General features: G+C 42.2%; 2 protein-coding genes and 1 long non-coding RNA gene across 5 annotated transcripts in view; 1 reads left to right on the top strand and 2 right to left on the bottom strand.

Annotated features, from left to right (window-relative positions):
- The window catches only part of Egr1 (early growth response 1), a 4,027-nt gene extending 2,363 nt beyond the window's left edge, over positions 1 to 1,664 (top strand). The window contains exon 2 of the mRNA XM_020156091.2: positions 1 to 1,664. This exon is cut by the window's left edge and continues 869 nt beyond it. Coding sequence (XP_020011680.1) covers positions 1 to 456 — 456 coding nt within the window. The 3' untranslated portion in view covers positions 457 to 1,664.
- Positions 1,665 to 17,106: 15,442 nt separating this feature from the next.
- LOC141424149 (uncharacterized) lies at positions 17,107 to 20,458 on the bottom strand. The gene is made up of 2 exons (XR_012449051.1): positions 20,154 to 20,458; positions 17,107 to 17,600 (listed from the first exon to the last, which is right to left on the bottom strand). It is a non-coding gene; the product is annotated as an uncharacterized lncRNA (long non-coding RNA).
- A 15,828-nt stretch (positions 20,459 to 36,286) lies between these two features.
- Etf1 (eukaryotic translation termination factor 1) lies at positions 36,287 to 68,639 on the bottom strand. Of its 3 annotated transcripts, XM_020156095.2 has the most exons (11): positions 68,483 to 68,639; positions 68,219 to 68,322; positions 49,492 to 49,667; positions 49,049 to 49,188; positions 44,505 to 44,643; positions 44,108 to 44,298; positions 42,445 to 42,574; positions 41,248 to 41,403; positions 40,768 to 40,832; positions 39,587 to 39,734; positions 36,287 to 38,571 (listed from the first exon to the last, which is right to left on the bottom strand). In XM_020156095.2, the coding sequence occupies exons 2-11, from the start codon at positions 68,302 to 68,304 to the stop codon at positions 38,489 to 38,491; spliced, it is 1,314 nt and encodes a 437-aa protein (XP_020011684.2). In that variant the 5' UTR covers positions 68,305 to 68,322; positions 68,483 to 68,639; the 3' UTR covers positions 36,287 to 38,488. The 3 variants fall into 3 exon arrangements, with proteins under 3 accessions (XP_020011684.2, XP_073933020.1, XP_073933021.1); XM_074076919.1 differs by lacking the exons at positions 68,219 to 68,322; positions 68,483 to 68,639 and adding an exon at positions 68,092 to 68,206; XM_074076920.1 differs by lacking the exons at positions 68,219 to 68,322; positions 68,483 to 68,639 and adding an exon at positions 68,021 to 68,040.
- Positions 68,640 to 68,939: the final 300 nt, after the last annotated feature.

The following is a 68,939-nucleotide window of genomic DNA, read 5'->3' as shown; positions in this document are numbered from 1 at the left end:
GAGAAGCCTTTTGCCTGTGACATCTGTGGGAGAAAGTTTGCCAGGAGTGATGAACGCAAGAGGCACACCAAGATCCACTTGCGGCAGAAGGACAAGAAAGCAGATAAAAGTGTTGTGGCCTCTTCAGCTACTTCCTCCCTCTCTTCCTACCCATCCCCAGTTGCTACCTCTTACCCATCCCCAGTCACTACCTCCTACCCATCCCCGGCCACCACCTCATACCCATCCCCTGTGCCCACCTCCTATTCCTCTCCCAGCTCCTCTACCTACCCATCTCCTGTGCATAGTGGCTTCTCTTCACCCTCTGTGGCCACCACCTATGCCTCTGTTCCCCCTGCTTTCCCTACCCAGGTCAGTAGCTTCCCTTCCTCGGCTGTCACCAACTCCTTCAGCGCCTCAACAGGGCTTTCGGACATGACAGCAACCTTTTCTCCTAGGACAATTGAAATTTGCTAAAGGGGAAAAGGAAAAGGGGAAAAGGGAGAAAAAGAAACCTAAGAGACAAAAGGACAGGAGGAAGAGATGACCATAAGATGGGGTCTTCTCTTAGGTCAGATGGAGGTTCGCAGAGCCAAGTCCTTCCTCTCTACTCAAAGGTCTGTGAGCCAACAATCCTTTCTGCCCACTTTCCCTTTCTCCCCAATTCCTATTCCCTTTGACTTCAGCTGCCTGAAACAACCATGTCCCAAGTTCTTCACCTCTATCCAAAGAACTTGATTTGCATGGATATTGGATAAATCATTTCAGTATCATCTCCATCATATGCCTGACCCCCTTGCTCCCTTCAATGCTAGAAAATTGAGTTGGTAAAATGGGGTTTGGGCCCCTCAGAGCCCTGCTCTACATCCTTGTACAGTGTCTGTGCCATGGATTTTGTTTTTCTTGGGTACTCTTGATGTGAAGATAATTTGTACACTCTATTGTATTATTTGGAGTTAGGTCCTCACTTTGGGGGGTGGGGGGGTGAAAAGCCAAGCAAACGAATGGTGATCCTCTATTTTGTGATGATGCTGTGACTATAATTTTGGAGCATTTTTTGAAACAGCAGTCCTAGGTATTAATCAGAGCATGTGTCAGAGTGTTGTTCCGTTAACCTTTTTGTAAATATTGCTCGACTGTACTCTCACATGTGATAAAATATGGTTTGGTTTTTCTTTTTTTTGGAAAAAAAATTTTTTTCTTTGTCCTTTTAGTTTAAAAAGTTTCACGTCTTGGTGCCTTTTGTGTGACACGCCTTGCTGATGGCTTGACATGTGCAATTGTAAGGGACATGCTCACCTCTAGCCTTAAGGGGGGCAGGGAATGATAATTCGGGGGAGGCTTTGGGAGCAAAATAAGGAAGAGGGCTGAGCTGAGCCTTGGTTCTCCAGAATGTAAGAAAACAAAATCTAAAAATCTGAACTCTCAAAAGTCTATTTTTTTAACTGAAAATGTAAATTTATACATATATTCAGGAGTTGGAATGTTGTAGTTACCTACTGAGTAGGCGGCAATTTTTGTATGTTATGAACATGCAGTTCATTATTTTGTGGTTTTATTTTACTTTGTACATGTGTTTGCTTAAACAAAGTGACTGTTTGGCTTATAAACACATTGAATGCGCTTTACTGCCCATAGGATATGTGGTGTATATCCTTCAGAAAAATTAAAAGGAAAATAAAGGAGCTGTGAGTGGGTGTTTCCTGGTCTGGGGGAAGGACTCTACAGTAGCCATCCTAGGGCAGGAGTTCAGGTTTTCTGAAGAGTCTGGGGCTTTTACAGATGGAAAGATACCCCAACCAGAGCCATGCCCAGTGTGTCTTTGGAGTGAATTGTTAATCAGCAGTGAGTACAGGTAGGTCTCCACACTGTTGCTTGGTGCTGAGGATTGAACCCTAGGCCACAGTCATGCTAAGCAGGGCGTCCTTTTGGCATGGTGTGAGCCTACGCCACCTCAAGACTGGTGAGCCATAACTTTACCTTGGTTAGTTAAAGCTAAAGTAGATCACATGAATGGAGCAGGTGGTCAGAGTCAGTGCTACTTTCCTAACAAAATGTTTTGGCCAGTTTCACCCCCTACCTCTACCCAGAGTTGAGAAAATGTGGTTTTGGGAATCCCTGCCATGTACACTTGGGGGGCACAAGGACTTTGGGAAGTAGTAACAAAGTGGGAGCTGATTCTGCATCTCTCTTCTTCTATGTCCTTACTAACTTGAGGGCATCAAAGATTACAGGAGGCAAGGGCCAGTTCTCAAGCCAAGAATCCTTCCAGGAAGAAAATCTCATCACTTGCCAGCTGGAACTGCCATCCTTGGCAGCTTCCTGGTACACAGGACAGAGTGGGCAGGAGAGTGGCCGATGTTTGAAGTTCCATCCAGGCCACTGTGTAGGAGGCATACAGTGTGAGGTTCTCTGGGCCCCAGTCCCCTAAGGGTTTACTTTCACTTCTGGAGCAATCCTTGTGGGTATGTGAGCATCTGTCCACTCTGTGAGAAGTCTTGACCTGGCTATGATGGACAGCAAGAACAGTTCTAAGAATGCAGGTTGTTGGTTGGGGAGACAGATGTAAGCTAAGAATTATGACATGATGTTATGTAATATGGGCAAGCTTGGGGCTCTGAAGCACAAAGAAGAGCACCCATCCCTTCCAGGGGCTTAGAAAAGGTAGAAAATTGAGTTGGGAAACTTAAGATGGAGTTAACCTGATTGTCTTGTGTTTTGCCAAGTCAGGAAGAAATTTTTAACCCAAGAGAGGGGAGAGAACGGAGTACTAAGTGGAAGCACTACCCTGAAATCTGGATTTTTTTTGTGAGTTGGTCAGATACCCACATCCATTGAGTAGATGATGTTTTTTTTTTTTTTTTTTTTTTGGTGGTGCTTGGGTTTGAACTCAGGGCCTACACACTTGCTAGGCAGATGCTCTACCATTTGAGCCACTTCATCTGCCCAATTGAGTAGATGATGAAACAGACTTGATGTCCGGGAATTTCCAAGTCTTGGCTCCCATCCCAACTTCTTCCCTCTGAAATCAGAGTTAATGAAGTATCTCTTCTACCAGTATGATCAGACCCTGAGGGAAATCAAGGCCAACCCACCTCTGAGGGTCCCCTCCCCTCTGGGGGCCCCCCAAGGGTTTTCAACCCACACCCCCTGAAGTCAGGGAATTCCAATAACCCTTTAGCATTAGCCCAGGTCTTCTTCATTCTAGCCTTTTTCCAACACTGTTGGTCTCTGCCGTCTCCCATGTCCCTAGGCTCCTCAGCCTGAAGCGGGGGGAACCAGGAATCTTCTCTAGACAAAGGTACATCCCTATGAACCTCCTGGGAAATTGCCAGGTCCTGATGGGAAAACATTTGAGTTGGCACACCTCTTCCCAGCCCCGCCTACCCTTTTCCATCTCACTCTAAGCCCAGGAACACAGGTCTGTGCCTGCTATACATTCTTTAAATTCTCACTCTAGGTTCAAGAAACAAAGTATGGCAAAAGCAAAATATGAAAGGAACAAAAAGATTTTTCTTTAAGGCAGAAGGTCTCATATATTTCACAGTATCAGAAGGAGATTCCCAGAGCATCCCACTGTTACCTTGTATCTGGGATAGGGTCCTGGAATTGGTCCTGGTAACAAGGCCCTTCCTATTCAGATGGCTAACTGAGAAATTTTGCCAGGCTTGCTAGCTAATTTTTATTAGGCCTGGCACCAGAATTTCATTAGGTTCTGACACTCCAAACTCAAATTCCTTTGCATGATTGAAACGGGACACCACTTGGACAACTGCCTCATTTTACAGCGTGTATTGGCTGATGTAAGAATAACAAAAGTATGGGACTGGTGAAGTAGCCCATTGGTAAAGTGCTTGCCTAACTTGTTTGAAGCCCTGGGGTCAATAACCAGCATCAAAAAAAAAAGTATTAATTTTAAGTTAGTGCAGTGGCTCATGTCTGTAATCTTAGCTACACTGGAGGCAGAGCTTGGAAGCACAGCAGTTCAAGACCAGCTTGGGTAAAAAGTTCCTGAGATCCTATCTCAACCAATAAAAAATTGGGTGAGTAGTGCACACCTGTTACTCCAGCTACAAGTGAAGTGTAAGTGTAAGTGTAGAAGGATAGCAGTCTAGGCCAGCCCAGACATAAATGTGAGACCCTATTAGAAAAAGGGCTGGGGGTTGGGGGGTGTGGCTCAAGGGGCAGAGCACCTGCTTAGCAAATGTGAGGTCTGAGTTCAAACCCCAGCCACAAAAAAAAAAAAATTAAAATGTGTTAATTTTAACCACCACTCCTGGGAAAGAAATCTGAAAATAGAGGTACAGGACAGTACTGATAAAAGCTCTGATCATCTTAAAGATTGAGGTCTGGAAGCAACCCAGAGAATGTTGAACAATTGATTGCTGCCTGGGGACACTGTCTAGAGTTTCTGGAATGTGGGAAGGATAGATAGCAGCAGGGTGGAAGAGGAGAGAGAAGGAAGGGGGAACTGTCTTCTGAAGTAAAAGAATTGGGTCCTAAGGACACTTGACTCTTCCTCTTAATGCCTGAAAGGCACTCTTCTAGCTCAGATTTCAGGATTGTTCAGCTTTATCCATTTTGAAAGGTTCTCAGCACTCAGGAAGGTTGTCACACTGACCCCACGGACTCCACCCAGGAAGAAATGGAACCACGTCTGGGTACTATAGGGTCAGAGGTCCCCTCCCTGGCTTTCAGCTGCTTTCATGTCACACTTAGCACAGTTAGAGAGGGGAAGCCATGATGCAGAGTTAGATCTCAGGGTCCTAAGGGAAATGTGGCCAAGTCTAAAGGAATCAGATCTCCAACAAATAAGATTTCAATATTTTACACAGAAACCTGGGGTGCTAATAAGACTTTCACACTCAAGTAGCAAATCTGGCCCACCACCTCAGTAATTTTCCTTCCCCACTTTTCTTTTTCCATTACTAGGATCTGGAAGAGCGTTTTGTGGCTAAGCTTACTTGAGATGATCTCAGGTCAAAATGGTAGCTCGCCTCCTCAGATCCAATAAATTTATCTAATTTTCCCTTTTGGGGGAGCTCTAGAGTTTTAAAAATTATTATTACAACTTTATTGAGGTACAACTGATGTGTGATAAACTGTACACACGAAGTATACAGTTTGGAGCTAGGAGTATTGTTCAGTGGTAGAGTACTTGCCTAGCATGCGTGAGGCCCTGGGTCTGAGACCTAGCACTGCACACAGAATGAGTTTTGGTTTCCATGTACACAGGTAAAACCACCATCACCATTAAGACTGTGATGAACATACCCTTCTCTTCCAAAAGTCTCCTTACGCCTCTTAGTAATCTTTTCTTCTTTCCACCCTGTCCCCAGCTAGCCACTGATCCGCTTTCTATTGCTGTAGATTGGTTTGGATTTTCTAGACTTCCTTATAAATGGAATCATTCAGTAGTACTCATTTTTGCCTGGCTTCTTACATTTAGTAATGTAAATGTATTGCTAATACATAATACATTATATATATATATTATACGTAATATATATATATATTTTTCAGTGCTGGGACTGGAACTCAGCACCTCAAGCATGCTGCTAGGCAAGTATTCTGCCACTGAGCTACACCCCCAGCCTGCATCATTATTTTGAAAGTCATTCATATTAGGTGCATAAGTCTCACCCCTTTTTATCGCTGGGTAGAATTCAACTGCATAGGTACACCACAGTGTGGTCATCCTTTCATCTATGGATGGATATTTCTGTTGGTTTCCTTTGGAACCATTACAAGGAAAGCTGCTGTGAACTTTTTTGTGTGAGTGTTTGTAGATGTATCCCCTTTACACAAGTTTCCCTCATACTTTCTGGATCCTTCCCATCATATCCACAGTAACACACCTCCCTAGTTTATGAAACAATAACCACTCATCAGTCCCCACAATCACAGTTAGGGTCCAGCCTCTCAAAAGATTTGCTTCTTTTAATATTTCCTTGAGTAAACAGAGTCAGCCCCTTAATCATTTTTATTACTCTATTCCAAGCTCACCCCTGTTTGTTTTATCTTCCTGGTAATGAGATACCTGGGCTAAACAAGGTATATTGTCATTATCTATTCAGCTCAGCAAGTATATATACATAAGTTCTTGGGTATTTTTCCAAGGAGGAAAGGTACATGGCAAAGGGTGGGGCAGGGATCCCTGAACCATTCCTATATCACAAAGAGAAAGGGGCTGAGGATCAGATGATACAGGAAGTTGCTTTGTGAACCTGGTCCTGAGACAGCATCTGTAGACTTGTTCCCCAGTAGGTTTTCTAGAATACTGGCCCCATTCACCCACTAGTTACAACAGGCTAATCTACCACATTTCCACCTCTCAGCTCTGCAGTGGTATTTGTGCGTGTGTGTCGGGGGGGACTGGGGTTGGAACTCAGGGCTTCACACTTGCAATGCAGGTGCTCTACTGCTTGAGCCGCACCTCCAGTCCACTTTGCTCTGGTTATTTTGTGATCTTTCCAACTATTTGCCTGGGATGGCCTTGAACCTCAATCATCCCAATCTCAGCCTCCCAAGTAGCTAAGATTACAAGCGTAAGTCACTGGTGCCTGGCTCTGGGATGATAGCTGGAAGTAAAACCTCTCTCTTTCCTCAGTAGGCACAGGAAGTTTAGGATGAGGAGCCATGTGAGAATGTGAGGGGCACCTAAGGCTAGTGGGGAAGTCTGAGCCTGGGTTTCCAGCACTGATAACTAGTACTTCTTCACTGTCTGGTATGTGCTCGGGTTGGGATAGGGATGCCTTTAGTTATTTAAAAAATTCTTTTTGAGGCCAGGCTTGATGGTGCACATCTATAATCCCAGTTCTCAGGAGGCTGAGCCAGTATGATTGAGAATTCCAGGCCTAGTTCAAAACTCTAGTACTAGCTGGACACCAATGGCTCACACCTGTAATCCTAGCTACTCAGGAGGCAGCGACCAGGAGGACTGAGGTTCAAAGTCAGCCCAGGCAAACAGTTTGTGAGACTATATCTCAAAAAAAAAAAAAAAAAAAATCACAAAAAAGGAATGGTGGAGTGGCTCAAGGTGGAGGCCATGAGTTCAAATCCCAGTACTGCAAAAAAAAAAAAAAAAAAGAAAGAAAGAAAAGTCCAGTACACACAGAGAAAGAGAGAGAGATCCAGGCCAGCCTGGACTACATAACACACCCTGCCTCAAACAAAACAAAACAACAACCACAAATTATTCTTGGCCTACAGATGTGATTCAGTGGTAGAGGGCCTGCCTAGCAATGTAAGACCCTGGGTTCCATGCTCAGCATAAATAAATAAATAAATAAATAAAACTTTCCAGACAGACAGTAAGTGTTGTCTGTCTGGAAGGATGTGAAAAACTGGAGCCATCACATATTGTCAGTGCAGCCACTTTGGGAAGGGTTTAATCATTTCTTATAAAGTTAAGTGTATGCTTGCCATTTGATCTAGCAATTCCACTCCTGGGTATCTATCCAAGAGAAATGAAAACATAACTTACATGTCACAGAGACTTACATGTGAAAGTTCATAATAGCCAAAGAGTGGAAACAATTCAAACATCTAGTCAACTGGTAAATGGATAAACAAAATATGCTATATCCAAAGCAATGAAATACTGTTCAGCAATTAAAAGAATAAAATATGGATACGTGCTATAATACACAATACAGATCAACCTCAAAAACATTACAATGAACTTAGGTGCAAAGGACCCACATATGGCTTCACTTATATGAAATGTCCAGAACAGGCAAATGTCTGTAGAGACAGACAGCAGATTAGTAATTGTCAGGACCTTCAGAAAAAGCAGGTGTTGGTTGCAAATGAGTTTGTTATTTTGGGGATAACAGAAATGTTCAAAAACTAGGTTGTGATGTTAAACATGTACCTTACTAAAAGTCACTGCATTATATGAAGTGGGTGAAAATTATGGTATGTACAGTATATCTTGATAAAGATATATTTTTAAAATTCTTTCTTTCTTTCGTTTTGAGACAGGGATTCACTGTTTCCCAGGCTGGCTCTGAACTCCTGGGCTCAATCAATCCTCTTGCCTCAACTTCCTTACCTTCCTGTGTACCGTTTTGTTTATTTATTTATTATTTATGCTTTGTTTTTGAGATAGGGTCTGGATACATAGCCCACTCTGACCTTCAACTGGAGATCCTCCTGCCTCATCTTCTAAGTGCTGGGATTACAGGTGGGTACCTCCAAGCCCTAATACCTTCCTTGTCTTTGCATGTCCATTCTCCAAATGGGTTTCCCAGTGTTCATTCCATTTTACAGAATTGTGCTCCATCTTGGGGGTGATCCTCTAGTCCATCTCCCTGCTAACTTCCCTTGGGCATTCTGACCAGCTCCTTTGCTGGGAAGATACGCCCTCTAAAAGGTATGGGGCTGATTGGCAGGCTGGAGGCCAGAAAGTAGGCCCAGGGTAGTAGGAGCTGAGGTCCTCTTAAGACTTTCATCTGAGGTTCATTTTGCAGGGAATTTAAGAAATCTGAAGAGTCTTTTTCCATCCTCGTGGCCTGGGTAAACCAGGCTGCTCACTAGGCTTCGAATGCCCCTCATCCCCAAAACAAATCCAGAAGTTGCCATTTCCACAGAAGCAGCAGCAAGTACCCTCCTCAGAGAAAACAATAAGAGCCTCCCCAGCAGCCAATTTCAGAACCAGTTTCACATCCCAGAATCTTTATGTCCAGGGACCAAGGGATTTGGAAAAGGTCTGAGAGAAGGAAAAACTAAACCACCCCAGCCTTCCAGACATCTTTGAATCTCATTAGAAATGTTGAATCCCTGAAGATGGCTTCTCACAGAGCATACGCCCCTCCTGCCGCCTTGCCAGAACCAGTTTTCAGTTACCCCCAAACCCATCTCAAACTGTCTTCTCAGAACCACCTATTTAATACTCTCAGGCCTTTCTGACATGATCCACTGGAAGCCTTCTCAAGTCAGTGATGAGGAGCGTTCTTGATCTTCTGTTAATGATGCCTACACAGCTTCTCCTGTTCTCAAGCCCTCATAAAACAATAATGACAGGGGCGACTGCTTCCAATCCATTACAGCAACCTCAGAGCCAACTTTATCACTTCAGCTTTGGGCTGACTTCCCTGAATTGTCTCCTCAGAGCCGTCTTTCATTCCCTTCAGAGCCACATTACATTGTTGGCTAATGAAATAGTCAAGGTCCTTAAGAACTTTCTTCTAAGGACCAAGACACATCTTGGTTCTACTGAGAAACACTTCTTTTAAAAATCTCCTTAGGCCCAACTGTCAGTTTTCATAGAGCAAGTCTTTAAGTTATTCATCCATGGTCTTCAGTTTCCCCATTTGCTTAATTTGAGAAATAATAGTTACTTTCTCCTTCTTTGAAAGATAACATCAAACCAGGATAGTGATGTCCAACTTTAACTCCAGCACTAGAGTTGCTAGAGCAGAAGGATCAAGAGTTTGAGGCTAGCCTGGGCTACGTAGTGACACCATGACTCAAAAACAAACAAGCTGGGTGCCGGTGGCTCACACCTACAATCCTAGCTACTTGGGAGGCTGAGATCAGGAGATTCGGGGTTTGAAGCCAGCCCAGGCAAATAGTTTGAGAGACCCTATCTTGAAAAACACATCATAAAAAAGAGCTGGTGGAATGGCTCAAGGTGTAGGCCCTGAGTTTAAGCCCCAGTATTAAAAAAAAGAAAAGAAAAAAACAAGCTGGGGCACCAGTGGCTCATGCCTATAATTCTTGCTACTTGGGAGGCTGAGGTAGGAGGATCATGGTTCAAAGCCAGCCTCAGCAGAAAAGTGAGACCCCCATCTCAATGGAAAAAAGCTGGGCACAGTGGTGCACAACTATCATCCCAGCTATGGTGAGATGCATAAACTAGTATAGCCATCTAGATGGGCCTGGACAAAAAGCAAGATTCTATCTTCAAAATAAATAGAGCAAAAAGGGCTGAAGGCATGGATCAAGAGTTAGAGTGAGGCCCTAAATTCAAACCCCAGTATCACCAAAGATAACATGTTTTTGCTTATGAAATATAATAGATGTTTATCATGAAAAATACAAAAACATCCTAGCCTTTTCATGATTTCAAGAGAAGAAAAAGCACTTTGATACATGAAACTCTCATGCACTGATGGAGGGAGAATGAATTGGGACCAGTCTTCTAGAGATCAGTTCAACAGCATGGACCAAGAGCTTTATAAGATTCATGTAGAGGGCTGGCAGAGTGGCTCAAGTGGTAGAGCACTTGCCTAGCAAATGTGAGGCCCTGATCAAACCCCAGCACCTCCAAAAACAAAAACTCATGCCCTCCTTCCTAGCAATTCTGAAGGACTGCTGTTAATTACAGTATCATTTGTAATGGAGAAAATGGCAACAGCATAAAAACCCATTGGGTGATACCTAAAAATTGTTACATCATATGATCAACTACAAGGCAGTCATTACAAATCCTGTTCCAAAATGATTATTGACCTGAAAAAGGCTCACAATATAACACAAAGTAATAAAAGTAAGATATAAAAATCATAGATGGCAAGATTATAATATACACGAACATATAATATAGACATCAAATGTTAATGCTTGTTATTAATAGGCAGTGGTATTATGAGTAATTTTAATTTTATTTTTTATATTTTTCTGCATTTTACAAATAAGCAGGTATTTTTTATGTTAGTTTATTTGTTTGTTTTATTTTTGCTTTTGATGGTACTGGGGTTTGAACTCAGGGTTTCAAAGTAGGGTATTTGGTTTTTTAGATAAATTCTGACTGAATGGCTGAAGAAGCCAATAGATTCTGGATGGCCCAGTACTACTGAGTGTGGACCCAAGAAAGTAACCCAAATTTGGGGTCTTTCTTCCAAGAGGTGCCTACTAAATCAGGGAACACCAGAGCAAACAGTCTGACCTAAGAATCACAGACAAGACCGCCTGGCTAACATCAACTCAGTAATAGGTAGGAGAAAGAAACTTAAGCTGGGTGCCAAATGCTTGTTAGGCAAGTACTCTACCACTTCAACCACTCTTCCAGTTTTGTGTTGCATGTCTTTGAGACAGGGTCTTGAGAACTACTTGCCTGGGCTGGCTTGAACCAAGATCCTCCTGATCTCTGCCTCCTGAATAGCTAGGATTTCAGGTGTGAGCCACCAGCACCCAGGGTTTGATTCCAAGCACCAAAGAGAAAAGGGAGGGAAGGAGGGAGGGAAGGGGAGAGAGAGGGAGAGAGACAAAGGAAATTAGTTTTTTTTTAAGTTTGTAGCGTTCCCTCAACTATTCCTTCCTTCCTTCCTTCTTTCCTTCCTTCCTTCCTTCCTTCCTTCTTTCCTTCCTTCCTTCCTTCTTTCCTTCCTTCCTTCCTTCTTTCCTTCCTTCCTTCCTTCTTCCTTTCCTCCCCCCCTCCCTTCTTCCTTCCTTCCATCCATCTTTCTATCATCTATCATCTATCTACCTACCTATATGAAACAGGGTCTGGCTATGTCACCCAGGCTGGCCTTCAACATCTGGGCACAAACAATCCTCCTGCCTCAGCCTCCTGAGTAGCTGAGACTAGAGCTATGCACCACCACACCCAGCTTCCTCAAGTATTTCTTAGAAAACTGGAGAGATCTTGCCTGTCCCTGGATTCTCTTTCTGTTCCCGTTTCCAACCTACAACTCACACATACCATTAGGTACCACTGGGCACAAAGCTTTTCTCTTAAATTTCTTCTTTTTTGCTTGTTTTTTGGTGGGACTGGGGTTTGAACTCAGGGGTTCATGCCTGCAAAGCAAGAGCTCTACCATGTGCACCACACCTCAAGTCCATTTCACTCTAGTTATTTTTATTTATTTGTTTATTTATTTTGGCAGTACTGGGGTTTGAACTCAAGGTCTCTTGCTTGCTAGTGGCACATTACTACTTTGAGCCACTCTGCTAGCCCCCCGCTCTGGTTATTTTGGAGATGGGGGTCTAGAGAACTATTTGCCCAGGCTGGCCTCCTAAGTAGGTGCCTCCCAAGTAGCAAGGATTACAAGCATGAGCCACTGGCACCCAGCTTAAATTTCTTTCTCCTACCTATTACTGAGTTGATGTTAGCCAGGCGGTCTTGTCTGTGATTCTTAGGTCAGACTGTTTGCTCTGATGTTCCCTGATTTAGTAGGCACCTCTTGGAAGAAAGACCCCAAATTTGGGTTACTTTCTTGGGTCCACACTCAGTAGTACTGGGCCATCCAGAATCTATTGGCTTCTTCAGCCATTCAGTCAGAATTTATCCAAAAAAACAAATACCTACTTTAGGTAGGGCACAACACAAGATAAACAGTAAGAAGATTCTCAGGCAGCACAGAATTGGGTGAGGGAGGGAGAGATTTGGAAATAAATAATTACTGGACAGTGTGATACATTAGAAGAGTGTATAGGATAGGAATGACTAATTCTGCCCAGGATGAGGACTGTAGGAACAGTGTGGAGAAGAAAGACAGGAAGTTCACAGAAGAACTTGCAGGCAGGGGGAACAGCAAGTGCATAGGCAGAAGTTGAAGGGCTATGGGGTCAGGAACCAGTGAATTAATGGTGGTGTGGTCAGGAAACCAGGAGAGGAGGGGCAGGGAATGCAGATGGACAGGCAGGTTGGATCAGGTTTTGAAGGATGTCAGTGACAGGCCAATGGGTTGTACTTTTATGGGAGGCATTCAGGAGCAGGTGGACGGACAACTTGGTTTGACTGTGTTTCTGTGTGTATGAAAGGCTGTGTACTTCCTGCCTTCTCGGGAGAGTCCTGGTGCCCCTCTCCACTTCTGATACAGTTATTACAATAAAAATAATAAGTGAGACTGATCACTTCAGATTTTATGCACATGTTTAATTTCAGCTTTCAATAAAGTATGAGCCACTTCAAACCCAATTATTCAACTTGAGCCCGTTTTTCTCCAAGTAAAACATAACTTCTAAATACACTTTAATTTTAAGGGCAGATCAAGTCTCTTCTTCTTCTTTGTGGAACTGGGGTTTGAATTTAGGGTTTCACATTCTACTAACCTCTCTGTATCTATCAACCAGTTCAACAATTATCAATTCACAGCTGGTCTTGTTTCTTCCGCCTCCTCCTTCCCCCACATACACAGGATTATGTTGAAGCCAATACCACACATTATATAATTTCATCTGTAAATACTTCAGTGTACATCTTTTAAAGCATTTTTAAATTCCTTTGTTTTGGGTCCTTTTGTTAGGACCCAAAAATACCACACTTTGCATTTGGTTGCTATGTCTAAATTTTCTTTTCAGCTATAATAGTTCTTCTTGTTATTTGTTTATTGAAGCAATCAGTTATTTGTCCAGAAGAATTTCCCATTTTTAGAATTTGACAGATTTCATTGTTTTAAATTTTTGTTTACTATGTCTTTTGTCTCATGATTTCCTATGAACTCATTGTTAGACACAGGGTCTAGGTCAGATTCAGGTTCAATTTTTAGGTGACGTTAAATGCTTACTATTGAAATATGAGAGGTGCACATTTGCTTCTCGCTTGCTCGTTCTTTTTAATTTCCTTGATACAATCTCTAAAAATTATAATTCACATACCATTAAATTCTCTATATGGAATTGTACAATTCAGAGCCAGGCACTGGTGGCTCACACCTGTAATCCTAGCTACTCAGGAGGCAGAGATCAGGAGGATCTCGGTTTGAAGCCGGCCTGGGCAAATAGTTCGAGAGACCTTATCTCAATAATACCCATCACAAAAAAGGGCCTGTAGAGTGGCTCAAGAAGGAAGCTCTGAGTTGAAATCCCAGAACTACAAAAAAATAAAATAAAAATAAAGTATATGATTAAATGGTTTTCATCTATTTACAACCATTGCCACTGTCTAATTCTAGAACATTACAATCACTCCTGAAAGACACTATACTGTTAGCAGTCACTCTTCATTCCCTACCACCCCCAACTTTTCTGTCTCTATAGATTTGCCTGTTCTGGAGTTTTCATGTAAATGGAATCATACGATATGTGCCCTTTTGTGTCTGGCTCCATTCACTTAGCAGAGTGGAGGGTTTTTGGTGGTACCGAAGTTCGAATTCAGGGCCTTGGTACTTGCAAGGCAGGCACTCTACCATTTCAGCCATTCCACAAGCCCTAGCATAGTGTTTTTAAGGTTTAGTCATGTTGTAGCTTGTATCAGTACTTCATTTCTTTTTATGCCTGACTAATATTCCATTACATGAATATGTCATATTTTGTTTACCATTCATCAGCTGATGGACTTTTAGACTGGTGCCACTTTTTGGCTATTATGAATAATGTTGCTGCTATGAACATTATGTACAAGCTTCATCATGAACATACATTCTCAGTTCTCTTGGGTGGCTGTCTCTTTTTGTGATGTTAAAATTAATTGGTTCCATATCACTGGTATTACATAAAGTCTCCCTCTACCTCCCACCTAATAGTTATAGGAATCCTCCCTCTCCCCCCTTTTTATTTATTTATTTTGGAGATGTGTCTCCCTCTGTTACATAGGCTGGTCTCAAACTCCTGTGCTATCCTATCTCATTCTCCTGAGTGCTGGGTCTATAGGCAGCACCCAGGCCAGGCCTTCCCTCATTATTGATGATCCTTGTTTAAATTCATGATCTCATTAGGAGTTGCAAAATGGTGATTTTGTAATTCCACCATCTGTTACCCAGGATTTTTCTAGACTGAATCATAGGAATGAAAAAGACAAGATAAATACTTGACTCTTTTGTTTATCTTGTGATGATATCTTATACATGCCTAGATGGAGCCCTAATAAAATTTTAGGTGCCTACTTGGTCAAGGCTCTTCATGGAATTGCAGATAAAGAATTATGGCTGGGCCAGGCACTGGGGACTCACACCTGTAATCCTAGCTACTTAGGAGGAAGAGATTAGGAGGATTGAGAGTTGAAGCTAGCCAGGCAAACAGTTTGTGAGAGCCTATCTTGAAAATACCCAACACAAAACAGCGCCTACCTAGCAAGTGTGAGGTACTGAGTTCAAACCCCACACTGCAAAAAAAAAAAAAAGAGGAAGAGAGAGAGAGAGAGAGAGAGAGAGAGAGCGAGAGAGAGAGAGAGAGAGAAGGAGAATTATGGCTGGGCATGGTAGCTCATACTGTTAATTCCAGAACTTGGGAGACTGAGACAGGAGGATCTTGAGTCTGAGGCCAGCCTGGGCTACACAGAGAGATCCTATCTCAAAAACCAAAAACCAAAGATAATAAACAATTGAACAAAAAGAATTATTATCCTGGAGCTAGAAAATAAACTTGTTCCAATCTCTATTTGGGAAATTAGATGGCATCCACTTAATGCCCATAGCAATACTTTGTAAAATTCCTTCTTCCTTTCCTTTCAACCCCTCTTTTCCTTCTCCCTTCCCCTTCCTTGTTCTTTATTATATAGAACTATGTAGCATTTCTACTCAAGCCCTTCTTCCTCCTAATCTCTCAAACTACATTCTTTCTCTCAATCCAGCATCCCTCATTCTGCATTACAAAAGATCAAGGATTGAACTGGGAGCTGGTGGCTTCTGCCTGTAATCCTAGCTACTTGGGAGTCTGAGAACAGGAGGGTGGAAGTTCCAGGCCAGCCCAGGCAAATAGTTCACAAGACTCCATCTGCAAAATAACCAGAGCAAACTGGACTGGCGGTGTGGCTCAAGCAGTAGAGCTCTTGCGTTGCAAGTGCGAAGCTCTGAGTTCAAACTTCAGTCCTATCCAAAAAAAAAAAAAAATATCGAAAGCTCTATGACTGGAGCCTGCAAAGGCCAAACTCTCCAAGCTGGGGGAGTGAGCCTGAATTCTGAGCTGGAAACCTTTTGTGGTTAGGTAAGAGAAGAGAGAAAAAAAGGGAGAAACACTCACGTAAATAAATCTTATTCCCATCACAAGAATGGTCTGCAATGAACGTGCATCACACACAGTAGACCAAAAAATTAAGTAAATAAGATGATTTAAAAATAAATAAAATAGATGACAGGGAAGAAAGTGAGCACTATTCCTCTCACTTTCCAGTTCTTCCCCTCCAAACAGATTGCTGCAACCTTGACTTTCTGTTCCAGGGAAAGTGGCATGGAACCTTTTCCTCTGACTCAGGATTTTAAGTGTTTGCCACCCCCACAGGCCTCCTGCGGGGGTGGGAGCAATGGAGTCATGCTGTCTACTAGTGAGAAAGAGCTCCAAGGCCTGGGAGCTGAGAAGGCCTTCAGGGAGACAGAGGAGTGTTAACTAAGGGTGCAGTCTTTCACTTCTGGCCAGCGGGTTCTCCATCCTATCCTATCTTTCTGGGTCTTGCTGCAACTTCCTGTTCAGTTTAGAATCAGCATCTCTCAGGGAAATCTCAAGACTTGGAAAGGGTAGTGGAGCCCTCTCAAAGCCTCCTCCTGACTCAGGAGTCTAAGATTGAAGTGAGAGGCCAGACAACAGCAAGACCCAGAGCCCCACCTTACCCAGCCTGCCTATCTGTCCAAGCCCCGTAAGTGCTCTGTTGGCAAGTCTAAACTAAACCCAGTGACTGCCAGCCAGGTTTTTACCTGTGTGAGAACTAGAGAAATGAAGAGTGGGCAGATTCTTTGTGGTCTTAGCTTTTCTGAGCAGGAGCTCTGGAAGGGGTGAAGAAGCCCTGGTGAGTCAGGAGACAAAGGCAAAGTGGTCCAGCATGAGCTGCTCTAGAGTCACGCTGATCTAAATCTAATCCTTCACTTCGATCTAACGTATCTAATCGATCACTTCTATATTTAGTGATCATAAGCAAGTCCCCTACCTCCCTGAGCCTCTTTTAAAATATTGATTTATTTCTTTTTGTGGTGCTGGGGATTGAACCCAGGGCCTCATACATGTTAAGCAAACACTCTATCATTGAGCTAGACCGCCCATCCCTGAGACTTTTTTTCCCCCAGCAGTACTGGGGTTTGAACTCAGGGCCTCTCACTTGCTAGGCAGGCACTTAGCCACACGTCTTGATTCAGCCATTTTTTTGGATAGGGTCTCATTTCTGGATGAGGTCACATATTTTTGCAGGAGTTGGCCTCAGACCTTGATTCTCCTACCTATCCCTCTCAAATAGCTGGAATTACAACTGTTTATACTGTACCTGATCTATTGATTGAGATGGGATCTCACTAACTTTTTTGCCTGGGCTGGTCTTGAACTGCATTCCTACCAATCTCTACTTCCTAAGTAGCTGGGATTATAGATGTGTACCACCATGCCTGGCTAGCCTCAATTTTTATTTGTAGGAAATGGGCACAATTGTTTGTCATAGTGATGCATACCTGTGATCCCAGCAGAGGTAGGAAAATTGTGAGTATGAGGCCAGTTTGGGTGAAGGCATTAGTGAGACCCTGTCTCAAAAACAAAAAAAGAAAAACAAGTGGGAGAGTGCTTGCTTAGCATGCACAAGGCTCTGGGTTTAATCCCTTGCACCTAAAATAAAATGGGCTTAATTGTTTTATGTCATTGGTTTATTGTGAGGATTAGTGAGAGAAAGTCTAGAGTGCCTGCCTACTCCCACTAATTGGAAGTTACTGATATTGAGGCGACTATAAGCCTCAGTTTCCTCTTCTTCAAAACAGGATAGGGCTAGTGGTAGAGTTGCTTACCTAGCATGCAGCGGGCCCTGGGTTCAATCTCCAGCACTGAAAAGACAAAAACAAACAAAGAAGAATAAAACAGGGATAGCGGTAGGATTTACCTGAGGGAGGTGACTAAATGAGGAGTTAAATGAAGAGTGGTTGGCACACTGAAAGTGTTAACTATTAACACCTCCTTATTTTGCTTATGGTCACAACCTCAGTTCCCTCCTCCTACAGCTTTCTTCCTTGCCCTGTTCTAGTTGTCAGAAAATGACACCCAGAAAAAGTGGAGGGGAGATTCAGAGGTCTCTCCTTCCTGAGACCTGTCTTCCCACACACCAATCCATAACTTTCCTGGACCAGGATCTACCCAAGGGTTCATTTTAGAGACTTCTGTAATTCCAGAGGATGAGCACTAATCTTCCCACTACAGCATGAGTGGCAGCTTGAAGCCAAGTGCTTCCCAGCCAGGGAGAGAAAGAAATGGAAGTTTCCTCTTTTTCTCTATGTCTCTCTGCTCCTCCCATTTGCGGGGGAGCTGACTGCACTCTCTCTGGAGGGACTGAGGGAAGCCGGGCTGGCTCTAATGTGATTTTGCTTAGATGAAGCTGGCAGCTGGGAACTGCTTTCCCTCGGCTTGCCCTCTGCCGGGGAAACTCCATGACGGAGACAAGGCAGCTGGCAGACAGAAGGCTCTGGATTGAGGATGTTGGGCTGCTGCAGAGCCAGGCAGGGCCACACAGGACCATGCAGGCCATGGAGACAGATGTTGATACCACCGTTCATTCCTGAGCATACATTAGAAAGGCAATCCCTTGGGGAAGGTTTGCTTGCTCATAGCACAAAAGCAAATACAAAAGAGCACAGGACCCGGGCGCCGGTGGCTCACGCCTGTAATCCTGGTTACTCGGAAGGCAGAGATCAGGAGGATCACAGTTTGAAGCCAGCCCAAGGAAACAATTCGTGAGACCCTATCTTGAAATGAAAAACCCTTCAGAAAAACAGAGCTGGTGGAGTGGCTCAAGGTGAAGGCCCTGAGTTCAAGCCCCAGTACTGCAAAAAAAAAAAAAAATCACCTCATGGAAAGGGCGTGGGATGGGGCATCTGAAGACTTGGGTCCCACTACTGGTGCTATCACTCCATGATCCTGTAAGTTTTGTTCATATTAAGATCTTTGTCCAAATTCGAATTTCCTAATTTATAAAATGAGTGTCATCAGACCTCAGAGGAGTGTAGGGAAAATTACTTGAAATAATGTATGGGAAACAGGAACAGAGGAGATGGTTAATAAATATTCACTTATTCTACACAGGAATTGAAATCACTGGATTCTGGAAGTTTTGTAACTTTTCAGTTTATTCTACAGAATGAAGCCCCAGGTGTCATATACTTTGTTGGGTGCCTGGTTTTAGTGATGATGTGTTTATCATTCACCACAAGATCCCAAAAAGGCTCTCTAATATACTGGGCATCAGAACTGGTTTCTCTGGGCAGCCAATGATTGACACACAGGGCAGAAAGACCCAATCCCCAACTCCCTTAAGCCCTTTGCTGTGTTCTGGGAACCAGTCCTTTGCTGCTACCAGAACCACATTCCTGTTCTGGGGGAGGCCTGGATGACATAGCTTCATGTCACCCTGTGGCCTACAGTGTATATGGGGGGAGGAGCTGCGTCCCTGATGGAATTGAAAAGCATCCTTGAGGGCTGCAACTTTTACAGGGAAGGTTACCATGCCAACCACAGCCTCTTTGCCTAACAGGGATAAAAGGAAACAACACTGTGGCTGACATGCATCTATTGTGTGTGTCCCCAAACTTGCCTGGAACCTATCAGGAGCTGCTAATTGCTGCTCAGCAGGGACAGGGCAGGGAGATTCAAGTTAGATTTCAGTTGTTTTCCAATACAGGTTGGATGATGAAGGTTGGGCCAAGGGAGGATTGTGAAATGCTCTTCTGAGATTGATACCCATTTGTTGGTGAAATGTGTGGGTGTGGTATTGACAGCAAGCTGGGAGGGGATAGTGTCCCAGATACCAGGTTCTGGCTGTGATGGGAACTTCAACTTCCTCCAGATTCTTTTTGCCCTTGCCAGACAATCCAGGAGGTCCCCTATACTCTGGTCACTGGAGGTCGCTGGAGCAGTGGGTGTCCTGAGAAAGGAGCATTAGTGCCACAGACATGCCTCTGGTAAAGGCATTAAGATATGAGAAGGCATTAAAATCTTGGCAATAGGGCATCAGAGGGCTGGGGATGTAACTCAGTGGCAGTGTTTATCAAGCATGCACAAGGTCCTGGGTTCCAGCCCTAACACTGAAGAGAAGAAGAAGAAGAAGAAAAAAAAAAAAAAAGTCCCAGACATGCCCAAGGGGACGGGGCTTCCAGGAAGAGTTGGCCGGCAGCTCAAGACCGTGCCTATTTATATCAGACAGTTTACACAGAGTCCTTTCTTTGATTGTGACAACAAACCTGCAAAGCAGGAATTATTATCCCCATTTTATCAAGGACGTCGAGGTTCGGGGAAGGTAAAATATCTTTCCCAGCATCAACCAGATGGTAAGGGGAGAAGCTGGGACTGGAACTTCTTCTGTATGAACCCTGGAAGGGAAAACTCCAGACCTTAGGAATGCCTTTTCTTCTGGAAAGATCTCTTCTGAAGTCGCCAGCTTCCCGTTTCGCCCCTCCGTTCAGGCTTCCCAGGGGCCCAGTCAGCTGGTGTCTGGGAAAACCGCCCCCGCCCCAAGCTCACAATTGGCCCCCGCGGGCTTCATTCCGATGTTCTCATTTCTTTCTCCCCTACCCTCGGCAGAGGGGTGAGGCTCAGAGACTACAGCGCTTTCTCCAAGGTCACAGAGCGCGCGCGTGGCCGGACTGGGATTCCCAATCACCGGCTGGCTCAGGGGCGCGCGCGGAGCCCGCGAAGCCCCGCTCGCATGCGCATAGCTCCTCAGGGGGGCGGGTTGGGGGCGGGGGTGCGGCCCGGGCTTGGTGGCCCGCGGCGGCGGAAGCGCCTCCATTCCGGGCGGGCTCTCCGCCCCCGCCCCGCCCCGCACCATGTATGGCACTTCCTCCCCGAGCCCTACAAGGCGCTTCCTCCTTGCTCAAGGCCCATACAAGGCGCTTCCTTCCCGGCGCGTCTGGCAGGCGGCCCGCTGGCCGCCGCGGGCTGGGAGACCGAAGCACTGGGGGCCGCCCGCGCTCGGGAGCCAGCGGCCAAGGGACCTTGCCAAGGAGGGGGCGGTGGGCGGGAGGGGTCGGAATCGTGCGGCCTGGCTCTGTCGCCGCCTGGGCCAAGCGGAGGGAAACGCGGGATAGGCTGCCTTGTGAGTCCCTTGGAAAGGCGCCTTCCTCCATCTGCATAAGGTCAGAGGCCACTGTCCTCATCGGTTTCATTTGTTCCACTCTTCTTCCCGACCTCTGAAGACAGCACACCCTTGTGCGAGATCCCTAAAGCCCAACGCGTGGTTAGAGCCTGCTTCTCCTCGACAAGCCTCCTCCCTTTGGCACTTGGAAAATTGGCCTTTGGTAATATCTGCTGTATTTGTTTCTGCTTTTCTTCTTGCTGTTCCTCCCTGGCTTTCCTCAAGCTGTCCCCTCTGCCTGCGATGCCTACCACTCTGGTAGAAAGAATGCTACTGTTATTCAACTATTACTTGGTTCAGACTTATGGCCTGGTGGAAACCCTTCCCGCTCCCACCACAGGTCAGCAGACCAATGCACTTTGTTGGAACTGCGAATTGGGCTTACGCATCGTTGCATTCTTAGTTCCCACTGCAGAAAATGATAGTTATTACTATCCACAGTTCCTTTTCACCTTGGACAGGGGTTTTTCACTTGAGGTCTGATCTCCAAAATCTCCACCAGCCATGGTTCACAGTGGTGTGGAGGTTCATGAGCTCCATACCCCTACAGGAGTAGTTTAACTCAGTGGAGAAAGTTGGAGGGAGAGGGAGGGCCAAAGCTGGGCCATGTGTACAACAGCAGTGTCCACCAGGTGCCCCACCACCCAGAGTGGCCTCTCTTGTTCAGCCTGCCAGCTCAGTTAATCCACCGCTGCACGAACCAGCAACCCCCCACAGACCCTCCCGACACTGGCCCAGCCACGTGGTTACCCTGATCTGATCTGCCAGTGAGCAAAGGTCAGAGAGGGACTTAGCACCACAGTCACCAAGTTTAACTTTCTGCTGGGAGAAGACAAGCAAGCTCTCATATTTTGCCAGCTGCACCAACCCGTGAGCCCTGATTGTTCTGCCGCAGCAGGTGAGATCGGGGAAAAGAAGGCTCAGAGTTTGGGACTGAGTGGGCGAAATACGCCAGAGCAGAGGCTTCTAGAGCCAGGCAGCTTCTGGGTTTGGTCCAGTAGAAAAATCACTCACAGGCTTCCAGTCTTTGATACCTCATAAACACACACACACTCACACATACACACACACACTATATAAGTACAAATAAGGCCAAAAGTTAAGCAGCTTTGTGTGTCTCCCCATCCCCCACAAGTTTGCTGAGTGCCTGTAATCAGGGTGTATGGAGAGGATCTCAAAGGCCAAGGGTTAGGTTTCGGGAACAAATTGGTTCTCAGACCCCACACTCAGGGTCAGGGATGCCCCTTGCCTAGTTTCCCACCTAAGCTGCCCGCCCACAGCATCTTCCTCTGCCTTGCTGTCATCTAGGATTGTGGGTAATGTAGTTCGCCAAGAGGAGGCGCCCAGTGGTGTCTTCCCGCTCCCTACTTCCTGTCTTCTGCCTCCTGCTGGCCACCTCTTCTTTCTGCTCTGGATTAGGGCAGTTTAGGGTGAGGGAGGGCGGTGCTTTTTCCGTGCAGGGGTGGGAGATCCCCAGCTGGAAACCAAAGAACTATTTATAACTGAGCCTTGTGTAAGGGGAAGGCCTGAGAGAAGGTGGGGAGCTCCTGCAGGCTGCTACAGAATTTGCAGAAACATCAGGCTTGTGCTTGGGGAGAGCTTCTGTTCTCTTCTGGGTGAGGGGGTTTTTGAATCTCTGGAAGTCCACTGAACTACTAGGGGTCCTGGATCTGACATTCCACTGGCCTTTCGGCCTGGCTTTTGGGCCTCAGGGAGGTATTGGGACCTGGGATTGATAAAAATGAGGCTTTTTTTTTTTTTTTTGCAGTACTGGGGCTTGAACTCAGGGCCTACACCTTGAGCCACTCCACCCCGCACCTTTTTTTTTTTGGTGATGGGTATTTTTCAGATAGGGCCTTGCAGAACTGTTTGCCTGGGCTGGCTTGGAACTGCCATCCCCCTGATCTCTGCCTCCTGAGTAGCTAGGATTACAGGAGTGAGCCACAGGTGCCCACCTAAAGTGAGCATGTGACATGCAATATGACAGTAATCCCCTCATATTTACATGCATTATTCTTCTCATTTTCTTATGTTTGCCTCCTCAACCAAATTATGTACCCTGTACAGAAGTACAGAGACAGGAACGAAACCTTCTTGTGCTAGTGGCTCCAACCTCTCCCTATCAAGACTGAATTGGGTACCATTTTGTCCCTCTCTCCTCACAAAATCCTCTCCCCAGAGCCTTGTACATTTTTTTTCTTTTATTCATATGTGGGTACAATGTTTGGGTCATTTTTCCCCTCTACTCATCACCCCCTCCCTTACCCCGCCCCCCCACTCTCCCCCGCTACCCCCTCGCTACCAGGCAAAAACAGTTTTGCCCTTATCTCTAATTTTGTTGAAGACAGTATAAGCAATAATAGCAAGGACCAAGGGTTTTTGCTAGTTGAGATGAGGATAGCTATACAGGGAGTCGACTTGCATTGCTTTCCTGTACATGTGTGTTACCTTCTAAATTAATTCTTCTCGAACTAACCTTTTCTCTAGTTCCTGGTCCCCTTCTCCTATTGGCCTCTGTCACTTTAAAGTATCTCCATTAGTTTCTCTGCATTGAGGGCAACAAATGCTATCTAGTTTTTTGGGTGTCTTATCTATCCTCATACCTCCCTTGTGTGCTCTCGTTTTTATCATGTGATCAAAGTCCAATCCCCTTGTTGTGTTTGCCCTTAATCTAATGTCCGAATATAAGGGGGAACATACGATTTTTGGTCTTTTGGGCCAGGCTAACCTCACTCAGAATGATGTTCTCCAATTCCATCCATTTACCAGTGAATGATAACATTTCGTTCTTCTTCATGGCTGCATAAAATTCCATTGTGTATAAATACCACATTTTCTTAATCCATTCATCAGTATTGGAGCATCTTGGCTGTTTCCATAACTTGGCTATTGTGAATAGTGCTGCAATAAACATGGGTGTGCAGGTGCCTCTGGAGTAACCTGAGTCGCATTCTTTTGGGTATATCCCCAAGAGTAGTATTGCTGGATCATATGGTAGATCTATGTTTAGATTTCTAAGAAGCCTCCAAATTTTTTTCCAGAGTGGTTGTACTAGTTTACATTCCCACCAGCAGTGTATAAGGGTTCCTTTTTCCCCTGCATCCTCGACAACACCTGTTGTTAGTGATGTTGCTGATGATGGCTATTCTAACAGGGGTGAGGTGGAATCTTAGTGTGGTTTTAATTTGCATTTCCTTTATTGCTAGAGATGGTGAGCATTTTTTCATGTGTTTTTTGGCCATTTGAATTTCTTCTTTTGAGAAAATTCTGTTTAGTTCCCTTGCCCATTTCTTTATTGGTTCATTAATTTTGGGAGAATTTAGTTTTTTGAGTTCCCTATATATTCTGGTTATCAGTCCTTTGTCTGATGTGTAGCTGGCAAATATTTTCTCCCACTCTGTGGGTGGTCTCTTCAGTTTAGAGACCGTTTCTTTTGTTGAGCAGAAGCTTTTTAGTTTTATGAAGTCCCATTTATCTATGCTATCTCTTAGTTGCTGAGCTGCTGGAGTTCCATTGAGAAAGTCCTTGCCGATACCTGCTAACTCCAGAGTATTTCCTACTCTTTCCTGTACCAACCTTAGAATTTGGGGTCTGATATTAAGATCCTTGATCCATTTTGAGTTAATCTTGGTATAGGGTGATATACATGGATCTAGTTTCAGTTTTTTGCAGATGCTAACCAGTTTTCCCAGCAGTTTTTGTTGAAGAGGCTGCTATTTCTCCAGCATATATTTTTAGCGCCTTTGTCAAAAACAAGTTGGTTATGGTTGTGTGGCTTCATATCGGGGTCCTGTATTCTGTTCCACTGGTCTTCATGTCTGTTTTTGTGCCAGTACCATGCTGTTTTTATTGCTAATGTTTTGTAATATAGTTTGAAGTCAGGTATTGTGATACCTCCAGCATTGTTCTTTTGACTGAGTATTGCCTTGGCTATTCGTGGCCTCTTGTGTTTCCATATAAATTTCACAGTAGATTTTTCAATCTCTTTAATGAATGTCATTGGGATTTTGATGGGAATTGCATTAAACATGTAGATTACTTTTGGGAGTATTGACATTTTTACTATGTTGATTCTACCAATCCATGAGCATGGGAGATCTCTCCACTTTCTATAGTCTTCCTCAATCTCTTTCTTCAGAAGTTTATAGTTTTCCTTGTAGAGGTCATTCACATCCTTGAGCCTTGTACTTTTTACTTGTCTGGGTTTGCCACTAGATTGGGCATTCTTACTGACATGGGCTTGCCTGCCTTGTTGACTACAAGAGCCCCATTACTTGGCATAGTAAACAGTGTGAAAAGTGAACATGAATCAATTGATAGTTAATACTTTTGTGTAATGCTTGACACACACTTCATTGTAACATTTCTTTTTCTTTTTTTCCTTTTGTGGTACTGCGGCTTGAACTAAGAGCCTTCACCTTGAGCCACTCCACCAGCCCTATTTTTTGTGAAGGACTTTTTGAGGTAGGGTTCATGGAACAATTTGCCTGGGCTAGCGTTGAACCGCCATCCTCCTGATCTCTGCCTCCTGAGTAGCTTAGGATTACAGGCATGAGCCACTGGCGCTCGCCCGCTGTCACATTTAGTGTTTTACTGATCAGAAAACAGCTTACCTCATTTAAGTGCCTTTCACCTCAATCACAGGTGGTCAAGTTGTGGTGGAACCTAGTGTGTGGCCTCAGAGTAGTGCTCTGCAATGGCAGAGGCTGCCTCCATGCTGTCATCCAGTTGATACCTCTGGCTCCTAAGCAGCCAGATGGGTGAGGAGGCAGGCATGGTGGAACTGGACCAAGCCTCTTTCTGCCATGCATGCATCTCTTGCAATTAGTGTCCCCTGTCTGGCTCTGTGACTCACACTGCAGACAGCCAGGAAAGCTGCCAGGGGATCCTCCTTAGAAGCTTGTTGAGACAGACCTGCTCTCTTCTGCCAGCTGGGGAGACCTGAGGCAGCAGCTGTGGGGCTAGAGCAAGATGTGGGGTTGAGAACTGAGTAACAGTGTTTGGGGGCTCCTGTCTCTGAATCCAGTAGAATTTTTTCAGTCTTCATTTTGCTTTACTAATTCTCAGTGGCATTTGACTTGTATATGATCATCTCTAACATCTCTAAATTGAAATCTTTTCATTGCTTCCATGTCTTTTTTCTTTTCTTTTTGTTATCATTCATTAGTAGTACAAGGGAGTTTCGTTGTGATAATTTCATAGATACATACGGTGTACTTTAAACAAGTTCACCCTCTCTGTCTTAACTCCCTCTTTCCTCCCCCCTTGTTTGGGGTTTCTTTATGCTATCTTCGTGTGTGTGTGTGTGTGTGTGTGTGTGTAAATCATACTTCAATTCTCTCCACCCTCTAGTACCCTCTCATTTTGCCCTTCCCCATCCTGATGTTTCCCCCCCCAGACAGTCCCCCTTTTACACTCATATCCCATTATTATTTTCTTTTTTCTTTATTCATTTACGTATTTATTTTTGCAGTGCTGGGAATCAGGCCCACAACCTTGCACATGCTCAGCAAATGCCTCACCACTGAGCCCAGCCCCAGCACTCTCATACCTTGATGGACAAAGCCCTGGTTTTCTTTCACCTCTCCTGCTGTTGAGTCTTTTTACTTGGACATTAAGTAGTTCTAGAGCTTCCAGACACACCTCCAAGCTCTGTTTTCAAACTGCTTTGTGCCCAGAAGGACCTCTTTGAAAAAGAAATCTGAATTTGTTACCCCATCCCCTCACCCCCATCTTAAAAATCTCAGTGGCTTCTCCTACTCTTCAGAATGAAACCTCAGTTTCTCGCACCACCATTGAATTTCAGCCAAGAATGCTCAGCTGGCCCTTCCAGCTTTATTTTTCATCACTAAGGGAGCCCCCTTAGTTGGGCTCCATTGACACTGGCCTCAACCTACCCTGTGGTGCTCTCACTACCTGGGATGCTCTTTCTTAACTTTGGAAAGTTCCCCTGCAACATACCCTCACATGTGCCACCCACCCCCCTCTAGGAAAACTAAGGTGTTTCTTGAAAAAAGAAATTCATTGTATAACAGATAATGCAAAGATCTTAAAATACAATTGGTGTCTTCACAATCATTTCTCACCTTTAATCAATAAAAAATTATTCTAGTCAGGCATACTGGCACACATCTCAGGTGTCTTTTGAAACTGAGTTTTCACACCCATTAGAATGATCTCCTCATCTGGAAGCCCCTTGGAATAGACACTGTCTTTTACTTACGACTATATTCCTGGATCTAGCACAGTGCTTGACACTTACTTTAATGACATGAATAACAACTTAGTTTATTCAATAAAGTATTTTAAACTTGAGGTGAAAGAAAAGCTGATTAATATGCTGAAGGACACAGAACTAACAGTGAAAGTTGAATCTTACCCTGGAAAGCTGACTCCAGAGCCCCTGTTACCCTCCTTCCCCATACACACTGCACTACCCCTCCATCCATTAAATATTTTTTTGAGAGTAAAGAGGCAGAGAAGAAAGGGAAAAGAAAGGTGTCAGGGAAAGAAAGGGGCTAGTCCCCTCTCCAATCATGGAAATGCAGAGTTGGCGATTGAGAAAGATCATACTTCACCAAAAAATATATTTGAATGACTAATAAGCATATGAAAAGATGTTCAACTTTATTAGTCATCAGAAAAATGCAATCAAAACCAGAATGACACAAGCAATGAACAATCTGAAAGAAAATTAAGAAAACAATTCTATTTTCAATAACAAAAGAATAAAATGCCTAGGAATAAATTTAACCAAGTACAGAAAAAATGTATATACTAAAAGCTACAAAACATTGCTGAAATAAATGCTAAATAAATAGACATCCTCCATTCTTGAATTAGAAGACAATATTATTAAAGTGGCAGGACTACGTAGAGTAATCTCCGGATTCACTGGTTAAGATGGCTCAGACCTATATCCTAGCTACTCAGAGGTGAGGCTGTAGGTTCAAGGCTAGCCCTGGCAAAATGCTAGTGGGACCCCATCTTAACCAATAACACAGCCACTATGAACGCACCTGATCCGTCTGATCTCGGAAGCTAAGCAGGGTCAGGCCTGGTTAGTACTTGGGTGGGAAACCAATAAAAAGTTGAGTGTAGTGGTTCATGCCTGTCATCCCAGCCATGTGGGCAGCATAAATAGAATTGATGTTCAGGCCAGCCTGGGCATAAACATGAGACCCTCTCCCCAAAATATTGAAAACAAAAAGGGCTAAAAGCATGGCTTAAGTGGTAGAGATCCTGCCTAGCAAGACCAAGTCCTGAGTTCAAACCTCAGTATTGTCCAAAAAAAGAAACAAAAACAGGTTTGGTGAATGGCTCAAGTAGAAGACCGCCTGCCTAGCAGGCATGAGGCCTGGAGTTCAAACCCCAATACCATCAAAAATAAAAAGCAACTTACAGATTCGATGTATGCCTACCAAAATTCCAGTGACCTTTTTTTTTTTTTCTAGAAATGGAGAAGCCAGTTCTCAAATTCAAATTGAATTCTAAAGCGCCCTAAATGGCCAAAACAATATTGAAGAAAGTGAAACCAGAGTTTTGGAGTTGTAAACCTCTGGGATTTCACACATCAGGTCCACCACTTGCTCCTATATGCCAAATAAAGAGACAGTAATGGTGAAGGACAGAGAAAGAAGAGTTATTACATTGCCCAGGACTCACTGTGAGAAGAGGTGAACTAAGCACTTCAGCATCTTCAGCCATCTTCAGGGTACAGACATGAGCTTTAGCTTCAAAGAATTAGGGCAGGGGGCAAAGGTATATATCCTTAAACAGTCCCAGTGTGTTGTAGTCACTATCTCAGTCCTTGTTTTGAGAAAGGTTCTGTAGAGGTTATCACTTGTCCTGAAACGGCTCTGATGGTGCCTTCCTCTGGTGCAGTTTCCTCTGTACCTCCTTGTAAACATGTCATCCAAGGTGTAAAGGAAATGGGTTGGATGAAGACATATAAAATGGAGGCGGGGATGCCAAGCTTTTCTCCTGCTTTTAGTTAACTTGTGGGCCCAAGTATGGAGTCAGCACTTTTCAGCAAAAGCAGTTTAAAGGCAGTTTTTTTCTTAAAACAAATAACAAAATTGGAGGACTCACACTTCAATTTAAAACTTTTTCTTTTAAAACTATAAAGCTGCATAAAGCAACATGGTAATGTCATAAGGTTAGATATGCACACTGATGGAATAGAATTCAGAGTTCAGAAGTAATTCTATTTATCTATGGCAAACAGATTTTGTCCAAGGATGCTAAGACTATTTAATGTGGAAATAATAGCCTCATCAGCTGCCTGGTAGAGTGACTCAAGTGGTAGAGTACAAGTGTGAGGCCCTGACTTCAAACTGCAGTACTGCCAAAAAAAAAAAAAAAGTCTCATAAATAGCAACTGGATTATTTTTTTTCTTGTGGTGCTGGGAATAGAACCCAGGGCCTTGCACATGTTAATCAAGCACTATCACTGAGCTACATCTCCAGCCTAAAACTGGATATTCATATGCAAAAGTATGAAGTCAGACTCCCCACCTCATACCACATTCAAAATGGACTGAAAACCTGCAGGTAAGAGCTGAAAGTATCTTAGAAGAAAGTATAATGGTGAATTTTCAAGACCTTGGATATTTTCTTGGACGACTAGCATTTGAACTTTGTGCTTGCAAATAGCTAGAATTATTGGTGTGAGCCACTGGTTTCCATCTTGTTTTGTTTTTGAAACAAAGTCTTGCTGTGTAGCCCAGGCTGGCTTCAAACTTAGTGTAGCCCAGACTATCCTTGAACTCTCAATACTCCTGCCTTGTCTCCTGAGTACTACGATTATAGGCCTGTATCACCACATCCAGCATGACCTTGGATTGTGACAAAGGACTCTTAGATATGGGAGCAAAAGAAAAAAAAATAGATGAATTTGACTTCATCAAAATTAAGTTTTGGAGACTGGAGTGCACATAGCTCAGTGATGGAGTGCTTGCCTAGCATGCATGAAACCCTGGGTTTGATCGCCAGCACAGCAACAAAATAAAATAATAAAAGGTTTTGTGCATCAAAGGAGACCTGATATCAATAAAGTGAAAAATGAACAAATGACTTTAATAGACATTTCTCCAAAAATATACAAATGGAGCCAGGTGCCAGTAACTCACCCTTGTAATCCTAGCTACTTGGGAGGCTGAGATGGGGAGGATTGCAGTTTGAAGCCAGCCTGGGCAAACAGTTCATGAGATCCCATCTCCAAAATAACCAGAGCAGAATAGACTGGAGGCATGGCTCAAGTGGTAGAGTGCCTACTTTACAGGTGGAAGTCCTGAGTTCAAAACCCATTCTCACCAAAAAAAAAAAATTATACGCAGACACACACAAATGGCCAATAAATGCATGGAAAGAGGTTGAACATCAGTAGTCATTAAGGACAAGGCTATCAAAACTAAGAGGAGGTATTACTTCACATTACTAGGATGGCTGTAACACAAAGAAGACATAGATTGCCAGTGGGGATGTAAAATGGTTCTGCCAGTGTATAATGCCAGCCAGGAGGGTGGAATGAAGAACAAATATATAGATGTTATATATAGAAACAATAGAAATGAACAAACATGCAACAGTATAAATTATCTAAAAAAATTCATCCAAGTAAAAAGTTTGGCAAGAGACTACATGTTAGCTGGGAGTGAAGGGCAGTGGTAGAACATGTGCTTAGTAAGAGGGAGGGTCTGGATTCTACCCAGCATCAAAAAAAACCCCAAAAGTATGTATTGTGCTATTTCATTAATACAAAATTTCCAAGAAAGGTGAACCCATTCAGCAGATCAGTGATTACCCAGGACTGGGGGTAGAAACAGAAACTATAAAAAAGCACATATTCTTAGGGGTGGTGGACATTGAATTGTAGAGAAGTTTGCATAAATGTTCCAATTTGTTATTTTTTTGCAGTACTGGGGTTTGAACTCCGGGCCTATACCTTGAACTACTTCACCAGCCCTTTTTTGTGATAGGTTTTTTGAGATATGGTTTGGCCTGGGCTGGCTTCGAACCAAGATCCTCCTGATCTCTACCTCCTGAGTAGCTAGGATTACAGACGTGAGCCACCGGTGCCTGGCTTCCAATTTATTTTAAAAATAACCAAATTATAGTGGGTGAATTTTATAGTCTGTAAATTATACCTTAATAAAGCTGTTAATAAACAAATGAGAAATGATAACAGGGTGCAAAAAAAATCCATGTCCTGAAATCAGAGTGACTTCATGGCCTTTAGATCATGTCATCTCTCCAGCTGACCCCTACTCACATGCAAGTCATGTACCCCAAATGAGATGAGAGCCACCCTGTACCCCATTATCCTTCAACACTCCCCACTTTTTATGGTTTTGACAGCACTGGGCTTTGAACTCAGGGCTTACATGCTTGCAAGGCAGGCATGCTTACCACTTAGGCCACTCTGCCGGTCCTTTCTTATGTTGTTTTTTTTTTGAGATAAGGTCTCATGAACTATTCGCCCAGGGCTGGCTTCAAACTGTGATCCTCCTGATCTCTGCCACCTGAGTAGCTAGGATTACAGGTGTGAGCCACACGTGCTTGGCCACTCCCCTCTCTTCATCCTCATGCCTCATCTGTTTTTGCTGCTGGACCTTAAGCACTGAAGGGCAGAGACTGGTGCCTCCTGGCCTTCATTGCTTACCACTGTGTGCTAGCATCCAGCACAGGAGTCAGTACCCAGGAAATGTCTGCTAAGTGAAAGGTTGACAATATGGTCAACTCAAGTCCAAGTCTAATTTAAGGCACAGGGGTGGCAGTAAGGTGTGTCTGGAAACAGAAGGCTGGGGGACACTGGTGCTCAGCTTCCCAGACGGGACAGAACTAGCATGTTATCTTCCCTCAGATTCAGAGGGGGAGGCCTCCAGATCTGAGCACAGGGATCAACTCCTAGGACCTTCAGCATGCTAGGTAAGGCTCTAACATTCAGCCCCAGCCCCAGGAATGCAACTATGAAAGAACTTCATCTCTTCCCTAAGTAATATCCTGTTTTCTTACAGAGCCAGACTCTTTTGCAGGTCCCCTAGGTGGTCCATCTTGTTCTCCTACCCTCTACCTCAAGGAGCCTAGGCTGGGGACTTTCTGGGTCTGGACAACCATGTTATCATGTGGATATCCTGGCATCAAGGCCAGATTTCTAATTCTCAAGCCCCTAACCCTCTTGCTGAGTAGCAGAATATCTCTGCATCTTTGCCTTTACCCCTGAGGAGCCTTGCTTTTTCCTGCTTGGAGACTTTCTTTTGTTTCTGTTTTCCTTCCCTGGCCTCCTGGCTTCCCTGGAAATGGATTCGCCCTCTAGTTTTCCTTTGGGTGGGGTGGGAGAGCCAAGCAGAAGGGGCTAAGCCCAGATAGGGTATCTCAGCAGAGTGGCAGAGGGTCCTAGAAGTCTGGCAGTTAGGGAAACTTAGATGAGGCTAGTTTGGAAGCCTGGGGGCTGGAGAAACAAGTTAATCTACACATTCAAGCCAACCCTGACTCACACAGGGAAGTGACTTCAAAACAGCTTTCATAACCCTTTCCCTCCCAGCTCTGTCTTTGACTTTAGGCCATTCACTTGCTGCCTCTGACTCTCTTTTTTCTCATCCATAACATTAAAGAGAATGATGTGGTTTTTTTGGTACTGGGTTTTTGAACTCAAGGCCTACACCTTGAGCCACTCAACCAGCCTTTTTATGACGGCTTTTTTCTTCACGATAGTGTCTCGAAAATTATTTGCTCTGAGTGGCTTCGAATCACCACCTTCCTGATCTCTGCCTCCTGAGTAGCTAGGATTACAATACTGCCTCATTTCACCCAGCTCCAGACTAACCAGAAAGCTGACTCTAGCACCAGAGCGTATGACAGCAGTTCCTCTCCTAGCACTGCCTCTGCTGCTTTCCAGCCGTAGCCCCAACTCCTAGGTCTCAGCCCCCTGGGTTGACTCAGAGTAGGGATTTCTTCTGAATTGCAAACCCTGCAGAACAAACTCTTCTCTGGAAGCCCAATATGCTTTATTTTAAATCTGATACTTCAACATACATTTCCTAAGAAAGAATAATCTCTTACATAACCACAATAGTTATTGAGCAGAGATTTAACACTGAACAATACTTTTTATACATAGTCCACATGTCAGCTTTGTTAATTGTCCTACTAACAACACAATTTTAAGAGCAGGGGCAAACTTGGCACAGTGGTATGCATTTGTTGTTCCAGTTTCTTGGGAGATTGATGCAGAGTTGCTTGAGCCAGGAGTTTGGGTCCAACCTGGGCAACATAGGAAGACCCGTTTCTCAAAAAATATATACGCTGGGCGGCCGGCCATGGCTTGAGCCTGCAATTCTAGCTACTCAAGAAGCAGAAATCAGGAGGATCTTGGTTTGAAGCCAGCTTGAGCAAATAGTTCTTGAGACCCTATCTCGAAAAAACCCAACACAAAAAAGGGCTGGCGGAATGGTTCCAAGTGGTAGAGCACTTGTCTAGCAAGTATGGGGCCTGAGTTCAAACTCCAGTACCATGTAACTAAATAAAAGGGGTAAGGGTATGGTTCAATGATAGAACACATGCTTAGCATGTACAAGGCCTTGGGTTCAATTCCAGCACTGCAAAACAAATTTAAAAAATAAGGGGGCTGGCAGCATGGCTCAAGTGGTAGAGCACCTGACTAGCAAATGTGAGCCCTGAGTTCAAACCCCAGTACCACCAAAAAAAAAAAAAAAAAAATTGGGCAGGCAGACACGCTAATATCTGAGAAATTCCTGCGTGTCTACTCTTATGTGAAGATGCTGGGTAAATTATAAGGGCTCCCTGAGAACCCAAGGGAGCTCCTTTGGTTTATCCTCAACTGTGGCTATGGCTAAGCTGGCTGATCAGTCAAAATGTTTGAGGGGAAGGACAGAAACACTAATGGGTGCCTCCCAGATGCAATTCAAGCTGTCGGCTGACTCTGAAAATGGTGGTTGGCAAAGCAAGTCACCTATCTTCTTACTTGCACCAGCAACTGTCTTTCCCTTTTAGAGTGAGAATGGCCTTCATTTCACTAGTTTTGGAACCAAAAAGTCTTTAAGTCCTCAATTTTGCCACTTGTGAACTTAGGCAGATATAAACAGTATCTACCTCATTTTTTTTTTTTTACAGATTACATAACTGTTCAACAAATGTGACTATAGTTATTTTACAGATGGATAGCTCAAAACAAGTTTCAGAGTGCTAAAATGGGACCAAACTGGAAGGAGACTCCTGGGTTCTCTCAGTTCACATATCCCTACTTCCTTTGCAGACTGCTCTCTCCATTTAAGGGCAAAGCAAGCTATTCCAGGATTATTTATTTATGGCTGTACTGAGATTTGAATCAGGGTCTCAAGCTTGCTAGGCAGGAGTTCTCCCTCTTGAGCCACACCCCCAGCTAACCAAGGCACCTCTTAATGCTAGCCAGAAATCTGCGCTCCATCAGATAAAGCAAATTTCTTCCATAGCCAGCATCCTTGTGGTCTAGCACCACCTTGTGGTCTCTAGCAAACTCATCCTGGCAACTTCCACAGGAATAGTGTTGGTAGGACCATCGCAAGTAGCTCATTATCCCAGCCCTAGCCATTAATAATAATTAGGTGAGAAAACTGATGCTCACAGACATGGGATAATTTGCCAGTTTCTCAGGCAGAGCCAGGATTTCTATCCATCAGTTGTGAAGCTCCTGCTTCATAGCTGGAAAGGTGCTTCAGACTCAGGGCCTGCCTTATGCTGATAGGGAAACCGAGGACTAAGAAGGAACTTAGCTGAAGTCACAAACTCCAGCTATTGTTAAGAGCCAGAACCACGGCTTTTACTTTTTAAAACGTTGGGCTACTAAGTGTAAGGCCCTGAGTTCAAACCCCAATGCTGCAGAATACATACATTCTTAAACAATAAAAATAAACACCAAACATAAAAAATTTATGGAGACAGGATCTTACTAATACAGCACACACTGGCCTCCAAATTGAGATCTTCCTACCTTCAGCTTCCCAAGAGCTGGGATTATAGCGATGCACCACCAGGCCTAGTTTAGAAGACTTTTTTTTTTAAGACCCCAGGTGAGCCTGCCAAGCAAGTTCAGAGGGTGACTCATGGAGGTAGATCTACCTCAAACAGAATTCACCCTGGAGATGAACTATTGGCATATGTACCTCCACTTCCTGTTTTTCAATCGCATCCTTAGCTGTTTGTGGAATCCAAACTGCTACAAACCAAACAACTGCCCTGCTCCACTGGCTCTAGCATGTTTCCATACCCCTTAAAGCACAGTCCCATCAGGGTGGGACTTGGCAGATGGGAGTCCCATCTGGCTCTCACTCAAGCTGGCTAAAAGGGAGAAGCTGGCATGAGGCTTAAATTCCATCTTGGCACTCAGCCCTGAATCTACTGGTCTTGTCTGGGAGTGTCATGACATAGGAACCAGAGCCAGAGAACAAAAGATGGCAAATGCCACGGGTCCAGACAGGCAAGTGCCTGGCCCATACATCGGGCACTTCCCATGCTGCCTTCTAACAATTTGACTTCAAGAATATCACCTAGGAGATGCAATAGAAGTTACACCTCCATCTGCCCCCAGAGGTCTGCCCGTTCCCAAAGGGTGACTGGGTTTCAAGGCATCAAGAAAATGTACAAAAATATATTGAAGCAGTGACAGAAAAACTGCCATTAACAGGCCTTAACTATATTTTTGGTCAAATCTGGAGAAAGCAGAAGATGCACCACCTAAGCTCCTCAATCAGACTTCCAAACTATAAACAGAAGAGGCTCCAAACATCCCCACCTTTAGAGAAAAGAGTTTATTCTGCTCTTAACCTGGCCTAGGAGCCTTGCTCTACTTAGCTAGCATGACTCTTCTAACACAGAAAGGTATGCAAGATGGGGGAAATGCTCAGGCCTAGTTTTTTGCTCTTCCATCTGGACTGTTCTATTATAGGACTAAAAGCAAGCAGATTGTAGAGACGACCAACTTTGGAATCGGAACTAGGACAAAATTTTGTCTTAATAAGTAAAGAGCTGCTACCAGATCTCTTTTGGTCTATATGGTATACAGTTTCCTTGTGCACCATCTACCTCTATGGAATGTTGAGAATACTTGAAATGCCCCTTAAAAAAAAAAAGACACAAGTTTATCTTTTGACATACATGTGGAATGGGGGAAGATACAGATTAGTCTGGTCCTAGCAAATGGAATCTCCTCCCTCTAGTATAACCTTGGGATCATGACCATAGGCATCTTTTGCATAGACAAATATAGTAAAAAAACCTCTAAGGCTGTAAATTTATTAGACATGACTAATCTGACAAAGTCTCTGGAGAACTGTCTCCACAAAGTCCAAACTTTTCTAGGAACAGTCCTAAAAAATCTCAAAGCACACGGTGTATTCTTAAATATGGTTTAATACTCTTCTCCATTTCTGTACATCACAACACCAAGATTTTAGCTGCTTGGAATCTTTCTGCAGAGGCTATGAGAATGCAAAGGCTACGGTTTTCACCCCCTCTTATTTATGTGTTTGTATGTGTAAGTGTAATACATATCAGTATATATTGATACACACATCAATATATAATGCAATATATATCACTGAAGAGAACACATTGATTAAAGAAATACAAAAATTTGGCATCATTTCCAAACTTAAATAGTAAAAATAAAAACTACAAAAGGAGCTGCATACCCTAAATGTATCATGTGAAACAACAAGCATATTCAAAAATGTAAATTTACATCCAATTTCTCTGGTCTTGTCATATCACATTAGACCCATTTACAATGGCAAAACCCTAAGGTACTGCTGTGAAGAGAGCATGTTGCTTGCTCTTGGGTGTTCTGCAAACAAACAGCAGAGCCCAAAGCAGAAACCTGTTCCGGTGAAGCCTCCCATGTCGGTGAACACCAAAGAATTGACTCTTCTCACTGGGGGTTGAGACATCAGGTTAAATGACAGACAGTTATTTGGACCTCAGAGTACAGTGTGTGAACCAGAAGCTTTACATTTAAGACATACTCCATTCAAGTGAAACAGGATTATTGGAACGATAGGCAGGTCTGTAACCTGGGAACAAGGAGCCGGTTCAGACCAATAAAGCTACAAGTGACTGAGTCAAGTCAGTGAAGAACAGCAGTCAGGCACTAAAGTGTTAAAAAGTACCCAATTTGAAAACCAAATGCACCCCATTACCCTCATCAGTATGGGGGTGATACCAATTGACTTTAAAAACCTTTGGTCCTTCAAAGTCCCTTTAGTATATTTTTTTCTGTTGCTACCACTGGGCACAACCTACACACTTTGTTCACTGTCACTACCTTGCCTATGAGCTGGGCTCAAGTCTGCCTTACAGCCCAGCTATGAAGCATAAGCTTCATGTTTTCAGGCCAACTTTTGGATCCAACATGGTTTAGTCCAAGGTGCCAGAAGCTGTGTCCCATCCCTTCCCACCCCCCTATCCTTCCCACCCTTCCTCCCATAATTTCTCATCTGAGAGGTGCTTGTAAGTCCAACATTTGAAACAGATCCTCCAACCCCACCAGGGGTATATAATTACATGCACAGCCATACATGTCTTGTCTGTCATTCCTGTGAAAAATCTTGCAGTTCATTTTTAAAAATCAAAACATTCACATAATCTCATGCCATCCAACACAAGGAAACACGACCACCTCCCTTTCACCAAGACTAGACCCAAGCAAAATGAAATAATAACCTTTAATTTTTTTGCTTCCACTTCAATTGCATGTTTTATTTCTTCCAATCCCAGCAACAGCACAGAAGCCCAATCACATCCATACCAAACTGGTTTCTAGTATGCTAAGATTATGGGGACCTTTGCCAAAGCAAGTGATACAAAGGGCTCCCAAATGTCAGGCACAAAAGTGCCTGCTAAACAGATGGAAGTAAATAGTGCACTGGCCCCAATGCTTCATCAGTTTGACTTGCAATGCAATCTGCACCCTTGAAACTGACAGTCTGGAGTGGGGGGAATATGAGGGAGTGAAGTTGAATTTGCCTCCAATTAGCTCACCCTTTCAACATTAAACAGAGACCAAGAGAGAAATGGTTCCAACATTTCACCACATATATTTCTTCTTACGCAGTCTAAGCTGAGAATGCCATGTAAATGGGTCACTGCAAAATGCAGCAATTTAATTTTTTTTCCGATCAAAGTAAGAAACAAACCAGTATGATCTCACTTCTATTAACTTTTGAAGGTTTACAGCAGTTAAAGTATTTTTGCTTCTATGTATGAAGGTTAAAAAAATCATTTTTTTTTTCATAAAATACAAGAGCAACCAATTTCACCATCGAGTAAAAGTAAAAACTGGGATTCTTTTTTTAAATTAGTCCGAAGTGGCATTTAGGAACTTAGTTGTAGGCTGCTGCGCTGACACCATGACAAACCAAAGTGTAGGGTTGGGTCTGGTTTTGTTTCGGTTTTCTTTTCAGTATCCAATACTCATGGATTAAGTTCTGGAAATGTTCCAATTGTAAGGCAGGGATCTGTTTGGATTCCACCACGGGTATGCTCCTTGGGTTGGATGCTGGAGGGTGAGGCACGTTTTGCCGGACCCATGTCGACTACCTAGTAGTCATCAAGGTCAAAAAATTCATCGTCTCCTCCTTGGTATTCCATTCCCTGGAAATCTACTCGGTACCGCAAGATACCTGGAGAAATAGACCAAAGTATAAACACATAAATTCCTAGAATAGGGAGGGGTTGCTTTAATAAGGGAAGCCTACACTTTTGCAGAATTACAAAGAGGTGGATCATGCCTGTAATCTTAGCTAGCTGGAAGGCTGAGATTGGGAAGATCAATGTTTGAGAGCATCAAGGGCAAACAGTTCCCAAATCCCCAGCTCCAAAACAACCAGAAAAAATGGGCTAGAGATATGGCCAGAGCCATAGAGCACCTGCTTTGCAAGCCCTGAGTTCAAACCCCAGCCCTGCCTACCACTCCAAATTGGTCCGAATAAAGTCCCGTGATGTGGCACATTTATATATAATCCCAGCACTTGGGAGGCTGAGGCAGGAGGGTCAAGAATTCAAGGAAAGTTGGGTGCCGTTGGTGGCTCATGCCTATAGTCCTAGCTACTAAGGAGGCAGAGATCAGGAGGATTGCAATGTGAAGCCAGACCTGACCTCGAAAAAAGCCCATCACAAAAAAAGGACTGGTGGAGTGGCTCAAGTTGTAGGCCTTGAGATCAAACCCCAGCAATGAAGGAAAAAAAAAAAAAAAGAATTCAAGGAAAGCTGTGTGCTGGTGGCTCATGGCTGTAATCCTAGCTACTCAGGAGGCAGAGATCAGAAGGGTTATGGTTTGAAGCCAGCCTTGGGAAATAGTTTCAGAGACCCTATCTTGAAAAATTACCTAACTACAAAAGGGCTGGTGGAGTGGCTCAGGTGGTAGCACACCTGCTTAGCAAGCATGAGGCCCTGAGTTCAAGCCCTAGTACCAAAAAAAGACAAACCTGAGCTACAGTGAGTTCCATGCAAGTTTGGACTACACAGTGAGACCCTGTCTCAGAAAACAAAAACAAACTAAAAAACTAAAAAGGTCCCCATCAAGGAATGTACCTGCTGTTCCAACTACCTGTCTCAAATAGTTATGAGCTTACTTCACCTGAAGTGACTTATTTCAGGCCAGGAGAGGCGTTGTCCTGAAACCATAGTTCTACTCACCTCCAATTCCACCAAATCCTTTCACAAACTGGGATCCTTCTTGTGACTTATCTGTGACAATTTCTAATGTGGCTCCAAATTTTTTATAGTTGTTAGCAAACCATTCCAAGAGGGGCATGCTCTCAATCAGCTCATGTTCCTGTCCTGTCTACAGGAGCAAACAAAAGCATGGGATTAGTATGTATCAAGGCTTAACCCACCTTTCTCAATCCCCCTGTCCATCATCATTCAATTCTCCCACTTATTTTGTATGTTTAAAAACGTGCATAAGACAAAGCGAATTAATGTCAAACAGCAGAGAAATTCTGATTATTTCAACACACCTCCTCAGGCTCCAGCTGCAGCAATGAAGTATCAACACTCCCTTAATGGTTTTTCAATTTATGACTCCTATCATCTCTATGCAAAACTTAATCAACAGCCCAGAAGAGACACACCACAGCTGTTTTTGGAGCAGCCCTGTGAAGTTCGAAGTCCTCCAACTTAGAATTTAAGGATGCTACCAACTACTAACAGCCATCTTGTACAGGAAGGTAACATTTAAAGTGGTGATGTATTCAGACTAAACCAAGAGAAGCTACTGCACTAGAAGAGCTGAAAGCAGCCAGGGTCAGGTGGTGCTGGTGGCTCACACCTGCAATCCTAGCTCCTTGGGAGGCTGAAATTGGGAGGATTAAGGTTCTAGGCCAGCCCAGGCAAATAGTTCAGAAGATCCCATCTCCGAAATAACTACAACAAAACGGAATGGAGGTGTGGCAAGTGGCAAAGCATCTGCTTTGCAAATGCAAAGCACCGAGTTCAAACCCAGTGTGTTTGGTGGCAGTGCATACCTGCAATCCCAGCTACTTGGGAGGCAGAGGCAGGAGGACTGAGTTTGAAGCCAAAATCAAAATACAAACAAAAGTGTATGGGGGCTTTGTGAGGCTCAAGTGTAAGAGCATGCTTTCTGAGGCCCTGGGTTCAACTACCAGAACAAAAAAAGTCCACGGTATTCATGACTTGGTCTCCTTCCTTGGAATCAGATTAGTGTTTAGCAGACAGAAGCTGACTTACTTTCTCTGGGTCCCCTAATTAGTATGAGATTTAGTTTTCAAAGGCTGATACTCTACATTGTTAGTGTTCTAACACACATACCTAGGCTTTCTTGCAAGTATAACCAAACAGAGAAAACAACCGCATACCTCTTTGTCTGTGAAATGAGATTTATCCTTCTCTTGTTCTGGAGTTAAATACAGAATTTTCTCCTCTATAGCATTAAAGGGAAAAAACTGTGTTAACTTGGTTCTCATATACTAATAGGCATAATCCCTGTGAGATGAAGTTATATTAAAAAAGGGCTCCTTGACTAATTGTGTTAAACCTCCTTCCCACCAACATCTTAGTATGCACTAAGCATAAACCAGGTTCACTGCTCCAGAAAAAACCAAAGACATTCCAGATACAGTTCTGGCCCTCAGCAAATTAAACAATCATAAGCTGACAATAGCTCAAACACAAAAATCTACACACATTACATGCTATAGACCAACAGAGTAAGGAATAGGGGTAGCTCTGCCTTCAGACTGCTCCTGAACCAGCCATCCCTCCCAAATTTCCACCCCAGATTTCCTGAAAACAACAGAATGTTAACAAACAGCAACATTATTTTATGATTCTTTTACCTTCTGTGCCTTGGCAATGAAGAACGTATCTCATTATATCCAGATTTTCATAGACTATTAGAATCTCTACAGCTCCCATTTCCAATGCCTTTAGTGTATCTTCAACTCCAAAACAGTACTTGCCTGTATCCTGGCTAATTTCATCAAAGTATCGTCCTGTGGATTAGGGATAGGAAAATAAAATACATAGTCAGCTCTTTGTATCTATGACCTTACCCAAGTGTGGCTAAAAATTATTCAGATAAAGTTATATTTTGCTGATGTGTATTATGTAGTTAGACCTATGATGGTTACATCTCTATTGAATAGGCAGACTTTTTCTTGTCACTGTAACCTAAACGATACAGCATAACAATTATTTATGTAACATTTACAGTGTGTTGGGTATTATAAGTAATCTAGACATAATTTAATACACATGGGAAGATGTGTGTAGGTTATATTACACCACTTTAAGGGACTTGGGCACCTGTGGATTTTGGTATGCAAAAAGTCCTGAACTCAATGTTCTGTAGATACTGAAGGTTATCAGTATATATTACATTTTTCCTGGTAGATACAAAGACATTTATTACACCTAATGACTAACAGTTAAAAATGATTATGTCTCAAGGAACTTCGGAGAGGGAAAGGAAAAGAGAATGATAGTCAACAATATTGAAATATGTTATATCGCTGCAGGTAGAGGCTCTAACAGTATGTATTGGCAGCTGTAGAGTAATGGAGGGTGGGAGGTAAGGGTAAGTAATGGAAGGGGTTGAACTGACCAAAGTATACTCACAGAAGGAATACTTTGAGAAATCCCTTTGAACATTGACTTTGGAATTAATAATGAATGACAGGACTATAAAATAGGTAGTGTGGGGGAGTAGTTGTGAGAGGGGGAGGGTAAACGGAGAAGATAAGGTGACAGGCTTCATATATATGAAATAGAACATTGAAACCTCTTCCAATTGCTTCAAGTAGGGTATGGAGGGGTATTGGTGGGGACGATCTAACCAATCTACAAGGTAAGGCAATTCAAAATTGTGAATCCCCCCATACAATGAATACAGTATCCTAATAAAATGGGAAAAAATGATTATGTGGAGGCAGAAAATTTTACTCAGAATGCTAAATCTTCTTTTTTAACTTTTCAGTATCTTGCTTTAAACATATATACACGCACACAAACATTCCACAGAATAAACAAAATACCTATTAATTTCTTCTCTTGAATGAATTTCACGTTGGAAAGGACTTCAGTAGATAACTCAATAGCTTGGTTGAATCCATTTTCACCACCATAGGATATATCAACTAATTTTAAAACTTTTGATTGTAACCTCTAACACAATTAAAAAAACAAAACAAAAACATTAGGACTTCAAAATAACTTAACCCACACCCAGTATCTTTTTTTTAATCTTTGGCAGTAGTGGGCCTTGAACTCAGGGCCTACACCTTGAGCCACTCCACCAGCCCTTTTTGCATTAGGTATTTTTGAGATAGGGTCTCGCAGACTATTTGCCTGGGCTGACTTCAAACCGCAATCCTCCTGAGTAGCTAGCATTACAGATGTGCCTGGCCCCAGTATTTCAATGCCAGCAAATCTCTTGGCATTATGATCTCTGAAGTTTAAATACCGGTATGGTGGCCAATTTGTTCAAGATCTGTTCTTGCAATAACACTGCCAGGGCAAACTTTCTCAGCCAATTATATCACATATTCTATCACACCTACTTCAGGACAACCCAGTAAATGAAACAAAAATATTGTATGATGGAAAGGGGAAGCTGGGTGCCAGTGGTTCACAACTGTAATCCTAGCTACCCAGGAGGCAGAGACCAGGAGGATCACAGTTTGAAGCCAGCCCAAGACCTTGTCTGGAAAAAAACCCATCATAGAAAAGGGCTGGTGGAGCAGCCCAAGGTGTTAAGTCCTAAGTTCAAAGCCCAGTATCACAAAAATAAATAAATATATTTTTAAAAAAGGTGTGTGTGTGGGGGAAGCAACTGACTCTTGTCAAAGAAAATAATGAAGGCTGGGTGCCGGCTGCTGGCTCACACCAGATTGGGAGGATCACAGTTTGAGGTCAGCCCAGGAATAGTTCTCAGGGCTGGGAGGAGTGGCTCAAGTGGTAGAGATCTGCCTAGCAAGTGTGAAGCCCTGAGTTCAAATGCCAGTACTGTCCAAAACAAAAAGAGACCCTCCCATCTCCAAATAACCGCAGTAAAATGGCTCAAGCAGTAGAGTGCCTGCTTTGCAAGCAGCTTGAAGCCCTGAGTTCAAACCCCAGCCCCACCTCCCTCACCAAAAAAAGTGACAAAGAATACTTTAGGAACATGTTATGGCTGAGCCCATGCCATAAACCGAAAGATTCTCTGGATATTGCATGTCATTTTACTGCTTTACCTCCAGGAACAAATCAGCAAAAAGACAGTAAAATACAGATTCTAGTTTCTCTGAATCAAACCATTTTCAGAGTCAATTACAGCACCCACTAAATGCCAGGGACCTACCTTCACAGGACTTATAAGAATCCCACCTAGAAATGACTGATTTCAATAGAGAAAGGGCTCAGAAAAGCATGAAGGGATGTTTTCTAATAAATATTCATAAACCTACTACACCATTTAACTCAAAGTTATTCATTTATTCATTCATTTTGGTGGTGCTAGCAACTGAACCCGGAGCCTTATGCATGCTAGGCAAATGCTCTGCCACTGGGACCCATGCCTAGACCACAGCAATAGGAATCTAATCCAAGGAATTTATGGCTGCATATGCAAAAAGATGTGCATATCCAAGAGGTTTATACAGGAGGTTTATCTACTATTACTTAGAGATTTACATAACAGATCATCTACTTCTCACTTACCTGATCAAACATATCAGATTGACTTAGTTCAGTTTTAAAGTCAGCTGATCCAGCTAAAACGAGACCAGCCACATTCACTTTGTCCCCAGAAATAAACAGCTGCACAGCAGTCTCTGCTACTTTCCGAACATAGTTATGTCGCTTTTCCATTCTTAAACGGGCAAAACGCAAGGCTGACTGACCTCCTCTACCTTTGACACAAAAATGGTGAGGGGGGGAAAAAAAGCCACTGTGAATTAAAAATAATAAAAATCATTACCTAAGAAAGGACCAAGTTAAAAAAAAAAAATCCTCATTCCTTTAAGTAAGTGTTTAGCACAGACCGCTATTTGTCTACAGAGAGGGACTTTCCTGCTAATTACAAAGTAAAAGGGCTCATGTTCTCTTCCTATATTACCGTGTTTCTTTGGGAGATCCACAGTGAATTTGTGTAGGACTTCTCTTGTGTTTCCTTGAAGTGTGCCAAAAAGAGCACCACTGCCATCTATTACAATGAAGCCGAACTTGCTGTCATCTGAAAGTAGTGCTGTTAGAGCCTGGAAAATAAACACAAGTACGACATTCTGAAGCTTTGCTAAGGTAAGACAAAATCCAAAAGAACGTAAGTCCTTTAACACTACTCACAATGGTACGAACAAAGTGAAAAAAACCCACTTTATAGGACAATTTATAAATTTCAGCTATCAACATGCAACTCTTAAGCAGAATGGTGTTGCAGGACCAGAGGGAAGGAAGAATAGGGGAGCTAATTTCCATTTACCAGGTGTAGAGTTTTACAAAATGAAAAGAGTTCTGGAGATGGATGGTGGTGATGGTTATACAACATTATGACTAAACAGAACCCCTCAAAACTGGGGCTGGACACTGTGAAGCAAAACCATAATCTCAAGATTTAGAAGGCAGGAGGATTATGAGTTTAAGGCCAGACTAAGCTACACAGCAATACCCAGATTCAACAACCAACCAAACCAAACCTTTTTTTTTTGCAATGCTAGGGAACAAACAGGGTCTCTCCTATGCTAAGCAAACACTCTACCACTGAACTCCTTCCCAACCATTTAATTTTTTTGCTAGGGGAAGGACAATAGAGGAGCTTAAACTCAAAGCTTTGGGCTTTGCTAGGCAGATGCTCTACCACTTGAACCACACCTCCAGTCAAAAACAAAAACAAACAGGAAAAACCCCTAAATTCAAAGTTATAAGCTCAAATTTCTTTTTAGCCCTTCATTTAATTAAGACATGTAGTCTATGGAGCATAACATTCAAATAAAGGATCTAACTTCCAAAAGGTGATTCCTTTTTTTTCCTCCCTGGAGCAGTGCTTAGAATTGAACCCAGGATCTCATGAATTTTATTAGGTCAAGTGGTCTACCAAAACTACTATCCCAACCCTAAAAGTTGACTTACTATTACCATTAAAAACTCCAGCATTACTAGACCACAATCAAGTGTACAGTTACAAGTACATGAATACCAAGAAACAGTCTCTTAAAATTAATTTCTAGTCTTGAAATGTTCAATTCCTGTAACCTTGAGCAACATTAATGATATCTGGATAAAACTCAAACTCAGGAAGCTGGAGGCAGGGCTCAAGCAGCAGAGTGCCTGTCTAACAAGTGTGAAGTCCTGAGTTCAAATCCCAGTAGCACCAAAAAACCAAACAAACCTCAAACTCAGTTTTAAACGTATATTAAAACTACCAATTCTAAATTTTATGGTGAAAACTTCCGAGTTAGCTTTTCATCTCCAAATTTCTGCCTCTCCAAAGAGGAAATATTTAAGTAGTCCTAGGACCCAAATAGACATTTTCATAATGGATTTTAAATACTACTGGATGAAAGATCATTAATCGTCAGGTAGCAATCTCCTTAGAACTAAGAAATCATTACTTATTCCCTTTTAGCTAGGTAGAAAATAGCTTCTAAAGTCTTTGCTCCCATTTCCTGCATGGAGAACAGGAAATGTTCCCCCCCACACCCCTCGTCTATGCTTTATCCTATTATACTAAAATAAGTCCTTGCTAAAACGTAAAAACAAAAAAAAAAACCAAAAAACCACCACTAACAACAACAAAAAGAAAATAGCTTCTAGACAGGTGCCAGTGGCTCACGCCTGTGATCCTACCTACTCAGAAGGCAGAGATCAGGGAGTCAGTTTATAGCCAGCCTGGGCAAATAGTTGGAGAGACCCTACCTTGAAAACACCCAACACACACACACAAAAAGGCTGGGAGAGGAGCTCAAGTGGTAAGGGCACCTGCCTACCCAGCATGAGGCCCTCAATTCAAACCCCAATGCCCTCCTCCCCCCCAAAAAAAGTTTAGAAAGAAGACTAATCAATTAAAAATCTATCTTTAGCCAGGTGATGGTGGCTCATGCCTGTAATCCTACCTACTCAGGAGGATCTTGGTTTGAAGCCAACCCCAGGCAAATAGTTCAGGAGCCATCCATCTCGAAAATACCCAACACAAAACAGGGCTAGCAGAGTGGCTCAAGTGGCAGAGCTCCTGCTTAGCAAGTGTGAGGCCCTTAAGTTCAAACTCTAGTACTGCCTCCCTCCAAAGAATCCATCTTTAGCCAAACCATGCTTGATAATTAGCATTAACATAAGAATACTGCGAGTTAAGTATGGCAGTGCACCTGCCTCAAAAACAAAGAAGCCAAGACATGAATAATAAAGCATGTTCTGGGGTTCCAGTTCAGTGTTAGAGGATATGTTTAGCACAATGGAACCCCTTGGATTCAATTGTTAGTACCCAAAACTAGAACAGCCTTTTATCATAATGATCTGTTAGGTACCTTAATTAATGTTTTCAACAAGTCTGATTATTAAGGAATTATTCCTTAAGAATGCATAATCATTATTAGGACATAAATTGTGATATGCCGGGGGTGGGGGGGGGAGGAGTGGCCCAAATAATGTATACACATATAAGTAAATGTAAAAATGATAAAACACAATTTAAAAATTTTGTGATATACAGTATACTACTATCATTTTTCCCCTCCCTCCTTTCTTTAGCAAGGGTCTTGCTACAGATCCCAGGCTAGCCTTGAACTAATAATATTCTTGTTTCAGCTTTCTAAGTTCGTTGCTTTACTTTATATTTATTTAGGTGCTGGGGTTTGAACTCAGGGCCTCATGTTTGCTAAGCAGGTGCTCTACCATTTGAGCCCCTTCACCAACCCTTTTGTGTTGGGTGTCTTTGAGGATAGGGTCTCTCAAATTATTTGCCTGGGCTGGCCTGGAACAAAGATCCTGATTTCTACTTTTTTTTGGGTAGTACTGGGCCTTGAACTCAGGGCCTACACCTTTAGCCCTTTTTTGTGATGGGTTTGTTTCAAGAAAGGGTTTCAAAAACTATTTGGCTAGGCTGGCTTCAAACCTCAATCCTCCTGATCTCTGCCTCCTCAGTAGCTAGGATTACAGGTGTGAGCCGCTGGTACCCAGCATAGTCATTTAAAGCCCAAATATATAAAGCTAGAAAGATTAAATGGTACGTTGGAAAAGGAATTTGGTTTAGAAAAAAACCCCAGCAAGGCTAGCTTAGTAAATGAGCTAAATCCAGACAACACAGGTACCAAATGAGAAAGATTCAAAATCTTATTTTCATAAAACCAAACACAGATAAATGGGACAGAGTAGCAAAGAATTCCCCAATGGCGCCTCTGCCAGAAGGAGACTGCAGTAGCTAAGATAAAAACAGGCTGGATCATCCATGCAGTTGACCAAGATTCAACTGGAATTGGATTTCCTGTCAAGTTAGCAAAAATCATCTATTGTAAACTGTGTGGACAAATGTCAGTTCTAATTCTGCTGTAGAGGTTTTTCCCTAGGTCAATGAAAGACAAGATACTAAACTAGGAGCCAGCTGTGAATTCCTGATTGTTCTACTGTTGACTGATTTAGATCACTTTAACAAGGCTTCCTTGCCACCACTGAAGTTCATCATATGACAGCTCTGTCACTCAAAAGTTTCAAGGGGAGGTGGGGGAAGGGAGAAGTAATGACCCAAACATTGTATGCACTTATGAAAAAAAAAAAAAAAGTTTCATGGGGAAAGGAAAGAGAAGGAACAGCTCTTGTTACTAAAAATTTACAATATGTAATCTGAAAACTAAGGGTACAAAAAATACAGGCAAGTATCATTGGTAAACAGGGAGAGAAGGAGATTTGACACGTCTATTTATCTCTTAATTAGTTCTTCAAATCCAGTTTAACACTTTCTTCAAACATGATGATGACTAGTGCTATAATAAATGTATGTTATTTTGCCTTTTGAAATGAATTACCTGTGTAAAATGGTACCATTTTCTATGGTCTGGAAAACAATGTAAACAACTTCTCAAAAGGTTGAACACAGTTTCTATGACCTAGCAATTCCACCTCCTAGATATAATCCACAAAAATGAAAATAGTCACACACACACACACACAAACCTGTAAGAATATTCGTAGCAACATTATTCATTATATCCAACACAATGGAAATAACCCAGGTGTAAACCAACTGATAAATATATGTATAAAATGTAGCATTATCCATAGGGCTGGCAGAGTGGCTTAAGTGGTAGAGTGCCTGCCTAGCAAGCATGAGGCCCTGAGTCCAAGCCCCAGTACCACTAAAAAAGGGACATTATGTAATATCATGCTTTATTTGGTGGTTAAAAAAAAAAAAAAAAAAAGGAATGAAAGAGTATGATACATGTTACCACATGGATTAACCTTAAAAATATAAAGGTAAGTTAGAGAAGTCAGGTAAAAAAAGGTTACAAGTTATACAGTACCATGTATAAAATGTGCAGTATAAGCAAACCTATAGACAGAAAATAGATTAGTGGTTTTAAGAGTTAAGAAAGGTTGGGGGAATGGACAGTGATTGTTGATATATACGACTTTTCTTTTAAAAATGATGAAAATGTTCTGTGCTCAAACTCTTACCTCTGTATGGAATTTGTTGTCACACAAATACAATGACGTATTAATTGGTTTGAAAGGTTCAAAGTCAATGTTGACTTTCTTTTCCTTTCCTTCCTCTGTTACAATTGTTCCACAGTAAACAACCAGACCATTTGGAGGTACTGTAAAGAAACATAGAAACAGTTTCTCTATTTTAAAATGTTCCCAGTCATAACTTAAACAAAACAGAAATATCCTTAACGATCTCTCAGGCAGAATTTGCACTCTAATTATAAAACCTCTTTTGAGATGTTTCAGTAAGATTTATTCCTATAAATACTAACTTTCAATAAATAAAAAAATAAAAAAAGTTAAACATGGCAGGCTGAAGAAAACATTAGTGAATAAAACCCAATGGCAGGATCAAAGTGGAAAACACAACCAAGACAAAGTACAGAAAGAAAAGGATTTAAGCTCCAGATTACCTTTGTTATAAAGTTTGAGTCTCTGCTGTACAGATGTAATGGCTCCCAGGACTGAAAGGCGGTTTACTCGTGACTTAATGTTAGATGCAGTTCCAAATTCATCTGCCAACATTTTTGCCACTCGTGAAATCTGGTCTTTGGGAGGAATGATCAATGATATCATGCTGGTGCCATTGCTGTGGAAGAGAGAATAACTCAGTAGAGGTCTAAATATTATGTAAGTAGTTAAGTGTAATCTCATATTTATCCACAGTAAAACAAGTTAGGGTAAGATGTTCCTCAAGTAACAGAAACAAGCCACTCAACATGATCAGGAAGACAGGAACTATGTTAAGTGTGTTGTTCACTACAGCATACCCAGAACTAGAAATTGTTTAGAATATAGTAGCCGCTCAATTATCTAAGTGAATATTATATTAGTCATGTAAAGAAGGCACTTAAAGGGATGCTTGGGAAATGCCTCATTCCCCAAGGATGAAGAAAAGAGCTACCATAAGGAGGCCCAACAGGCTGGAATTTGGTAATGAGTGAGGTCTGTCTGTAGCAGAGGCTTGGAATTTGATGGCCCTTAGGTGGGAGATGCTATACCAAGACAATGCAACAATTCTTTCTAAAGTCCAGACAAAATATCAGTTAGTATTATCCTTTTCTCTGTTTTCTTTAAATTCTAGGCTTGCCACAAAAATTCACAAACACTAATTTAGTACCCTAAGTGCTTTGATGAGAGGGAAGAGCACTGGAATTCACAAATATCCCAATTATGAAACCAACCTCTCTTTCTCCCTTCCCTCTCTCTTAAAGGCAATGTATTCTAATACGTCAACTGCATTAATTTAATTAAAAAGTTTGGTTAGAGAGAGCAATACACTGAGAGCCTGAACAATTCTGTGTATCCAAACAAATTTAAATTTGTAGAACCAAAAAATGAGATAAAACTATCAATTATGGAGAATATTACCAAGGCCTGAACACATGGGCCACTAACCCTCTGCAACCTCAATATTGATGGCCAGCAACCAGTCATTTTAACCTACATTTTCCCAACATACTTAATGTCACTACCAGTTGTAAACACCTAATTTCAACAGTCCTAGTCCTGTGCCTGGCAGGCATGAGGCCCTGGGTTTGAACCCCTTACTGAAGTGGAGTGGGGAGAGAAAGCCCTGACTTACCAGTTTTACAAGGTAAAAAGAATTCTAGAGTTGACTATACAACAATGTGAATGTGCTTAACACTAATGAGCTATATACACTTAATATTGGCTGAGATGGTTAATTTTTTTACATTTTAAATTTATTTTTCCTTCATGTGGTACTTCAGGGGACCATACCCAGGACCTTGTGCAAGGTAGGTCATATTTTTTAAAATAATAAAAGGACTGTAACTCCAGCAACTCAGGGTGTAGAGATACGAGGAATACAGTTTGAGGTCTGCATTGGACAAAGCTAAGTCCTTACCTGAAAAAACAAACCAAATAAAAGTGCCAGGGTGTGGCTTAAGTGGTGGAGTACCTGCCAAAGTAAGTGTGAGGCCTGGATTTGATCCCGCAGTACCATCCCCCTCCTCTCCCACAAAATGGGAGAAAATATTTACAAATCATGTCCCCGATAAAGATTAATGTAAGTATTTAGAATATGTAAAGAACTCCTACAACTCAGTAACAAAAAGGCAAATCAAATTAAAAATGGGCAAAGGATTTGAATACACATTTCGCTATAGTATGTGGAAAAACTAAAAACTCTTATTCAATGCTATTGGGGGCAGCAAAATAGTATGATTTTTTGGAAGCCAGTTTACATTTCCTTAAAAATTTAACAGTTACCCTATGATCCTGCCATTCCAATCTTAGGTATATACACAAGAGAAAAGAAACAGATCAGCAAGATGTGGTATACTCATACAATGAAACCTTATTCAGCAGTAAGAGGAATGATACATATTTATTTACAGTATACCAAATACAATCAGTGACAAAAAAACGCATATTGTAAAGAGAAAAAGAAAAAAAAACATATTGTAAAGCTCCACTTGTATGAAATATTCAGAAGAAGCAGAAAGTAGACAGTGGTTGTCAGGGGATGGGGAGAGTGACTGTTAAGAGAGTATGCAGTTCTTTCACAAGTTGATGGAGATAGTTTAAAGTTAGTGGTGATAGTTGCTCAATAGTGAAAAATAAGTAAATTATACACTTTAAAAGGGGGCTAGATTTTATGGTGAGTAAATTCTCAATAAAGCTACCATAAACAAACAAAAACCACCCTATGGGGCCTGGTGGTGTAGCACCTGTCTAGCAATCACAAAGCCAAGTTTAACCCCCAGTATAGCAAAAAAAAAAAAAAAAAAGGTCATACGGAAAGACAAACAGTACCTACAGGGTATTCCTTTCAAGGTTTTTTTTAATGTCACGGCTTCTTCTAATTATCAATAAAGCATGTTAAGAAACCTAGGTTACCAATATTACAAGGACAACAAATGGGAATGTGAACAGAATCAAACGTACAACACATATAAACAGTTAAAAAGCCCCCAATCAGCCCTGACTAGATATAAAAACTGGCTTTATTATAATAGCTGTCAGTATATATTGAGATTATTTACATCTTGAAGGCAAGGGGTGTTATGACATGAACCAAAGCATGCCAAGAAATGTGCTACCAAGCTGAAGAAGTCAGTGGTAGACTGCTGAAGGCCTTGCAAGTGCAAAGTTCTGAGTTCAAACTCCAGTTTTGCCAAAACCCCCCCCCCCAAAAAAAGTGCTATCATTTTACAAATTGTGATAATGAATCTGTAAGAAAGCTTATTTTTTGAGATCCTTATAGATCAGGTCCTTAAAAGCTGTAAGTTTGCAGGGCATTGGTGGCTCACACCTGCAATCCTAACTACTCAGGAGGCAGAGATCAGGAAGATCGCAGTTTAAAGCCAGTCTGGGCAAATAGTTGTTGAAGCCCTATCTTGTAAAAACCCTTCACAAAAAAAGGGCTGGTGGAGTGGCTCAAAGGTGTAGGCTCTGTGATCAAACCCCAGTACCAAAAAAAAAAAAAAAAAAAAAAAAAAAAAACCAAAAACTCCCCTGTAAGTTAAAGTTATTAGTTTATTTTTGAGGAACAAATAGTGTTGCATTTCTGAAAAGTTTGCTGGATGTGTCTAAACTTTATTCCTGACTACTGAGCTTATTTTCACAGTAGCCTAATATCCCAGTCTTCCCTCCTCCCCAATTCTTTTTGAGATAGTTGTCTATGTAGCCCAGACTGGTCTTGAACTCTCAATCCTCTTGTCTGTATCTCTTGAGCATATTTCAGTTTTAGTAGTAGAATTTCACATATCCAGAATCCAGTAGAAGCTGGCAAGAAAAAAAAAATTAGAAAACTGGGACTGTCAAGTCAAACTGGCTTATATGCCAAGAGACCTAATAAAGAAGCACTGTGAGAGAGTAAAGGGAACAAAAACAAACATGCTATTTAGCTTTGCAACCAGTCGTTTTAAATCTGAAAATGTCTGAAATCAGGTCCTAGAAATCTCATTTTCATAAAGTAAAATTAATTTCATAAATGTGCACCAAGGTGTTTTCTCTCAGTATTTACATTAGAAAGGAATCTCACTTACCAAAGACCCTGGTTCCTTGGATGTTTTCTCTTAGTGGTAAATTCCATAGGTTTTCAATATAGTAGTCCTTTCACTATCAAAAAGTTAACTTTCAAATTGTCAGGTGAAGTTACCTCTCTAAAACAAGCACTGCTTCTGTTGGTTTACTGGAAACTGAGGAGGCTGGTTCATACCTTTGTGGCTATTTTCCCTAAAAAACTGAGTTGATCAAAGACAGTACATGGGAGAGTAACAGTGTACTTTGTTGCTACCCCTTGGGTAGGGGAGCATGTATTTTCAGCTAAACCAAGGAATCAGAGATATTTATGCTATGCAGCTTCAGCTGTCATCACAAACAGTGGCTAGCCTTCAAAAACAAAATTTCCAAAAAAATCATTCTGAAGTTTTATGTTAAACTAAGGAGAAAAGGCGTTTGCTTTGAGAAAGGCTGAAAATATTGAGCAAGTAAATTTATGAACCACTGCAACCCAGCAAAACCCTTCAAATTTCTGAACTCATCTTTATTGTAAGACACTTACAATAAGACACTTACTGAAAGGGAAATGCAGATTACTAAATATATACTTTAGGGGGGCAAATCCTAAACACTCAGGAGGCAGAGGCAGGAGAATGAGTTCAAGAGCAGTCTGGGCTACATGGTGAAATCAAAAGAAAGAAACAAACAAGTAAAACAAAAAACACAGCTTTCACCATGGGCCTATGGCTGACGCCTGTAATCCTATCTACTCAGGAGGCAAAGATTAGGAGATCATGGTTCGAAGCCAGCCAGGGCAAACAGTTCTTTTGCAAGACCCTATCTGGAAAAAAAAAATCTCATCCAGCACCAAAAAAGACAAAAAACAAACAAACAAACAAAAAAAACTCAAAAAAAGGACTGGCAGTGGCTCAAGTGGTAGAGTACCTGCCTAGCAAACATGAGGCCCTGAGTTCAAACCCTAGTACCACCAAAGAAAAAAAGGTAAAGCTTAAAAAAAAAAAAAAAAATCAAAAATTAAAAAAAGTGAGTTTTTCCATATGAAGGTAGTCTAGCCAAAACATTAAGATAGAATAGTGCATGTGTGTGGAGACTGAACCCAGCATGTGGGTCCTAGGCAAGTGCTCTACCACTGAGCTGTATCACCAGCAAGAATATTATGTTCTTAACGAGATTGTAGGTCTACATAGTGATCATCAAAACCTGCTAATACGAAAAAAGATCCAACCAGATTTATACACCTCCTGGCAGAAGGGTATTGTTTTAAAAAACAAAACAAAAACTGAACTTGAATAATAAGCAAGAATGGAGAACACATTAATTACATCACATGGATGCAATCTGTAAAATTTGTAATGTATGAATGCCACCCATTTGCCAAGTAATCCTACATCTCCCACTTAGACCAGTCACTGCAACCCTCACTCATATTCAACTACATACTCAATAACTCTACCTCTATATCTCAGGTATTTCAAACTGAGTATGTCCAACATAAAATCCATGATTTCCTGCATTCAATCATTCTGAATTTCACTTTAAAAAAAAAAAAAAATTTTTTTTTTTTTTTTTTTTTTTTTGGGTAGTACTTGGGTTTGAACTCGGAGGTATCACATTTGCCAGGAAGGTGCTATACTGCTTGAGCCATACCTCCAGTCCATTTTACTCTGGTTATTTTGGAGGTAGAACCACTCGGACTATTTGCTGGGGCAGGCTTCAAACCACAATCTTCCTCATCTCTGCCTCCAGAGTATGAGCCACCAGGTGCCTGGACTTTTTTTTTTTTTTTTCTTTTTTAAAAAAACATTGTTTTAGGGCTGGTGTAGTGGCTTAAGTGGCAGAGTACCTGCCTAGCAAGCATGAGATCCTGAGTTCAAGCCCTAGTACTACCAAAAAACAAAACAAAAACCATAGCTTCCATTGAAAAAATTTAAAGGCTACTTTAATAACCCCTGATGTTTTATGTTAGGTTTACTATGAGGAGATTAAAGCCTCCCCTAACCGGAAAGTTTCCAAACAAGATTAACACCCATTTACCACTGCCCTCCCCCCCACCCCCAACCGCCTGCCGCCAGAAAGCCATTCAAAGTTGTTAGACCAGTTTGTGAAAACACAAAAAATAAAATTAAAGTCAAATACTTCACATTACAGTACAGCCAATACCTCGGAAGGGACAATGAGAAAGAAAGCGCTAAGAAGATTCTGGCTATAAAGACAAACTACAACCTTCTCCAATTTTAGTAGTTTTTCTCCACTTTTTTGCTTTCACTATATTCCCTTTCCAGAATCAAAAGGCTCTCTCTTCAAGGGTCAGTGAGCTGGTGTGATGCTTCACACCTGCAATATAGCACTCAAGGAGACAAGACAGGAGGATCAGAGTTGGGCCATATACTACATAGTAAAACCATGTCTGAAAAAAAAGCCAGTGAATCATGAGGTATAGCAATGACTCACATGCTGTCTTAAAAACAAGACAAGACATAACACAGATAACAATGATTCACACAAAGCTCCTAGGGGCTTCTGCTCTCAGACTCCTTGTTTTCATTGAGTTAGGGGCACTTCCCTTTATCAAGGAAATTTTCACCAAGGTTGTTTCCAGATGATTAGCTTCTGGGAGACAGAAGGAAGTAGTGTTTGTAAATAAACAAATACACTAAACAGAGCTAGGTAAAAAAAAAACAAGCAAAAAACAAAACAACCCAAAACAAAACTCAGGAAGGAAAGAGGATTTAAATGGCTGGCAGCTTTCTCTCCTCAGGAAGATAGGGTAAAGGATTCATAGTCCGAGCACTGTAGACAGGGAAACATTTATAAGGTTACTAACTGTTAGAACTGAAAGAACTCTAAGGAAATAGAAAACTCAAGGCTATCGGAGCAAATTCTGGTTTACTTTGGATGTAAATGTGTTTAAGCAATTTTAGGCCTCTGAGGGTCCCAGCATTTAGATTCAAGGAAACCTCTTGAACACAGGGTCTCACGCTTACTAGGCAGGTGCTCTACTACTTGAGCCACCCTACCAGTCCCTGGGTACCCCCTGACTTCCAAAAATTGTATTAATGTTTGTCATCATCAACAATGCTCAAGGACTCTTTAAAAGAATTTTTTTTGTGTGGTGGTGGTGGTAGGGGGGTTTACTGCGGTTTGAACTTGACCTCATGCTTGCTAAGAAGGCACTGTACCACTTGAGCCTCAGAAAGATGTTAATAAAAAAACAAACAGCTGAGTGCCAGTGGCTCATGCCTGTAATCCTAGCTACCTAGGAGACACATATCAGGAGGATCGTGGTTTCAAGCCAGTCCAGATAAATAGTTCAAGAGATCCTATCTTGAAAATAACCAACAAAAAAAGGGATGGTGGAGTGGCTCAAGTAGTAGAGCGCCTGTTTAAAACTGGAGGTCCTGAGTTCAAGCCCCAGTATCACCAAAAAATCTAACCACAACAGGGCACAGGTGGCTCACACCTGTAGTACTAGCTACTTGGGAGGTTAAGATCCAAAGGATCACAGTTCAGGCCAGGCAGGGCGAATAGCTCTTAAGATACCATCTCCAAAATAACCAGAGAAAAATGGACTCGAGGCATGGCTCAAGAGGTACAGTGCCTGCTTTGCAATCATGAAGCTGTAAGCTCAAACCCCAGTACCACCAAAAAAAAAAAGAAAAAACAAAGTTAATCTCTGAAGAGTTTTCTAAAAAAAGCAAAACATAAGGATGGTGGTGATTGTGGGTAAGATAATCTCAATTTCCAAATACAGTAGATTCTAATGCAGAACTAGGATGAAGAATCACTGTGCCTGGACTGCTTTCTGCGTCTTAAGGCAGCTGATGGCAAACAACCTCTGTAGCATCACTCCTGCTTAAAGAATGGGCACCCAAAGAGCTGCATATACCCTACGCTGTGGTTCAAATACGTTCCCTATAATTTATATACTGAAGCAGTTTATATACTCAAATGCAGCAGTACTGAGAGGCAGAACAGAATGAAAAGTGTTTAAGTCACTAGGGTTGAGCCTTCAAGAATGGTTTAGTTGCTGTTGGGCAGAGAGGTCTGAAAATCCCAGCAGTCAGGAGGTTGAGGCAACAGGATAAAGAATTAAAGGCTAATATGGACTATAGTCAGATCCAGTCTCAAAACAAACCCCAAAAAACGGGGTGGGGCCAATTCCTCCTCCTTAGAGGATGTAGCAGCATTCAAGATAACATTTTAGGGGATCCTTTTTTTTTTTGGTGCTACTGGGGCTTGTACTCAGGACCTTCACCTTAAGCCACTCTACCAGCCCTTTTTTTGTGAAGGGATTTTTCGAGCTAGGCTCTCACAAAGTATTTGCCCAGGGTTGCCTGTGAACTGCATTGATCTCTGTCTCCTGAGTAGCTAGGATTACAGGTGTGAGCCACTGCAGCCCAGCTATTTTAGGGGATCCTCACCACACACCAAAACCTGTCAGCACCTTCATTTTGGACTTTCCAGACTCCAAAATTGTGAGACACAAGTTTTTATACACTACCCAGCCTATGGCATTCTGTCATGGGAGCAGACTGAGGTATCCTATCTATAATTCAAATATTCAACTTTTACCAACCAGAACACCCACACCCCAAATGCTCTGCCATCCAGTTCATTACACCTAAGTAACAGAACTACTTTCAGGATAGGCCCACGAACATTGTAAAGACTGCTTATTAAAATCTCAAGTTGAGATTTAGAATATAGTCTCACCAAGCTTTTACTCCAGTGTTTAGTAGTTTTCATTATCCCCTCTTCCAAACTCACATTTATTCCTGTCTTACAGAGCCCAACTTAAATCTCAGGTAGATCATTTCTGGGAAAGTTGCTAAGACAGAGGCATTATATGGATCAGGAGCTGAAAAAAGAAATCAGATCCTTTCCAATTTCTACCCCATTTCCAAAACTGTCCTTATTTGATCCCACAAGGTTTTCTGTTTTTTTCCTTCTTCTCCCAAATGTTCAAAGCTATGTTTAAACTTTTAAACTAAGGCAACCTTTTTTGACATGAGTAAAATATGAGATTTTTAGAATCAGGCATATTCAAGTTCAGGTCCTAGTCTACTATTTAATGGCTAAGTGACTTAATGGCAAATTACACGAATCTCTGTGAATCTCAGTTTCTATGTACTTCACAAAGTCATGAAGTTTATATAAGATAATGTATGTTGAGTACATAGCTTAAAGAGCTATGTAGTAAGCAACTCCTAAATGGTAACTAGATGGAGTTCTTTGCTCCCCCCATGCTTATAGAAATGGGAGAATACTTCGGGTAGGTCTCACCTGAATTTGAGTCAAGTCCAAAGAGAGGCAAGAGTTGACTTTGGTAGACAGTAACCACTTTATGGGATGGTAAAACAAAGATTCATTACCCTCTAAAATATTCAATAGCTATACCATATAAAAGCTTAAGTGGACTTATCCTACTTTTGTCACATGGGTATTTTTACATAGCCAAGGGTGTCTCCTATCAGTCACTCCAAAGAGATCTCATATCTAACTTTGGTCTTCTTTTCCATGGAATATCAAAGAATGAAACACTGTAAGCATTGTGAGAGCAGAAATCATCTTAGTACACAGTGGTGCGCACCACCAATGAAAAATCTGCTACTCCAAGCTGAGTGCCCTGATGCATAGCTGTAATCCCAGTTAGCTGGAAGGCTGAGGCAGGAGGATCACAAGTTCAAGGGCAACACAGTGAAACCCTGCCTTTAAAAAAAAGCCACTCCAGAGTTTTTGCTCCCATTTCCTGCGTGAAGACAGGAAACAGGAAATGTTTTTCGCTCCCCCAACGTGTCAATACTTTATCCTGTTATGCTAAAATAAATCCTTGCTAAAACTTAAAAAGCCACTCCTTGGAGAGGAACAAACATGTGCCTTAAAATGACTAATTGTCTCCTAGCTTTCACTCTACTTCACTAAAAAAAGAAACCATCCCAGTATTATTCTTTTTAAAAAACACTTTTTTTTATGATGGTACTGGAGTTTGAACTCAGGGCCTCACGCTTGTTAGAGAGGCACTCTACCACTTGAGCCAGCACCGCCCCCCCTCCCAAGTCCAGTTTGGTATTGTGCATTTCTGAGATAGGGTCTTGTAAACAATATCATTTGCCTGGGCTGGCTTCAAACTGCGATCCTCATCTCTGCCTCCTGAGTAGCTAGGATTATGATATGAGCCACTGGTGCCTGGCCTATTATTTTTACCATAACAAAACCAATACTTTGTTGAGATGGTCTTTTTAGGTAACAGAAGCTGGCATTGAACTTGTGATCCTCCTGACTCATTCTCTAGAGTGCTAGGATTACAGGCATATGCCATTATGTCCTGAACAAAACTTCTAATAATGTCTTCTTTTTATTTTGTTGATCACTACCTTAATGCCACCCCTGCTCTACTATTGCCATAATCTATGAGGCAGGTTAGGAGGAGGATGGGGCTACCTTTTATAAAAGAGCTTGCATAAAATACCAAACTACAAGAATTCTGTTATTGTTTAAAAAGAACAGAACTTACCTGAAATTAGTTGGTGCCACTGACATTAAGAAGCAGTTACTACCATGAGATGGAAGAAATATCAAGATATGAACTAACTGAAACATTAAAACAGCCTCTACCTCTTAAATAGTAAGTCAAATATGTTAACATTTTTCAGCACCAAGTTTGCAAAGATCATTTGAGTGTCTTATCCTTAGAAGCACAAAGATTATTCATCTAAAAAATGTACGCATCTGTTAGAGTATTACTTTTTTTCTTTTTTTAAAACAATTATAGGCATCTACTAAAAGAACTCTACAAAGCTACCTAGTGGAATATTCCACCAGCGAGCAGGAAGAAGCTGGAAAATTTCTCTACTTTTTTCACAACAGCATGCCAGGAGATAGCAATCGTATGTTAAGAGATTCGTTAGCAGTGTCCTACACAGGGCTTTATAGATGGTAAAATCCTTTGATCTTTAACTACTATAGAAGTATTTTCTCAATACAGCAAAAGCCTATCTTCCCACTAATCATTTTTTCATATAAAATTAAACTTCTGAGGAAGAATTTAGCAGTAAGTTATTTCTCTCATCATCAGTGCTCATTAAGAATAAATTTATTTCATTCTCAAGTTCTTCCTTGAGTAGATATGCAAACAGCATCCATTTTCTTTTATCTTTGCTCCTGAGTCTTAGCATACCTGCTCCCTCTAGAATATTACCAATCTCCTTGGACAAAGAGTCCTCCTTTTAGAAGAGACTAGAAGATGTTTCTACTTAGCAAAAGAAATACTTAAAGAGGAAGACAGTTTGATATAATAGGATCATAGACTTTGAGATAGAAAAAGTGGGAACAGAATCTAGCACTGTCTCTTAACTAAAGTGTGATATGATTAGGCAACTACTCACTCTCTCTTCTATGAGGAGTCAAAAATACATGCTAACTGGGTGAGGTGGCTTACTCCTGTAATCCTAGCTACCCAGGTGGCAGAGTTCAGGAGGACTGTGGGTCCTGTCAGTTCAGCTTAAATTAAAAAAAAAAAAAAAAAGTCAGTAAGATCCAACCTCAATCAATAAGCAAGGCATGGTGATGCAAGCTTGTGATCTCAGCTATGCATGGAGGCATAGGTAGGAGGATAGCAGTCTAAGGCCAGCCCTAACCCAACCCTACCTGAAAAAGAACTAAAGCAAAAAGGCTGGGGGCATGGCTCAAGTGGTAGAGTGATTGCATAGCAAGTGTGAGGACTTCAATCCAAACCTCAGTAACATACACACACACTCCCCCCCCCCCGCTATTTGAACTTTAAACCTGTGTCCTTTTCAGGCTCTACCTTGCTCAACTGGAGTTTTAGACAAGATAAAAGAAAATGTGCAATAGCTGGAAGTTTTTCAGTAAATAGCTAAAAATATAAGAAACACTAGTTTAAATAAGTATTTTCATTTCTGACAAACTAAAGTTTATTTGGACTGAAAGGCCAACTTGTGCTGGAACTGTTTTAAATTCTGTTATGCCAACCTTACCAACAAGGCACATGTGTAAATGCTCTGCACTATTTGAATATAATGACAGCTTACCACCAACTATCAGCTAATAAAAAACTTACATGAAGCTTGATTTTAATCAAAGACTTGGGGACTGGTGGAGTGGCTCAGGTGGTAGAGTATATCTACCTAGCAAGTATGAGGCTCTGAGTTCAAACCCCAATATCACCCACCCCCCAAAAAAAGACCAGAAAAGAGTGATTTTGGGGAGGGGGAGCCAAGGATGTTGCTCAGTGGTAGAGCATTTGCATGGCATTCAGAAGGCCTGGGTTTGATCCCCAACACCACACCCACACACACAGAAAACAACAGCAAAACCCCAGAATTTGGGAGCCAGAGACATAGCTTAGTGATAGGATAAGTGCTTAGCATGCTTTGGGTTTACTCCCCAGAACCAAACAATGAATTCACTGGTGGTGGCATATGCCTGTAATCCCAGCATTTCTGAGGTTGTGAGAATTTGAGAATAGTCTGGGCTAAAAAAAGAGTTACAATTTCAAAGTTGCAGATCAGTTACAGCTCTACTCCACTATTGTATCAAAGATACCGATACTATAACAACTCAAGTACTAATGTGGGGGGTGCTTTTTTTTCTGAAGCAGAGTGCTAGAGATTGAATCCAGGACCTCACACATGCTAGGCAAGTACATTCTTTAATACTTGCCTTGCCCTAGCATATTTGCTAACTTTTGTCTGAGTAGTAACACAATTTTCCTTTTTGACAATGCCCACTACCTCACTAAAGACCCTAATCAACTGCCTTTACTAAACCCCTCAACATGTGCTATATTACTCTGTACTTATTATCACAGGGTTGAAAATGGTTTATATTATCACTCTAGGGTTGTGTGGCAGACCAAGTTCTTGTTTGCTTATAGTCTTTCCAAAATGTCTGGTGACCAACTCATAGCATGTTTGATGAAGTTTGTTGGCTGACTGGTTGGTTAATAGTAAAAGTGCATTTATAGGCCTAATTTTTCATAAACCTCCATACACAGATAAATTTACTTTGAAGGTCAGACATGGCAGAAAAGACCAAGAGGTGAAGCTCAGTGGTACAGCACTTGCCTAGTGTGGGCCAGGCCCTGGGGCTGATCTTCAGCACTGTAAAAACAGATGGTTACAGTGCTAGTGGTACATACCTGTAGTTCCAGCTACTGAGGAGGCTAAAGCAGGAGGATCATGTGAGCTTACAAATTCAAAACCAGCCTGTGCAACACAGGAGTCCTCCCGTCACAAACAAAACCAAAGATAAAAGTAAAGTCAATTCACAAAGCAGAAGATAAAATATCAAGGAAGCATTATAAAAAAAGAACAAAGTGCAGGCCCAACATCCCTGAGTTATCAGCACAGCAAGAACCAGTTATCAGGCCCCTGAAAATGTCAAGTCCTTTGAACCTGGAAGGAAAGATTGTGACAAGAGTAAGAACAGTAGGCATGTGTCCAAAGTGTGTCAAATGGCAAAAGATAAAGCTGTTAGTAGAGGCAGCTTCACCATGCTCTCTAAGGACAGCGCCCCAGTGAGAAACCTCATACTCATAATTTCTAACCTGCTGGAAAAAGAGACTTGAACCTTCCTAATTCTTTTTCTCCCTAAGACAGCAGGCTGCTGAGGAGTGAAAAAGACACCTACAGAACGTATCCTAGGAGAAGGTTCTATTCTGAGATGTCTAGAGAACAGGATGGACTCGGTAGAAATTGTGCTGTCCAAGTTCCCAGACGGTCCAATCCAGTCATGGGAAGGCAAGTTTTTCCTTCCTGCTCCTCTAACAGGACTTAAGACCATTTAACCTTGCTACAAAGCTAGTAACTTTTTCATAACTGAACATTTTCCCAGTACAGGGGACTGTGCTGTGTTGAGCATACTCTAACCCCAAGTTCAAAGAAAAAGAGGCCTCTGTGAAAAGATCAAACTGACTTGAGTATGGTGATGGTGGTGGTGGGAGGCAGGACAAACTTGAATTTATATTATACTCTGCCTTCAATAGTATTCTATTTAAGAACTCTTGCTTACCTGGGAGTGTGTCCAGAGCAAGCCTGCCTTTCCTGGAAGGATGAGCTTATCTGCTATTACAATGAGAAGTCTGTCAAGACTTGAAATTCAAAGAGTGATTGTTCATCAGGTCCACAGTGCATAGAACATTTGGCCAGAATCCTACAGCCATTAGGACTGGTTCTGAGTTTAAACAACCTATGACACTTGGAGGGGACTGAGAAAATCATCACATTCTATTACATATGCTCTCATAGCCCCTCTTTCCTTCACCATTTTTTCCTCTCTCTCATCTCTTTTTTCTCATGGTTCGGATCTGTTAGTAGCATCTGTATCCTGATCCCTTACTAATAATTCTCCATCAGGAAATTTCTCAAAGCACTCAGGAGGCTGAGGTGGGAGGACTGTGATTTGGAGACCAGTTTGGACTATACAGCAAGACCCTGTTCTCAGTAGCAACAACAACAAAAAAATTTGTTAACTCCTAATGTTTCCAGAGCCCTCCCTACAGGCAAATGCAGTGCTAGACATTTAAACTCCTATCACATCAACTGTTATCACCCAATCCAAGATTACTGTTCACAGTTATACCTGTGGAAACCAAAGCTTGCAAATAACTTGCCATGGGGAAAAAAGTAGTGGAATGTCACCAAGGCCCCTGTGGTTTGTTCTATACTCATCTCTTCATCTCTTTTCATGAAGCTCTAAATATTCTAATTCTTGACTTTTCTCTGATGTGGTCTTATCTAAGCATCAGAGACTGGGGGGAGGGAGGAACACTAGAGGATTAAAAAAAAAAGCTCTCTTTGAATAGTTATCTGTGTAGACTCTCTTTTTTTTAAAGTGGTACTGGGGTTTGAACTCAGGGCCTACACCTTGAGCCACTTCACCAGCCCTTTTCTGAGATTTTTTTTTTTTTTTTCCCCAAGATCGGGTCTTGTGAACTATTTGCCCAGGCTAGCTTTGAACCACAATCCTCCTGATCTCTACCTCCTGATCAGCCGCACCCAGCTCTTTGTAGTTCTGAGGATTGAACTTAGGGCTTTCTACAAGCCAAGCATGCAACTCTATCACAAAATTATATCACCATCCCTTCAAGAATATTGAGAAATAAAGTAAAAATAAAAGTACCTGAACATTCCTTTTATCATAAGTTAGGATCAATCAATAATGTTCACTTAGGGAACTCAAACATGTTTAACCCACTTTATTCAAATTACATAGCAACAAATTTACACTTGAAATACATAAGGTTCCCTGGTAAAGATAAGTGAAAAAATACTCTAACACCTTACTCACACAACTTAACCAAAATTAACAATCTTTCCCATTGTCACATTCACTATTGTTCTTAGCTGGAGCAGGCTGTGGTTATTTTATTATCTGAAAACTATGAAGTTTCCAAAACTATTTCTAGGGCTACCTCTTGCCTGCTCAGAAAACAGTAGCGGTAAAAAAAAAAAAAAAAAAAAAAAAAAACAAAACCAAAAATTCCCACCTACATTTCTTATAACATAGGTTCACCTGCTTTAGTTCCTTATTTGAAACCAACCATGGTTCAACTCACATGGCCCTAGTTCCAGTTTTGGCTATATCCACATTTGTCCTCATAAGCCAACTGTGGAGAATATTCCAAAAGCAACCATAATTAGGGACAAACTACCATCAACCTTTGGTGAGGCTTATGTATAGCAAAAGAATGGGATGGCTATTTTACTAGCACACATACAAGCAACCACACTTATGCAAAACCAAAATAGGTATGTTCCACCCAACTTAAAAAAATCTGAAGATTAAGTATGATGTTGGTCACAAAACAGAATGCTAACAGGTTCCCCATTTTAGTAATCTGGCCTTTATAGTCTTCCACAGACATAACAGTCTGTTATAACTCAGATTTTAAGTAAGTCTAGTCTTCCATATTTTGGAAAACACAAATATCCAGTATAGCACATTGGTTCAAGTCCTGGACTCTGCTACATTTTTACTGTGACATTCTGGATAGCAGATTCTCTAACCTCCCAGCCTTTGTTGCCTTGTCTACCAAGTGGTAGCAGTATTTATTGGTGTGAAGATTAAATGACTAATGTATTGCTTTGAAGACTCAGTAACATGCCAACTGCTCAATAAATTACTTTGTCTAGTTAGCTCTTTCTGTTCAACTACATTTTATTAGCGGTCTTTTTAAGCTAAACTACATTTGGGTTATATATCGGAAGATAACCATATAACCATGTAAGTTTCAAAATTACTTATTCTCGTAAATGTTAAAAAGTTGGTTTGTTAAAAACAAACTAATCCTAAGCCAGGCTCCAGTGGCTTACACCTGTTATCCTAGCTTCTTGGGAGGCTGAGACTGGGAAGAACTTGGTTCAAGGCCTCCTTAGGAAAATAATTCTCCACATCCCCTCTCTAAAATAAACAGAGCAAAACTGGACTGGAGGTATGGCTCAAGCTGTAGAGCACCTGCTTTGCAAATGGAAAGACCTGAATACAAACCCCAGTCCCACCAAACAAAAAAAAACAACAGAAAAAAAAAAAAAAAACAACCCTTTACTTTTCATGCTCAGAATTCTACACTGCTAAGAAGTACCTTTTTCATTTCCAAAACAATACTTTTAATCCACCAGTTTCACTATCTTGTGCTAATAATAATACTTGCCTACAACCTGTTTTCTCCTGAAACCTACCTGGCACACCCCCAAACATAACTCATTTTACCATTCAGCTTGCCTTTAAAGCTCATCACAATTATCCTAACATTTTAGTATTAGGTAACAAATAATACAAAAACCTAAAAAGTCTTAACACAATTCAGCAATGAAAATAAAACTTGACTGTTTCCCGAAAGTAGCTGGCATATACTAGGGAACTTGTGATTCCCTGACCAATACCAGAGATGGTCAAGATTTTAAATTTTCATGGACTCAAGATGCAACTAAATCATGACTAAAAGCCAAGTAGAACATAATTATTAACCTCACTGTTGGGAGGATGAGTCCCTAGCTATTTTAGCTACCTTAATCATGTCTAAAATGTTCAAATTATCACTTGGAGGACAAGTTTTGTCTTTATTATTTAGCATGCTTCAAACTTTCCTGAACTTGCTAAACAAAGAGGTAAATCCTTCAAAAGGTTGGAAAAGAGGAGCTTAAAACTTTCAAGTGGTTAGGTAATATGAATAAGAACAAATTTAAGAATGACTTTCATCAAGCAGTAAAAAGAGATGTTACTTATTAAGCTATGTTATCTTTAATGTTACCTAATTTAGACAACAAGCAATCAGTGTAAATTTGTATTTTATGGTGCTTCAGAGAATATAATAAATGCAAATTATAATGTGAACATGCCTCCCAATGATAGAGAACAAATCCACAGTTCAACCCAACTTTAAACAAAACTGTAACAACAATGACCTGTAAGTCATACTCAACCAAAGGCTTCAAGTAACACAACAGTAGATATCCTATTGAAATGAAAGTACCTCGATAATTTCTGGCATCTTAATGGCTCATGACCTATGTCTCCATTCCTATATAGTATTGTCAAATACAGTGAATAATTTTTCACTCTATCTTGTGGCACAAGTTCTTATAATATTAGTAAGTACGTCTGTATATTTTATTAAATCCAACGAAAAACCCAAGGAACAAAATAAGGCACTACTTTCAACTCATTGTTTCTTCAGGACATCAAAAGAGTGACCAAAAGACCAAGACACTGAACTAGGGCCAAAGTTCCAGAAGCTTTAATCCCAAACAGAACTGTTGCCGATTTATTAATAATAAACACCATGGCAAAACCACTTTGCTAACCTTGGGCCTTCAGTAGAATCAAGCACAACCCATTTCATAAAGTAACAATCACAAGGAGCTTAGCAGGGTGGTCATCCTATTACTGCAAATCCTGCTGCCAATGACAACCTCAGGCTGAAAACCAGAATGTCTAACTTCTGTGCTGAAGTCAACTTTTCTCATGGTCTAAAAGAACACTCAGATATACAAATATGTACTGTTCTTTCCACTTTTGGGGCCTGTGTGTGTGTGTGTGGGGAGTCGGTGACACTTCTGGTAAGTGAAAAGTTTCCCTGACCGAGAAAGGAACAAAATAAAGTAATAAATTGAAACGGGAATACCTCTGGCTCATCGTCCTAAAATGAGGAACATAAAAAAAAAAAGAACAGCATATACAGCTTATTAAAATATAGCTTATTCTTTCCAGAATGAACACACCTACAGTGTTTTAAGTCAAAACTTACAAGAGGAGACTTAAAGTTCTCTTAATTCAGTTGTGAATTTCAACAAGCATCAGTACACCAGGAACCTCAAAAGTGTTAGACCAAGAAGTTCCACAGAAAGGCCAATAGGGTCCTTTGTAAATGTACACATCCAAGAGCCCATTATCAGGATTTGTCTTGAGTACACACACAGATTTGTCACCTAAAATCACCCGCCCCACTCCCCCCCCCGCCCCCCCCCGGCACACGTTGGCATTTTCAGTTTATAGGCGGGTTTTAGCTGGAACAGCTAAAACCAGGAAGCTCCAGAGTAATTACAGGACTTGGTGGAAGTCATCTTGGGAAAGGTGGAAGACTCAGAGAAATAAGAGGAAGCCAGAAAGAGAATGTCCCTGGCCACCTCTCCTTCCCACACCATCAAACTTCACCTACAGAGAACTTGGAAGTCCAGGAGGGGGAGGCCATTTTAATAAGGCCTGGCTGAGGAACTCGTGAAGGGAGGGGAAGAGAGGAAATCAGGCAAGGGCGTTCGCAAAGGAAGGCCCAGTACTCTCCTCCAAAAGCACCCGAGTCGGGTGGCAGCACCAGAAGCTAGAAGAGCGAGAAGCTGGACTTAAGGGCCTGAGAGGGCTACAAAAGTAGCGGTGGCTTATCACGAGGGGTGCCGAATGGTCTGAGCCCTGGGAGCGCGGGCCCCTCACCCCCAAGAGGAGAAAGCACTCCTTTTCGGGCCAGCCGCGCCGACCCTCGCCCTCGAGTCAGAGGCTACTACCCAGAGGTCCAGAAGGCGGGAGTTGGCTACAGCCTGGTTCTCCTCATCCGGCCATGCGGCGCGGGGGCGGCCATCCTGAGGGGTCCGGGATCCAAGAGGGCACAGGGGGGCCGGACGCGGCGCTCACCCGCGGGCCGCCTCCAAGCTCTTAATGAGCTTTTTGATCTTCCATATTTCCACGTTCCTGTCGGCAGCACTGGGGTCGTCCGCCATCTTCTCGCCTCCTCCTCCCTAGAGCGGCCCGGCGGGGCCCGGAGACACCAAGACCACAGAGTTAGCGCCGCCGCTGGGGCAGAGCGGCTCCCTTCCTCGCCACCCCAGAGAGGCCTTCCTCTCCCCTCCCTAAGCGGACCGCCGCGTCGGTTGCCGGCCTTTCCGTCTCCTGTTTTACCTAAGGGCCCAGTCCTGGGCGGCAGCGGCTGCTCCTCCCCGGCGGCGGCTCCGCGGCGGCGGCGGCTCTGACGTAGGACACCGGCTCCCTCTCTCCAGGCAGCTGCATGTGTTGCAATCCGCTCACATGGGGCCTGTGATATCACTTCCTCCGCCAGGGGCGGAGTGGAAGGAGGCGGACGGAAGGGAGGGGGCCGGTGCGGATGAGAAGCTCTTCGTGCGCCGCGACTTGCCATTGGTTCTCGGCAACGCGGCCTACAACGGGCCTGCTGATTGGCCATACTTGGAGCCGCGCTGCCTTGTGAAGTAGAGGTCGGGGGCGGGAGTTATCGCCTTCCTTCCGTCCCGGCAAGCCAAGGGGAGGAAGCGGGCGGAAGACGGTGGGTCTCGCGAGCATTTACATGAGCCCCTGCGGGATGGAATGAGGGTGGTTCTTAAAGGGCGAGGCACAGGTGTTG

This window comes from Castor canadensis, chromosome 6 (genome assembly GCF_047511655.1).
Source record: "Castor canadensis chromosome 6, mCasCan1.hap1v2, whole genome shotgun sequence".
Classification (NCBI taxonomy): Eukaryota; Metazoa; Chordata; class Mammalia; order Rodentia; family Castoridae; genus Castor; species Castor canadensis.
Note: the sequence above shows the minus strand (reverse complement) of the source record. Positions and strands in the feature narration are given on the sequence as shown.

Bases quoted from the DNA above. Each gene is read 5' to 3' on its own strand.
- Etf1 (XM_020156095.2), bottom strand. From the start codon at position 68,304: ATGGCGGACGACCCCAGTGCTGCCGACAGGAACGTGGAAATATGGAAG. The intron at 44,644-49,048 runs GTAAGAGTTTGA...TTTATTTTCCAG, and splicing joins ACAACAAATTCCATACAGAG to GCTCTAACAGCACTACTTTC. The intron at 40,833-41,247 runs GTAAAAGAATCA...TTAATGCTATAG, and splicing joins TCATTGCCAAGGCACAGAAG to AGGAGAAAATTCTGTATTTA.